Here is a 72,089-nt window from a genome sequence, read left to right on the forward strand (position 1 = left end):
TGGTTCACAGATAACCAGGCAGCTTTAAAGCAATTGCAGGCTCAGCCTGCATGGAAGTTTTTCAGTTCATCAGGTGGAAGGCACTGATGTCTCAGCTAATAAGCATGTTTCTCTGTTTCACATAATTAGAATGAACAGGAACTGCAGAGGCCACCGGCTTCAACAAGATATTTCTCTCCATCAGGGAGCAATTTTCAGTTTTTATAAGTTTTGTGAAAAATCAAGAATCTTTGCATGGTTGTAGGGATATTTGGTTGTGCAAATGGACCTTATTGAATTAAAAGTAATGGCATGAGAGATTAGCAACCAGTCCCCAGTACTGAGTCAACCTGTATTTTATAATCTTATGCTTCTCATTCTTCTAATGCTGGAAGACAGATCTTTTAGACAATGAAATACAACTAAATATATCCTTGTGACACTGCTGATGAATGACAATGTACAGACCTAACATGACATATCAAGAAGACAGCAGTTGTGTTTCTCCAATCCTTCTTTCCCTTCTTTAATCATATTGCTTCCAGTTGTAATTCTGCTTAGGTCAGGATTTCTTCTGCTTTTTTCTTTTTTCTTCAGTGTGGATGTAGATCATATTATGCTTGATTTTGTCATGAAAAGCAGTATGTATTTAGGATCTTATTCTTTAATGTAATACATGAGGATCATGGTGCCCTTCCTCTGCAGAAATCAATAGGATTGCTGTGACATGACCATTTATTTTTACCCTGCCTTCTTAAGGAAAAAAAAAAAAACAAAAAAAACCCCTTTAAATATGTTAAGGATGGCTCTAGACAAGTAATTTCTATACAAGTAATTCTCAGAAGAGATGTCAGTGGCCTCAACCCACAAAGAACATTTACTGTAAAACAACAAAAACCTCTTCAAACTTCAGGGAATGAACAAATACCCATTACTAAGTCCATTTCAGTAGAAGAGAGGATTATTTAGTTGGACATGATGGTGAAAACCAAGCAAAGTATTCCTTAAAAGTGTTTATTGTTTCCTATCAAACCCTCTGATCCTTTGTATCCAAATTATTCAAGTTCCAGTTTTAGATGTTTCAAGACAGACTCTGATCTTAGTCACATTGCTGTAAATAGGATGTAACTTGAATGTCCTTCCCCTGAAACATCTGTGTTATTAAATTCTGACTTATCCACAAAGATTGCATTGAGAAAACTGGCAAATGCAAGTGTGATTTCATCCACTATGAATTTGTCTTTGCTGACAGCTTTGGCCCTCACACGCTTGAGCAGAGGCATCGTGTAAACAGGGACACTGTTCAGTAAGCGGCATGACTCCTCTTTTGGACACCTCCCCAAGCAGCCTGACATATCCTCTCAGCAAACTGTGACAGCAAACAGAAGCCTCCTTCAGATATTGTCTGTGATGTGATTAAATGTCTGACAGTTTCTTTTGATCTTGACCCTGGTGGACTTGATCAGAATATCCCACCTCGTGTGGCTGAAGAACTACCACTGGTGCCTCTCTAATAGAGCAGTTAGATATTTGGTTCAAATTTATTGGTTTATAATGAACAGATTTGCTTTATTTCTTGAGGATTTAGAGGATTTTCTTTTTGCTATATTCCCTGATATTACATTTGTCTTAGCCAGGGTGATATTTTATGCTACTTAAATGACACACTTCAATTTAACAGCCCAAGTACCATTATTATGTCTTTTCATACCAACAACATACAACGTGCTTCTTAGAATTTGCTCCATTTTTGTATTAGCTGTGCTTCTTCTGCATGGCCTTGATAGGAGCTCATTCCCTGCCAGCAGAAAACAGGTTATTGTGATTATGATGAAATACTATATTAGTGCAGAAGAGTTAGGCAAATTCATTCTTTAAAAAGATGGAATGTTTGTTCTGGTTGTGGAGAAGCAATATAATTAATTACCTTTGTGATACTATTGTGGTAGAAATACGTATCAATTTAACCAGAAGTACTCTTAAATTTTAATCATAAACAAACAAGACCACTACTTCAGCTCTCCCTGGGGATTACAGGGTGACTTACTGTACTGTACCTCAGGACTGCCTACACAAAAAGGATGTAAGTGCTAAGGCTGCTGGCAGTGTTTGAGGCACCTAAATTAGGTACCACTGTCTGTGTTGCATGGATACTACTACACAGTGTGGGCTGCCAGTGTGATCTCTGGCACTGTTTTATGGGAACTCAGCCAGGCAGGCCTCCTCCAATAGCAGTCTGGGGCCTTTAAATGGGAGGAGCTGACATGAGCTGGTTTGTGCTGGGGGGTGGAAGTAAACTGAAGTACAGATCCCCAGTGGTGTGAAGACTGAGGGATTTACAGGCTACTGTAGAAGGGAGAGGTTTGGTATCTAGGGAAGGTTCATATCAAAGGCACATGCCAAGGGTCAACACCTTAAATATAGCATGAGCCCTTTTGTTGACTTAGCCAAAAACTTCTATGTTAAGTTGCATCATCAAAAGCTGTCAAGAGGAAAATGAGTCATAACCTCTTCCATGCTGATCCAGGATGTGATGTTCTATCCATGCCTTGAGACTACCCCTATTTATATTCAACCTTACTCTGCTATTCAATGGATCCCTTAAAAATTACACTGGCAAGAAAACTGGCATAGCCCAGAGCAGGACCTGGCCCACTGTTGCTGCCAAAATAAAAAAGGAGGTATCCTTAGCAAAGAGATAATGAGAAGATATTGCTGTGTTGGTTTTCACTGGCTCGGGATAGTTCTGTCATCCCACTGAATGTATGGGGGAAAAGTGGTGTGACTTGGGAGAGGCAGGATCTGATGGATATGCCACAGTTGTAGAGCCGTGTTTAGTGGTGTAACAGCAAGCTCCAGATGTTATGAATGCTAGCATCTATAAACAGGGGAATATATTTAGAATGTTTGTGCTAGTAGGTGTTTTTAGTAGGAGTTTATGTTATTGTTTCTTCTTATTTTAGTAGTGACTGTCACAGTCCTGCTGAATTCTTAGTCAGAACACTTCCTTTCAGAGTGTCACTTCAGGCTAAAATAAAATCCTTTTCCCAAACAGAGCTTGCCTTTTTTTTTTTTTTTTAGCAGCAGAATAGGTACAATGGGCTATTCAACTGAATTCTATTGACTCTGTAGATTCAAGTCTTAATGTCCCTTTTTTACGATCTCCTCCTTTTCATTTTAGTATTGTTCTGCTTTTCCTTTTTTGTACTATGCATATCCTATTTTTTTCCACTGAAATAATTTTGTAAGAAATCCTTCATCAGGATAATGCTGTCTATTCAGTCATCACAGGCAGAGTTTTGTTCTGTGAGCTTTGGCTAGCTTGCATCCACACTCCTACACTTCCAGTGATTACTTCCAGTGCCAGCTGGGATACCTATTGGTAAATTCAGAGCTGATTAACTGAACAAGACAGTTGTTGCTCCAATTAACCTACTCCATGTTACAAGAGATTTCATTTTTTTTTCATTAAGGAAACAAGAAGTGGAGGTAAAGACTTGCTTTAGCCAAATTGCTCCATCCTACTCTCCACAGGGGAAAAAAAAGTCAATTTGGTGAACAAAGAGCAATCATTACTGGACATCTGTGGCTAATAACTGGGACACAACAGAAATTTGAGGGCTGGATTCTTAACAGCACATTGCATGTTTTATTTGCATATACAAAGAATAGTGTGTAAAGAAAACTTCTTTTAGCTGGTTCAGCTAAAATTTACTGATTTTCTACACAGCAAACAATTAATTAATGTAAATAATTAATGTAACCATGAAGGTCCTCTGCTTAAATTCCAGCTTTCAAAATCACTGTGCTTTGCTTCACAGAAGTGTTTAACTTGTGTAATTTACAAGGTAGGACTGCGACTGACCTTTGTGGGAATGCAGAGAAAGTAATATTTCCATGACTTTTCCCCTCACACTCTCTCTATGGGAAGAAGTAAACAATTTCAGTCCTTGTCTTCTAGCACAATGTTGACAAGTAAGTTCTGGAGAAACTTGGTCAGCAGTGCAAGAGGTTAACACACCCAGAGGTTCACTTCATCCCTTTATTGCTTGTTTCTACTCAGGCAGCTCGGTCAGCAGAAGGGAGCATACATCCACCCCAGAACTGTCCTGGGAAGGAGAGCACACGCGCACTCAGCACCTCGGTGTATGTTCAGGGTCCCACTCAGGTGGCTTGGATAGATCAGCTGCATGAAACTCAGTTCAGCCTCACAAGTTGTTCCTGAGATTGTTGTAAATGTTGGTGCCTGAGACTGCAGGGTGATAACCAACTGTGTGGCTGACAGCAAAATAAAATACAAAACTCTGCATTTTATGGTGGAGTTACATCCCGGAACCACTGAGCCCTTTCTTTACTTTAAAACGTTGTTAATGTTTCAGTTAAGTAGCAATAAAGCTTTGCAGGGTTCCATGATGATGGTAGAGATAAAAATAGCTACTGATGTCACAGGAAGCTCTCAGCCTTTGCTGGATTTATATTGCCTCCCCTTTATGGGAAAACTGCTCTGAAGCAATATGAAATAAAACCTTTATTTGCTAAGTGTGTTGGTATCTATTCATACAGCTGGCCTAGAACAGACTATTACTTAATCAAAGGAAATGCTTGGTTTCAATATCATTTTTTGTTCTGATTACAAATAAAATTAAAAAAAATATTATGACTTATATAGCTTATTTTGGTGTCAGCTTATGTCTGCTCTGTTCTGGGTTGAGTCATGAACCGAAGTGTCATGGGTGTCCAGCTCCACAGAACTCCAAGGGCTTGCTTCTGGGACAAAGACCTTGTGCCTCCTGGTTCCCCTCAAGTCCTTTTCCACCAAAACTCCCCTCTCTGTGGTCTGTTGGCTTTTACCAAAACTGAGATGCCTCCACATAACATTTCAGTCTTTTAGCTGAAATTGTTCCATTGAAACACTTCCATTTATTGACAAATGCACTGTTTCACCTCTGACTATAGTCAAGAATTTAAGCCACATCAACTGAAAGTACTTGCATTTGTGTGTCCAAAACTCCAACTCCATCAAAACCGGTCCACCTAATACTTAAGAGGCAAATAGCTTATGCCTTGCTCTTAATTAGCTAGAGCCTTGTACTCCATATATGATCCCTCACAAATCTTCTCATTTACACACAGTTCCTATATGAGATCAGTATCCAGAGCCCTCTAGTTTTGGTGGCAACTATTTAAATACAGGACCTGGGTTGACAGATTGGATCAAAACAACAACAACAAGGCTATGCTATATTATTAATTATATAATATTTAGCTATTTTTAAAATGCAGAATTGCGATTGTCAAGCAGCTGGGAAAAGGCAATTTTTGTCTTCTTTTCTTGTAAAGTAGGTAAAGAGTTCCAGTATGAGTTTCAGAAGCTGGAATTCCTCAGATTCAAGTCTCTTGTTCATATGTTTCAAAGCAGGGAGGTGATATTCAGAATTTTTGGATTCTAGCTGAGAGCTTCAGCTGTTACTGCACAGCTTTGGGAAAAGCAGAGGAGCACTGGTCAAGCTCTTTTCTAAGACCCTGTTGTCGTGAAAAGCTGTTCAGTGTTAAAATGAGGAAGGGAAATGACTTCACAGACAAATGGGTAAGGTGATGGGGCCTTCTCTTGTACCTCCTATTAACAAATGAATTTGTGCTCTGGGCAGGTGTAGCAACTCTCTATTTTTCTTTTATTTTTTTAAGATATAAGGACCCATGACTTGCATGACCCCTGCAGCAAATACACTGCCTGCTTTATAACATTAATATGATAATCTGAGATACTCTACTAACTCACCTTAAGGGTGTAAGTGTGCACAGAGGTTATAGTCTCTATCCTTCACCCAGTGTGTTCACTTATAATCTGTCCCTTCAGGCACATCCTCATTTCAAGACACCTTCTCTGTCATAATAACAAAACCTCTTTACACCAGAAATAAAGTTTTCTGTGATTGAGCCTTTTGTCTCTGACATATCTGTGCACTGCAATACAATAAATGAGCATAAAGTCTGTGTGCATTATACATATGGATGGGAAATACCATTTATGCCATTTTTTGGGAATAAGCATGCCCGCTTAAAAATAGAGAAAACGGGCCTTGAAACACAACACTGCAAAGTAAATTATGATAGCAAAGGATTTCAATGCAATCAGGGATCTTAGAGCTGTCCAATGGGTTTATTTAACTTTCTTATCAGAGCAGTAGCCTGTGGTGATAGCATCAGTCAAAACATGATGCTTCTCCTTTTCCACTACGTCTCCCTGCCTTTCACACCACCTCCCCTGCTCTGGTCCAAATGGCTCAGAGGAGCATCGTCAATGAATGTGGTCAATGAAGTACTAAAAGGCTCTTTCTGTGCACCATGATATTAAAACCTCGGGGATGTGAGGAAATGAAAGTCGGCTGCTGCTGTCAGTGATACAGACTGGGGGTCCCTGCTGGCCTGTGCCCATGCTCTGCTGCCAGCCCATCTCTGGCCTGTCCCCTGGGCCCAACCAGCAGGGCCATCCATCATTAACAAGTGGGGTGTAATGACTTGCTGCGCCTCTCACAAAGACAGAGAAAGAGGGAAGAGACAGTTCAAATTTCACCAAAGCTGGGATGGTGTCAGGAGGGGTTTAATCAGATGGCAGACTCTCCTGATTGCGTATTCCAGTGTCAGCTCCCAGGCACAGACAAGCTGATATTCTGGGCTCTCCCTGAGGTTAGTCTGGAGTCAGTCAAAATATAAAATATGAATATGGAAAGCAGTAATCTCTTCCTTGACAGATCAGAAGCATTTAAAATCGAATGCCCTGCTTGTCAGTTCTTTCAACATGGTCCTGTGTTCTGAGAAGTCATTTATTTCTGTATTTTGCTCCTGTAAATATGTAATTAATTCTGCTGCTCTGTTTAGGATTCAGCAGGGTGTGTGAATCTCTGTGATAGGAAGCTAACAAAAGCACAAGGGCTAAATCCTCATTTCAAATAGGTGGTAATACAGTGACCCAACACAAAGCGCAGCCTCTTTGGAAACCAAAACCACAGGAGACATCATCTTAAATGAAATGTTAGACTTTGTCTTAAATGAAATGTTAGTGTCTTTGTGAAGCAGACTGTCTCCACTGAGGCATGAAGCAGTTCCCACATGGAAAATCGTTCACTGACACCTTTAAGGGACTAAGCTTTAACATTTCTGTGCCTTTATAACTGAAAGTACTATTCTGCAGAATATTCACAGAGGGCTGGTAAGAAATTAAATTACAATTGTATTTACAATTATTATAAGATTAAAATTATATTGTTCCTTATCTTTACTTGGCCTCACTGTGCCTATCACTTGCTGCAGGAGTCCCGTTGCAATGAAATGACAGTCACATTGAGTTTGGTCTCAATATATGCAGCAACAAGGTTACTAAACTAGATAACTCCAGAGATAACTTTTCCCACAGTTGCATTACTTCCTGAGATCTGTTCTGCTCCAAAGTGATGTGTCAGAAAGAAATGTGACATTTTTTCCAGGCTGTGTGACAGCCTGAGATAATTTTATTTACTTCTGCAAGAGTCCATGTGTTAGACTTCACTGCGTAAGCAAAGTGCTGACACTGGGACAATCTTATGGTATTTCCAAACTTTATGGACTTGAAAATAACTCAGTGCACAGGAATGCATTTGCAGAGATATGTTGTCCAGTTGGAGATACTTAAATACAGGCACAGTGAACATCTGCAAAATGTAGTTGTAATATTGCAATACCTTCTGAACAGCTGTGGCAGAATAAAATTGCAGAATTTATAGACTTTATTTCAGGGGTGTGATATATACTTTTTATTGAGCCTTGGATATACTCAACACAGAATGCTCCCATGAGTGGAAACTACATACAAACACTGAAGAATAAAATAAATATATTATAATGCCTTTACCTTGAGTACATAGGAGTGGATACAGCCAGCCTGATGAGAGGCTGCAGGGTTCTGCAAAAATGCAGCTGTAAGCTCCCTTTTGTTTTGCATTGCTTGGTACATTCTTTGCACTGAAGAACAGATGCAGTAAAAATGTGCATTCATAATGTCTTGTCTGTGAAATTTTTCAGAAAATGCCCTGCAAAACTGGGCACCATGGTACAGTGAATCTGGTCAAAACAGTGTGGATGATGATTGATGGTGTGAGACTTCAGAGGAAATGTCATCTTTCAATACGAGTTCCTGCAGCTGAATGCTGCATCCAATAGTTAGTAACTTCCAGGTGAAGTTTTTTGTTGGGAACGACTGTTCTATAGAAATTTCTAGGAAGGCTTACCAGAAAGGACTGGCTTAGCTAGCCTTGGAATGAATTGTTGTGTTCCAAACATTTTACAATTAGAAATTACTGCTCTTAACTTTCCAGTCTGCATTTTGGAACATCAAAAATGTTACATATTTACTCTTATTCTAGATTTCAGCCATTAGTTGCCAAATTATTCCCATCCAAAATGTTATTAATCATCTTCCAGGCTTCTCTCAACGGAAGACTTAGGATGGACTAAACTAAGGCTGACAAAATATTGGAGGATGCTTTCATTATCAGGTGCCTGGCAAAAAAAATGGGGGATGAAAATCAGTATTGATGCTGTCAGGGTTAGTTGCATGGGAAGAAAACACCATAGTTCTGCCTACTTAATGATTGGCTTTTTCCAGCTGGAAGAAGGAATAAGTAATAATATAAGTAATATAAGGAATAAGCTGTGGACAGCTTTGTGCCAATGCCAGCTCCATGCCCAGTGTCAGCCAGAGAGGTTACAGAAAAGTTGAAACAGCTAGGGTAGGAAAAAAATAATCAAACCAAATGAGAGAATAGTTTTGTACTTTCATAAAAATTGGTGTGTGTTCTGTGGCCCAAAACATTGGCTCTGCAGTTTTCCTCTCACAGAGAATCAACAATGAAGTGGGGAAAAGTACAGGGAAAGTTGACTGGTGGCTTCTGTAAGGGGACAAAGAAATACACTAATACTTTTCAGTATGGAAGAAACCAACACTGTAAACTGGAAGGGATATTTACTGCTTTTCATAACAGAGAAACTAATAGAACCAAATTAATAACAAGACAAAATTGAGACAGGAAAGACTGTATTTCTCTGTCAAATTTTCAAGACTGCATAAATGCAGTCAGTGGACTACGTACCATTATTGTAGCTTTTTTAATAGTTGCTGTTATATTTTTTTGGGAACTTTGGAATTACATTAAAGTTACACTGTGATGCAATAAGACATTTAATCAATTTAGCAGTTCAACTGGAAATAAAATTTACCCTGTGAAAACATGCTTTCCAAAATGTAGCTGCAGCAATGAAGTTGAAGTAGCCTTTAACCAATTTCAAAGAGCTCAGTCTGAATGTTTTGCTGTAATGCTCCCTTGGAGCCTAAACTGTGTTCAGTGAGTGGTCTGAAATTGCAAAAATTGATTCAGTTCAATTCACATGCTCAGAAAATTTATTCAGTCAAAACACTTCTCCATGCTATTTCCTGTAATGAAGGGTTTGTATCTGAAATATAGTTGTTAAAGAATGCAATAAGTTTTCATTGAATTTTTGAACACAAACAAGAAAATTGCTTCTTTTTTGCCATAAAGACTTGACTTTATACTGTCTAGCTAATACTTTAGATACACTTGTCCTACGTGGAAGAAATTCAACACACTTCTCTGTCTTGTCCTTAAACTTTGCATGAGGTTTTATCAACACAGAAATGTTAGTGTGCAGTGAGATTTGGGTTCCTTTATGAGTTTATATCACTTTACCTTCCTACATGACTATTTGGAGCAAATATGAGCTATGTGCAAGGTTGCTACTCCACTGCAAAGTGGAAATTAAATGGTTTTTACTTATCAGTATTGCATACTCATGTATCAGCCTGTAAAGGAGTCTTGTGTAGGCTCCAGATCTTCCCTGAAAACTGAATTTCTTAGATATTGCAAACCTTAAAGTGAGGAAAAGAGACAAAAGAGTATAGTATATTAAATGAAAATAACTGATGGAAAGTACTGATTAGAGAATGCATGAACTACTGCCCTCAAATCAAAGATAAAACTGTTTATAAATCCTGACACTATGTTATGAAGTGAAAAGGAAGTAGTTAAGAAACTACCATGCAGTTCGTAGTTTTTGTTCACCAAACAGCTTTTGTAACCATGGGTTATTATTTTCTATTTAAGTCAAGCAGCTCTTTGATTGCCCTAACAAACAATCATAAGAGAAAGACTCTTAAATGGTCTTATAAGCCTGATTTATTCATACAAAAACCTCCTGCAACAGAACTGTGTTGTGCATTCCTTTATTCTGCATTGTAGCCGGTGCTGAAAAAAGAATGAGGTAGAATATTTAAATAGTTCTGGGAACAGAAACCAGAAATCTCATTCCTAATGGAAGGAATGCAGATTTACACCTAGAGCTGCTATCTGTAACACACTAAAGGGGAAATACTAACTTTCAGCACTACTTTGGAGATCAGTTATATGTTGTGTGTGAAAAAGACGCTGGGTGAAACCCTGGCTCTGGAATCAGAACCCAGGACTCCTCTTCTGCTCCATTCTGTGCATTAATCTACTACTATGGCTCCAGGATATCTCCTCCTTCCTGTCTCTCTAGGTTCCTGATCCCTGCATTCCTTTTTGCTCAGTTACACAACTTCCATGGGAGTGGTGGAGAAGTTGCCCTTTAGCGTTGTATCAAACATTAGTTCTTGGGTGTGAGGAGAAGTCATTCAAAATTCCTTTAGCTTCTAGAAAGCTTGCATCCCAGCTTCCTCCCAGTTTCCAGGCGTGTATTTCAGGTACTGAGCTCTGTGCAAAATGTGTCTTCTTCTCACCATTCTTTAAAAAGCAAAGACTATTCAAACAAGGTGAGTTTCAACAGGTCTTTGTGGAGGTGTTGTAAGTTTGGGTTGTGGCCAATGCCCCATGAAGAAGAAGTCCTATGCTTTTCTCTAGCTGTGTAACTGAAAAGTGCCAACTTTAGGTGCCCTTTGGGTTAGGATATGGGTGAGAGAAGACTTATGATCCATACTGATCTTGCAATTGCAGCTGAAGTAAGACCAGGACATGCATATTATTTAAAGCTTCCAGAACTTTTATCTAAAATAAAGCTCTAGACGAAAAAGGAAGTGAATATTTTTTTTTTTCGTTCAGTTTTAGATTTCAGTATAAATACATATGTGTTTGCCAAAACCAGAGAGACTTATACAGGAGATAGGGAAGTGATAAGGAGATGTGAAATCCTTGCAATCATGCAGAAAAGCAATACTTTAGTTGCCTGATATTAATAAGTAAAAAATTAGTCAAGAAACAATTTTAAAGGTATTGAAGTATAAAACAATCCCCCTAAAAAAATAGTGAAAGAACCTTCTTTTGGTGATTTTAAAAGCAGTCTGGAGAAATGGTAGAGATATATTTTAGCCACTGCACTAAAAAGGTGGGCAGACTAGGTGACCTAATTAAAAGACAAGACATGACAGGGTGTGTATTATGGTCTTGCGGTGACGTGCTTTGGTGCCTTTAAATGTAAGACAGAGTACACAAAGCTGTTAAACATTGTGGTGTGTCACCACTAGATTTTACAACCTTTAGATGCCCTCAAATCTTGTTTCCAAAATATTAATTTCCAAAGGTAAACTGTCAATTATTAGAAAGAAAAATATTCTCCACATAAAGCCATAACTTTTTTTTCTTTAATGCACTATAAGATCATATCAAGGGAAATTGTCTAGACAGGGTTTACTTTACTAATTCTCAATGACAATAATAATTAACGAGTTAACAAAAATATGGTGAAATGTAAACATTTAATATTTAAGGCTGAAACTGCAATGCAAGTAGGAGGAAGGGCTGCTTGGGAGAGAGGACTTACAACCTCATCATGTTTTCCTTTTCTCCCTAACACTCTTGCTCTCTGAAGGCAGTAAGATTTAGAGAAAGAATAAAGACAATGAGGCCATTTAATGACTGACATTTTGCAAGCTTAAGACACAGAAATTTCTCTATAAGTTTCAGGAGTGGGTTTTTCCCCCCATTTTCAAATGTTCTCACTCCCTTCAGCTTCCCACACAGATTTGTGTCTGCTAGCAGCCTGAAACAGAACACAGGTGAATGTCTGAGGTTCCCATGAACCTCATTTGCAATATGAAAATACCTGTTCACCACTACTTCAAGCAAGAAGACTGGCATTTCCTAGTGGCATCTTCACTGTGCTTGGGGACATGGTTCAGTGATGCATTTGGCCCTGCCAGTTAATGCTTGGATTATATGATCTTAGAAGTCTTTCCAAGCTTAACAATTCTAGGATTCTCAGTACATTTCTAATTTTTTATCAATTATCTCCTGAAGTGAGCTTAGTTCTTGACTTAAGAAAATAAAGTGAAAGGGTAACAATAACTCTTGGTATAAATAAACTGCTTATTTTTACTCCTTACCAGCCATGACCAACTCCTTTGTACCAGTTCACCCTTTCCAGTGGTGGGTCCTGGGTCTCCGTGGTTCTCTATGGGCTTTTTCTCTCCCTAAAACCTAACGAAATTTGAGCTACACAACACTTTAATTGGTTGCCAACAAAGTCTGTGTCCCAGAGGCCATCCTCACACAGGACCAGTTGTATGAACAGACCTGACAAATCACCTGTGTTTCTCAAAGGTTTGGAGCTAATTACATATTGTTTACTTGGTTAATTATGTAGGTTTAATATCCCTGGGACACTACATGTCACCTTGTATTTTTTTTTAAAGGATGACTTTCAAAACTGCATTATACTTATTAAATGAAGAATTTTCACTCCTGACAAAACATTTGGAATCACAAAGAATTTTTTAAAAAAATTCCAAAAATATTACTGCACTGAGAAGGGACAGAAACTATTCTAGGATTTCTGCAGGATTTTAATACTCTTTGTGCTGAACAGGCAACTATTCAAGTTTAGTTGGCATTTTACATGTGAGAAAGAGAAACCTGGAAGGTAGAAAATGTTTTTCAAAAGCAACATTATTTAGATTCCATTTCGATCTTAATCTATCAAAGACTTGATTTAAAAAAAAAACACCCCAAACCTTATACTGGCAATATTTAAAAAAACCCCAAAACTTCTGTGAACCCATACGCTTCTTTATCTGCGTAGTTGTGCCGGACAGAAGCATATCCATGGAATACCTAAGCAGAACACTGAAATTTCACCGTTATTTGTTCAGCGTGCTTGTCAGTCATGTTGCATTTGTATTTCTTGTCCAGAGAGAAAGGGTGGTATATCCAGTCAATCCCCATCACATTCTGCTGATGTTAATTCTACATACTCCATTTTCAATGTCAGCACAGTCTCCACTGTGTCACTTGAAACCCAGCTTTTTCTTAAAATCTGTGTTACACTTCCTCCTATGATCTCACCACACATCCACTTAAATACCTTATCCAAAATTCAATTGAGATTATAATCTGGTGACTTCATTATGAACTTGATTTATCTTTCAACAGGTCTGTTGGATCCAGTGTGGGCAGAAGCTGAATTTTCATCATCCAGCTGACTGGGTGGTGCTGATTTTGTTTCCTTTAGCACCTCTTAGTGCAAGCCTATACACAATATCACACAAGCACAATAGCTGCCATTTCTTTCCAGCTGTCCTCAAAGTGTATATTCCTCTCATTACCTAAATATTTCTCATAGTTTGATAAACAATTATTTTCTCTTGTAGATTTAAGTACCCTCTGAATGAATGCATGTAAAGTATTTAGAAATATTGGATAGCCTAATAAGCAAGATATTTTTGAAATTGTTTGTATGGGAATTCTCATAATTAGAAGGCAAAGAACTACATTTCTCTCAATAAATATTAATTTTTAGGAAGGTTATAAACACAGAAGTTACTCAAGAGAAGGGAAACTGAAGAGATTCCTTGTCTCAATATGAAGAAACCAAACGTTTCCTAGCATTCGATAACAAGATTAAGACTTAGTAAACCTAGTATTCATTAATATTCTGAAACAATTAATTACAATTATATCTACTAAACAATCCACTAATGATTTGCCTGTCTTAATTTTGGTAATATAACTGCCTAAGCCATGATAATCAAATGATATATTTATATATAAATACAAGTTTTTGGTAAAGGCTCCACTTTGGCATTCAAGTAATGAAGTGCTTCTCTTTGCAGGGCTTAGTCATTAGCACATTCCACTCAGTTTTTGGGCAAAAGATGATCTTGTCTGAGCATGCCCAAAGAATATTAGTATTTCCAAAGCAGAAGAAACCAAGAAATAGTTTGGGGACAGAATTTTGAAACTACCTCTTATTGGAAGTTATCTATAAGAAGTCCTGCAAGAGTAGAAGAGGGAGCTGGACTTGCATTTCAACTCAGTAAAAAACATTTTGGTCCATGAAAAAGAAGAGAAGCCAGCAAATCTGGCCTTCTGTGAGATAAGGTAAGGACATAAGATTTGCATAGAATGATACTGACAAGGCCAGAAAGTACCTTATCGGTTTTCCAGCTGCATGCTGCAGAGGAAGATGAAACTTTGAAGCTTCTCTAAGTATTAGATATGTGTAAGCTTCTACCTCTTTCTAAAGTTTTTCAGTGGTTTTATTTGCATTTTATAAATACATTCTCTATTTTTCTTTCATCTTAACCTCACTTGCGCTAAAGGTGATGACAAAGTGATTAGAAAATTCGTAGGTGTTTTATTCCTTGAAGAAATTCTTGAAAGTAGCATAATGACCTATTTCATGAACTGGACTGTGCCATCTTGTGTTGTTCAGCTTTCAAATGATATTTCATGGAATATCTAAAGTATAACAGGATGTGCCTCTGTACGAAATTGTTTGTGAGTTGTCAATTCAGCTGTTTGCTAACTATAAATGTTTTGAGGACTAATGTTATTTAGGAAATTTTCTTTTGCAGTACAACAGTGGTGGGCATGCCTCAAACATATTGAGCCAAAGGAAGCATTCAGACAAATTAATCTAGGAAATCTAATGCCAGTTACAAGGCCAAATATTTTATGTATGGGAAAGAGATTTATACAAGACAAAGGAGTATCCCAGTTTCAGAGTAGACCACATCATACACAAATCATCTTTGTGGGTCTGTTTCCACTTGCTATGACAAAATTTCTTCAAAATACATAGGATGCCATGGAGACTGAGATAAAGCCCTTAATCCTTGCTTTGCTGGTGCTGACAAAGCTGATCTCTAGACATACATGGGATGTCTACATGCAGGAAATGGGACTGATGTGCACAAAGGTATAAAATGTTGCATGTTGGCAGCAGTCCAACTTCTCTTTATAATAATATAACAGGATATTAATTTGCTGAACTGGCATCAATTCAACTTCAAAAATATGAGCCTCAGGACATGCTTATCATAAAGCATATAACTTTACAAAAAAACAGTAAATGGTTTTATGCCTGGAATAGAGGAAAGTTAACTTAGAAAAGATTTATAGCCTACAGATTAACTTCACAAATGTAAAGAAGTGTGAGTCTTTTATCTTCTATGCAGTTGTACATTGAGACAACTCTGAGAATCTTCTTGGACAGGATTCCATTTTGTTTTTCTTTTCTTCTACTTCTCATTCTATACACTTCTAGTGCCATATGCTTCTTCTGGTGTTCTTACTGAACACGGACAATTTTTTGTTAGAGTTATACCGTCAACTTGTACTTGGCTGGTTTTGGATTGTGCAGGTCACAGATTACTGGTCCACATCTGTACAGCAGGAATGCTGTACAGGTGTGTTGGCTAAACTGTGGTGTTTAGCCCAGGTAAGAGGAGGGAGTGGTGTTACTGGCAGCCTCAGTAAGGGCTCTCCAGGCATTAACTTTGTTACATTGCACCAAGCAAGCCAAGCAGACCCAGACTGACTTCTGATGAAGCCAAGGGTGTGTCTGTGTCCTGAGTGCCTAAGGGGATGCTGTGCTACTCTGTCATTCAGGGCTGTGCATAATTCAGGATAAATGAGCCCTCAGAGTCAGTGTATCTGACTGAATAAACTAGTTTCTGTTGCCTAATTGTTCACTTTAGTAATATTCTGAATTTCATTGTAGCATATTCCTGAAAAATCTGCAAAAGTAGGCAACAAATGCCAAATGCAGAACATTTATCTTTTAATGCAGTGCATTTCTTTGTGATTGCAAATTAACGATAAATAAAAAAAGGAAAAAAAAAAGGAAGACTTTTCATTGACCTCAAGGTGTTTGTGACTTCTCTTACTCTCCTCCTTGTAAGTAATATATTTGACCTAGTCTCTCCAGAGAGATAAATTGATGCTAATGCTGAAACACAAAATAAAGTAATTATCTTTTCAACATATGTTAAGTTAGAGATGGTCTCTTAGGGGCTAACACATTACTTGCAATTTTACTTTTAAATGACTTTGTAATTGACTACTATTAATCTGCTTCATTTGTAGGTTATGTGTACTAAGGAGATGATACAAATAGTTGTTTCTATTGATAAATATTCAATTGCCAATAAAATTCAAGCTCAAAACTGATGAGACTGCTTTTTAGAGAGCACTCCAATTAATCCAGAAGGAGTTGATTCCCAGAGCATCCTCTGCAGTCATTAAATAGTATCTACTTACTGTGGAATTTACTGATCAGGGCAATTAATCTCTTAGAAACATCTGCTTTGACTCAGAGCACATACCTCTCATGTATAAGTTAGAGAAGCATTTCTCTGGCTCTATGTTATTAGGCCTCAGTTTAAAGTCAACAAAAAGTTACCCACTGATTTATTAAGACTTTGGATTAGATCTTTGGCTGTGGTGCTGAACAGCAGGGAAAACTATACCTCGCCTGTCCCGCAGTGCGTCTGGAATATGATCATGCAAACTGTGCATAGGGCTCATACTGCTTCCTGCATCTTGATAATCCAGGGCAAGGGAAGGCTTAGCTGTGTGGCACAATGGAAAACAATGGATAAAACAACTACTTCAGGGTCTGCTGTGGATGATACAGAAATACTGCTGCAAGGAGCCCTGTTTCTGTGCTGGGCTGGCATGATTCAGACTATTCTCTCACACTCTTGAGTGTCAATTTAAGCTTGTACACAGATAAAACTTGCATCCAACAGAGTATTTTACTCAAAGCTCTGTGGAAAAATAGGCACTGAAGTCCTGGGGCTGTTCTAGCCCCGGAAGCAGTTAAGCTGTATTCATGGTGTTCTTCAAGTATTAATAAACACCCTGCTGGACAGAAGGCTTTGTATCCCTGGCATGGATGATCAAAGAACACATTACCTGCTCAGAGAGAAATGAGAGGTTGCCTAACAGGCAGGGAATGTTAACTTGGAGTTATATATCTAATTTTTAGAATATAAACTCCCTGGGATGCTTATTGACTTCTTTATTGTTAGCAGAAAAAGGATGCTGGCAAAAAAACCTCCCAAAAAACCCAAAGAATAAAACAAAACAACAAAAACCAAACTGTGATTTTATCGCATATTGGAAAAAAGCCCTGTAATATCTTCAGGATTTTAATAGACTTTTGCTTTACTTTCATTATATATTGAAAATGGTTAGAATTTTGGTGTTTGACAATATCACTTTGAATATTTTATTCCATTTCTGTAAGAAGACCCTAACCAAGCTGAGAATAATGGAAAATGGAAAAAGAAAATAAACCAGAGATAGACAGAAAAAAGTGAAGAGGGTACACTATAATTGATGATATTTGGGTCAGCTCAAGTTAGGCTGCGGGATGAACAGATTGAGAGCAGCCCTGCTGAGAAGGACTTGGGGGTGCAGGTGGATGAGAGGCTGGATATGAGCTGGCAATCCAGTTGTATCCTGGGCTGCATCCAGAGCAGCGTGGCTGGCAGGGCAAAGGAGGGCATTCTGCCCCTCTACTCAGCTGAGACCCCACCTGCAGGGCTGCATCCAGCTCTGGGGTCCCAGCACAGGAAGGACATGGAACTGTTGGGAGAAGTTCAAAAGAGGATCACCAATATGTCTAGACAGGTGGAGGACCTCTCCTATGAAGAAAGGCTGAGAGAATTAGGCTTATTCAGCCTGGCTTTGGGGTGACCTTTTTGCTACCTTTCAGTACCTGAATGGAACCTACAAAAAAGATGAAGAGGGACTTTTTACAAGAGCATGTAGTGACAGGAGGAGTAGAAATGGTTTCAAATTGAAAGACAGTAAGTTTAGATTAGATTAAATTCTTTACTATAAGCATGGTTAGGCACTGGAATATGTTGCTCAGAGAATTTGTTGTTGCCCCATCCCTGGCAGTATTCAAGGCCAGGCTGGAAGGGGCCCTGAGCAGCTTGGTCCAGTGGAAGGTGCCCCTGCCCATGGCAGGGGGTTGGAACTAGAAGATTTTTAAGACCCTCTACAACCCAATCCTTTTTATAATTTTATGATTTAACCATGTTGATCTGTTGAAGTACAGCCACTGGGATTAAATTAAGACAATTCTGAGATTATTTGTACTGTTACTATGCTAACAGTTTATTTTAAAAGGCTGGCCACAAAAAAATAATTGTTATCTTTAAAATCATTCTACTGTCATTCTGTACTTTGTATAAATATGTTTAAAACAAATCCACAAATATCAAAGGACCTAGGAAAGACAGAGTCACAAATTTTCTTTGAGAGTCCTGAATATGCTTGGTAATCTTCCAGGATTAAGCTCACCTTAGATACAATATGAAGAAACAGTATTTGAATATCTTCATATATTTCATTCAAAGTTGAATAGTAATCCATTCCAGTCTAATACTAATGACAAAATTTGCCTTCTCAATATAACTGTAGTATAGACTGGTGTGGCTCAATTCCTGTTATTAGACTTGCACATCTTTATCTGGAGCCCTGGCTCAGCTAAAACCACTTAACCTACATGACTAACCTTTTCACATTAATATCCTCCTGAAGCACATAGAGTAACATTTAGATAAAGGTGCATGTTTATGCACCTACAGTGTCATGCTCAATTCCCACCATGTTTTTATTTTAATATGTTACCAATCCATAGGTCACTGATAAAACCTCCTGGACATTGCAGTGCTTCTATTCAGGAAAGAGGGTGTCACAAACTTTGTGTCTCAGGGGATTACATCCTTTCTAAGGAAACAGAAAACTGTTGTGAGCAGCAACCAAGAAGTTACTTTGTGCAAACTGAAACCAAAATTTCTTTCTGAGATGAGGTAAGCAAGAAAGAGCTGAGAAGGAATATTTGGCTGATCCAAACACACTGGCAGTTAGTTTGGTATTTTTATTTTGGATTGTGGGTCCAAAGCATAATCCTGTTTTCATTGGCAGTGAAGATCTTAACGAGCATAGATAATTCTTGGCTGGATTACGCTACCAAAATCTCAGCAGTCTGCCAGTGAACTCAAGCAGCTGCACTTTATCCAAAAGAGAATTACCTGAAAATAGATTGACAACACTGAACTGTCCCAAGTCAATTTCTAATAAAAAAATTGATATCATTTAACTCTTACTGGGTTCTATTACACTTTGTATACTGCCTCAGAAACATAGCAAATCATGTACAACTTGTAATAAAATGGAAGACTACAATCAATATTAGAAATCATTCAGAAGGCAGTGAAAAGATAATATTTGTTTATTTCAAGCTTTGAAAATGCAAAGACAATATAAATTACAGGTGCTTTTCTTACCTGTTTAACCCGGACAGGTTCAAAACGTCAGAAATTTGGGTGAAAAGGCAGGAAGTAGCTAGTTTGAACCAGCTTGTGTATATTCATGAAGGAATTCCTGGCAATGGATGTCCAAAGTAAAGAGATAGAGACACTACGAAGAATAGTGTAGTAGTAATGTACACTATTAATAATGTAGTACACTATTAATAATGTAGTAGTGTATAATAACGTAGTAGTGTAATGTAGTGGGTCACTTGCCTGGTTTTAGGTATGAGAAATCCAGGTAAGAGCTTTCTTGTTGATCTTGAAAACCAATTCACTAACAGACTAAGTTGAGCCACATGGAATAAATCATCATCATCATCATCATCTCAACATTATAACTATTTACATTTGTAAATATTTGCAAGATGTCAAAATACTCAGGTAAGCTCCTTAAATACCTCAACAAAGATAGAAACAACAAATCCACCATTTCTTCAGGAAAAAAAAATTAAATTACAATTTTTTCTTTTTGACGACGCTTGCTTTGGCTGCAAACGTTAAAGTTGTGGTTGTTCTTACTTCCTGCTAAAGAATTTCTTTGTTCTGCAGGATGTCCAGGATTTCATAGTTTGCATGAACTCATTTCTCCTCTAATGTATTAGGTAGATAGGGAAGAGTAAAAGAAAGGATGAGAAGTTACTTATCTTGGTTATCCTGTACATCAGAAAATATTTTGGTATTCTAGTTCACACTGATGGCATGAATCAACATTTTCTTTTATCTTTGTCAAAGAGTTTTAGTTTTGAGATACTTACTTTAACAAATCAGGTGTTCAGGAGAACCTAGGCTTAGGTTAAATCCTGCAAATCCACAACACTGCCTGAATAATTTTCCTCCAATTTCCAGCTCGGTGTAATTTGTTACAAAAATGTCGGTAGTTCATCTTTTTCTCTATTTTAAATGACAACACAATGAATGACCAGAAGCTGCACTTTGCATTGATTAGTAAAGAGTTTTACATTGATCAGTTATAGACAGCCATTTGAAGATATTAAATAGGAAGTCCTAAAAGTACCAGAGTGCGAACACTTTCGCCATTCTTGTAGTCTTTATACCAGACCTTTGGTCCTGCAGCAAAGCGATTGCCATGTAGTTACTAACCACAAATCTGAAGTCCAATACAAGGTCAAATTAGCAACAAAACACATGAAGCTTGATAAACCAAAATTTTTTTAAAAAAAGGTAAAAAATAAGGACCAGACTGTCCAAGTATTATTTATTGACACTATGCTTGCTGTGCCCTGTTGTATTTGTGCATCCTGTGTAGGTGCAAAGATGCAAAAGGGGTCTGCACATCAGGAGACACAACTGCTTACCCCATCCATCACCCCTGACTGAGAATGGTAACACAAAGCAGAGATTGATCCTAGTGGGAAACTGCAGGATTTTTCAGGTGACCTGGCTCAGGAGGTGAAAGAAACACAGTTATTTGCATAGGTATGCTGCCAGGGAATCCCCTGAAGTGGTGAGATCTGGAGAAGTCCTGGCAGAGGCTCATGCTATAAGGCGTGGAGAAGATCTTATCTGCTTTTTCTTCTCCTGGTTTCCTGATTTCCACTGGGTTTCAAATATGCTTTGATCTCCAGCCCTGCTGTAACTGTAAGCAGGAACTTATTCTCAGTTCCCAGCACAGAAGCAAGAGAAGAGTGTTAACCCTAACTCTTACAAAGTTTTAATGAGATGACATAAATAAATTTCTTAATCTAGCTAGAGATTTATTCATGGAGCCTTTTCTTTCTTTAAATGAAAAGAAAAACAAAAAGAAATAATGCTGGTATGACAAAAGGAAGTTATGCTTTTCCTTGGATTGAAAAGAAAAACTCCAACTTGCAATAGCAATACTGGCTTTGCCCAGGCATCCTGAGAAAATGCAGAAATGTAGGAATACAATTTCTAACTCACCTGGAATCAGCTTTCTCATGTCTGTGTCATTCAAAACCGAATGAAGTAATGCTGTTGTTTTGATTCATTCATGTACAAATATCGTTACTGAATTGTGGTGAGGAAGAAGCAGTGCTGATTTCCTTTCAGTTGTGTGATTTGGAGAGGGAAGGCGTTGTTTCTAATTTTTCATTGTTGTTTTTGACTGTATGTGATGCATATTCCTTGCTGATAATATGAGAACTCTTTTAAAGAAAATGCATTTGAGTTATTCAAGGAAAAAAAAGCTTGCAGAAATACTTTGCTTTGCAAGTTAACTGTAATTTTTAGGGAGCTTTCAAAAATGTTTACACATAAAAATATTTAGAGGGAAAATTTCCTGCCAGACATTGAAGCTATTGCAATATTTTATGAATAAAAAGGTAAGTTTACTGATTTTGTTTTTCTTTTTCAGTTTCTGTAATATGCAGTTAACCATGGACTGCCTCTGGTGGTTTAATGTTCCCTCTTCCATTATCATATGCTCTGCAAAGGACAGAATACAAATAATGTGATAAAAAAGAGTTACTCATAATTTTACTCCATGTTCCCCCCTTCCTATTCAGAATAATAAAACAGAGGCTACCATCTTGTGTATCTTATTTCTGAGTTGATAATGAAAGATGGTACAGAGATGGAGAGCACAGATCTGCCCATTTAGGTAGTTTAAATTACATCTTAATGGGTTAACTCCACACTAACCTAATTTTAAATTCTTTATCCTCAGCTCTGTATCACTGATCCTAGTCCCACATGGATTCTCTTGGCATTCAATATTGAGAAAGTGCTTCTCTGTTTTATCTTTTAGGGACTAAATAACATTCATAACCTCTCCATAAGAAGCTGACCTCACTGGCTGCTGATCCCCCCTCCCCACACTACCACCTGACACTGAGAGCATAAAGGCTTGAAAAGTGATACCCCAGCTGCAGCGTGGGAGCGTTTGCTGGGTGCTGTCAGACTCTTCCACACAGCCATGGAAATCCCCTTCACCCTGCAGCTCTTAAAACAACACTGATTAAAAGTACTGGTGAAGAAGCTTTGAAGAATATCAGGTAAACCTGTCCTGGCATAGGTTTATAAGACTTGACCTAAGGGATATCCTTAAGGGACCAATGTCTGAATCAGTATATTATAAATGGCAATTGTGGATCTAGCATTGTTTCTAGCCCTTCTTGCCCCACGTCCTTAGAAGTGACCCAGGTGTGACTACCTCAATCCCTTATCACCATTGCTAATTGCTATTAAGCACTTTTTCAAATGAGCTGAGAAGATTTGGCTGCTTTTATTCCACATAAATAAATAAATAAATAAATAAATAAATATTTTTTTAAAATACCCCATGGAACAGAGAGACCATAAAATCTATGTGAGATTCTGTGTTACTGCAAGATGCCTAGCACAGAGTACAAAAGAGAGATGATGGCATCCTCCTATCCCAGTGTTTACTTCCTCAGAGAGTGCTGGATTTGTCATTGCTGGGGTCTGGGCAGAGACAGTGTTCCATGCTCATGAAAGTTTTAGGAAATTGACAATCAGTGTTGCTGTGCAGTGCTTGGGTGAGGCTTGGGCCTCAGCTGGCACCACATGCAGCACAAACAATAATGACTGTCTGTTAGGTTACATTTGTTTTGTAATATTTATTATGGTATAAGTCTAACGTAACACTGTGAAAATATCAGACTCACTGAAATCAGAGGGATTATATTAGGAGTGCAACACTTTATATTGGTTTTATTGGTTAAGTATAGCCTTGTCCATTCACTTCAGAGGATTTCTGAGATTCATTAACCATTTAGAACGAGTTTTATACCAAATGTTCATTTTGTCTTGCTGCAAACAAAGCAATAGTTCAGTTTGAACTAAACCTTAGGTCCTCCTGCACTGAATCACTTACAGGTGGTTAAAAAGAATGTGGTGTAACACAGAAAAGGAATTACAGCAAAATGGAAATGCCTTGGAAACTTCAAGAGAGGAACCAATTAGTAAAGCAAGTCAGCATGAGCAGTAAAAGCACTGAGAGTGATTAATGTAGTTGTTGAGCCAGTTTTACACCAATATAGAGCAAATGTCTTGATAGAGCTATGTTAGAGTAACTGATATCCCGAGCCAGAAGTTTCAGTGCAATGGAATGACATACCTTAGTATTCACAAGGCTTTCTAGTTCAGACTATTTCCTGTGAAATTTGGAAATGGTACTCAAATCATATTTATTTCCACAAAATGTGCACTCATAAAATCTGAATAAATTTGAGAGTTTCTTGACACAAAACCAATGAAAAAGCTCTTTGGGCTTTCAGTTTTCATGGAGAACCATTAATTTAACAGAACTCAGTATGGGATAATAATGGCTTTCCTAAATAATATTATTGGAGGCTTTTTTTTTGTACCAGGAAATAACAAAATAGCTGATTATATATTCATTTAACATAAGCCCCAAATTAATTAGAAATTACACACATATTAGTAATCAAAAGGTTTCACTTTTTGTAGTAATCTCCAAAAAACCTCTCCATAACCACCAAAAAAATTTAGTTAAGGTTAAATTTCAAAGCAATTAAAAGTTAGTTTGAATCAAATTGTATGTCAAGTATGAGGTTGGATCAAGTTGTACTCTTGCACCTTCCCCCCCCCCCCAAACTCTACCTTGAAGTCAGACCATAAGTAGACATTTAACCATAAATTCCTAATAACTTCTATCATTTGAACCGGACTCACCTAATCTTTAGCCCAATCCCCAATTAGAATTAGCCCAATTAGAAAGAAGGTATGTATGACAACACTCTACCACTAGGTTTGTCTTACCATTTATTTCTGGATCTGCTGGACAGTTTTAAGTCAAGCTAAATAAAGGGTGGACCTATCTGAGTTTCTATCAATTTTATGGAAGGAGGAACTAAACCAGAGGAGGGAAAGCTTATAAAATCCTCTGTAAATACTGTAGCAAAGGAAAGGCTCTAACACCAGTTTGTGCACTATTAGACACCAGAAAAGTTGCATAGGAGATAGACTTTTCTGATACACTCTGTCATGAATGGAGCTTCTGCTGGAGATCACAGGATATGTGTCATTGTCCAAATCCACAAAAACCCACAGGTTATTACTTCTGGATCTCTCTTTTTTGGTGGTACCTCTTTGGAGTCAACCATACAGACATATTTCTGTGTGAAATGCTAAGTTCATCTTCCCATCTGTTAGAATATTTCTGTACACTGTTATGGAGTAGAATTGTTTAGCAGTCTTTGGCTCCAAGAAGAGGAATGCTATGACAACAAGCTTGGTATCCTTTGTGGGAAGGAGCATGGAGTTTCCCCACATTGCAGCACAGGCAACTGGCCTTATTTGGTACCTTGGCTGGGGTAGCAGTTCCTGAGTTTTGCTTCAGGACAATAAAGTTTCTTTGAAGGAAGCAGTAGGTCAGTGATCTTGTTCCTGGTTTCTTTGCCTCCTTCCCAGTGGACACACTTCTCTATCCATTTTTCTACTGAGGCCTAGGAAGGGTTTTCCAGCTGAGCTCTCTGCTTTCTCCTTTGCACAAGAATACTTTTCACTATGCAATAAAATCTTAAAACACTAGAGAGAATAGGCTGTGAGTTCTGGACCCAAATATCTACCCCTTTTTCAAGTGAGTAACACCTCACTTGCTGCTTCTACAGTCCTCAGAATACAACTGGTTAATGCCAGAAGCACCACTGGGATTGCAGACCTGAGCATGGAAGCTGCTGGAGCATAAATGCATGGACCTTCACACATGATATGAAGGACAAGTGACAATGATTTCAAGTTTACTTAGGTTTTCATCCACTATGTGAAAATCTACTTGCAAAAGCTAAGGGCCACTCTAAATATCCTTGTAAAATACCACCAGCATTGTTGAGAATTACCACATTTTCTCTAGCCCTTCTTTTTTCACTTTTTTAAAATTCAAGAAAGGACTAGAGATTCCTCCAGTATTATCTGCAAGCATTCAGCACTTCTCAGTATAGAAAGAAGTTAGGACATAACTAACTAAATGCCACTTAAACAATTAAATCCCAAATATTAGTACCTGTCCAAATAATCCTGGTAGAGTAATAAGTAGGGGTGGTTTTTGCTGATATACAATATGTTAACAAATGCAGTATGAAAGGGTTGTTATTCTGCATAGGAGATTTATAAAATGAAATTAAATAGCATTAAATTGAATAAAGCACAGGTGTTATTTTAGCCAATTATCAAATATTTTCCTTGTTGATCACTGAAGGGATAGCAAGCAAAAACCACCTTTTAAATCTTTTTAAATCTTAATGTAAATAGAGGTTTGTAAACAATGTAAATTAGTTTTTATTGCAGAGTTTCAATAAGGATTTTTCAACGGACATGTTAGTTCTCTCTTTTCACTGATGATTCAAGAGAGCAACCAGTGATTAAAAAACATACCAGCTCCTTACAACCAACCCTGAGATGTTAAAATAAGGATTTTATTTTCCTGTTCTCTGTTTTGCAGCACAATTTATGGGAAGTTCACACAAAATGTCATAAGGAATTTTGGTCTTGGGAGGATAAAAAAAAGAAACAGTAATGAAAAATATTCTTGATTTACAGCTTTGTGTGAACATCACATTTGAATGGAGTCTAGAGGCTGAGATCTCAGCTGTAGATGGATGTTAAATAAGAAATATATTTTTGATTTGTTTTTGCTTAGCTACAGTGATGGAGAGACGTAGTGCACTAAGTGCATTCTGTTGTACAATCTGTGGCCTCAATGACGAGGGAGAAAATGGGCTTTTGCTGTCAGCTTCTCCTCCTATTACAGATTTGAGTTTTACTCCGACATTACTTCCAGTCTAATTGCATTTGACCGGGCATTCTTGCTGTGCTAGTGTCAGGCAACATATCTGGAGGCCTATGCAACAGCTAGTATTTATAGAGTAAATATAATTGCTTGCTAAACCCTAGAAGCATCAGCCTTATGAACTTCCTAATTTTCATTAAAATACAGGTTTCTTTCTACTTGCCTTTGGAATCAATAGAGACGAGGTATTTATGTGTCTTGAGTGGAAGCTGTCTGCATCGAGAAACTAAGCTAGGGAATTAGAAGAATGTTGCCCTATTTAGTGTAAATTCAAACTAAAAATAGCAGGTTGTGGTCAGGTGTGAAGACTCATGTTTACTGTCAAAATACTGATATGTGCAGATTATTGGTGTGCGCATGTTTGCATCATAAAGTTGAAGAGCTGTTGCACAACTTAGTGGCTGTTCTGTTGATTCCCTGCTTCTTTCGAATGGGGCAAATTCAGTCTTCAACCTGAAAAGTTTTGTGTTTCTGCAGCTACAAACCAAAGATATCTATATCTGTTTGCTTACCTTTGCGTATGTACAAAAGTTTTTCCTCAGTTTGAAAAGCAGTTTGACATTTCAGAATGGATACTTCCAATTCATTTTTTTCTGATACTGGTTTAATACCTGAAATGAAACATAGGCTAGACCTGCTCTTCACCTGTTTGGGGAAGAGTTTTATTGCCCCTTTATCAACATAATCTACGAACAATAAAGTGAACTTTTCATATCTCTAAAGTGATGCCTGGAGCAAGTTGCAGTATAAGTGTTTTCAGGCTCAGCTCTGCATGATTCAAAGTGCATCTTCAAGGATGATTGGCATCCTCAGCTTGGGGCTGAGGTTTTCACCCATGAGAGGTGAAATTGTAGAACATTTTGCAGTAGCGAGCTTTGCATTATGCATATCCATTACCCTCACAACTCAGGAAACAGCAGTGTGTGTGTCACAGCACAAGGGGGTGTGTATGCTGACCTCAGTTCTCTCTCTTTCCAGCTGTTTTTATATAATAAACCAAAACAATCCATCTTCAATATGTAAGCTGGTTCATTTTTGTAGTGCCATCTTCCCCTTCCCACTCAAACTACACCATACCAAAAAGCTCTAAGACAGTAGGGTATCCAGAACTATGTATTGATTCACATATGTATAGAAAATCTGAAGGTTCATGCCTCTGTTCAGTAATGATAATTTAAGACCTGTGGAATTTTACTACTCAGGATTCTATTTCATTAAATAAAAAATGAGCCTGTGCAAGATTCACCAGCTGGGATCCTCTTGTCATGCAGTCCTGGGACTTTCCTGTGATTCACATTCCTACCTTTCCCCCCAAAATAAGTTTTCTTTCTGTATTTTAAGTCTTAGTGTAAGATGTTCCAAATAGTAATCCTCCTTTTCCTGGAAGCTCAGATGGATGCTTTTACTTATTAAAGAGTATGAATCAATTATTTCTAGGTTTCTGGCAAGTCTTGCCTTTCTTTGTCTTTGAGTTTATACTTTTTTCTTTTTTTTCTTTTTTTCTTTTTTTTTCTGTGTAAGAAGTCTATTTTTCTCTTGGTGTAACACTGAACAGTTACCAAGCACACAGTGATACATACAGGGCTTAGTGAGCCCTGATTCTCAAAGGGAATGCTAGGTGAACACAGCTGAGGTGTCTCCAATTATATGATAAGGTGGCTTAGGGCTCCTTTTTTTTTCTCTGAAATACTAGACAGAAAATGGCTGTGTGCAATGCAGAGCATGTGTGCTGTTACCTTGTTTATATTCTGGATGTGTCAGACTTCCAACACATGAACAGATGAGTTTTCCAGCTCACGTACATTGAATCTAACAAATCCAGCTCTGCAGTGTATGGGTAGCAGAATGGGCAGGCTCAGTGGATTAATTTCCATAAGGAGAAGTGTGCTATCCATGTGGTTTGCTGTGTGTGAGTCCACTTTTCTGCACATCAAGCAGTTGGGTCAGATCTACTGCCAGGATTTCTGTGATCTCCTACAAACATTTTCAGCAAGCAGGTAGACAGTGGCTGTTGCTCTGTAGCTGGCACAGTAGGATGTGCTCCAGGCTTCAGCATTCTGCTGCTCCTGCAAAGTCATCCTCAGCTCTGGATGGCCCCATTTCATGGAAATTATATACTTCTGCTCAGCAGAGGTGTGGGAGGCACAGGGGAACCTGTTTTCAGCCAATACCTCCCGACGTTTTGGTACCCAGGGGCATGTAGGATCCCAGGGGCATCCTGAAATAAAGTAGGAATCCAGCATGGAGCCCTGGAATCAGTGTTCAGTAGCTTTATTAACAGTATTATTCTTGTGTGGCAGCACCTGTGTGGTGCCCTGCAGCTTCCTCATGTTTCCCTGGGCTCCAGCTGCGGTGTTTAGCACAGGACCAGTCCTGAGGTCTTGCTCCTGACTTAAGGAACACAGTTCCTCCCCCAAAGAAAACAATATGATGCCAGTCAAGGTTTTGCTCTTTGCCTCTTAAAACATCTATGAATGTTATAAAAGCTTGTAGTGCTACAATTTTAATGCGCATCACATCTGTACATCTCTAGAATGATCTGTCTATATGAACAACAGCTGAAACACCTCCATCTGTACAGCTGCCAAAACACTTTATGTACATCATATTAGTCAACACAGAAGGAACTGGTTATTTTTATAAGGAAAATGACACCAAGTCCTCTTTCAAATATTTGAAATATTTTTGGCAAATCACATTTCTATAATCCTTATACAGCTGTTTCATACTGAAACGAAACATTATACTGCACATGATGAACATCCCAAGACCTCTCCTCTGATTTTATTAGCTCCTTTGCACAAACATGTAAGAGATGAGACTTAATGCACACAAAAAGAAAAGCAATGTGACATAAACCCATATTTCTGTATGCAGTCAACTTGTTATGCACCACATTGGCAGTATCAGCAGCTTGTGTGGACCATGTCACAAGGACATAACATGGAGGCACCCAGAAGGTGAGGTGGAAGGAGAAATGGAAAAATGCATGGTCTTTTATGAAACTACTGGGGGTCAGCTTCTCTCCCTGTATGTTTGGCCAGTGGCAAGGGACTGCAGATGCTGCAGGTATCTGACTATCTTGGTACTTCTGCTGTAAAAAAGACTGCAAAGTGTGATCTGTGGAGTTGGTGATGGAATGCAGGAATGGTCAAGCCTGATTAGAGCAGACCGCACTTTGTTCATTTTGCTGAAGCAAAACATGCACTGCCAGCAAGACTCAAAAGGCTGATATTTCTTTCTACCCTAGCATCCCAGAAAACAGTGATCACTGTGGCACAGCCTATCTTTCTTTCCATTTCATTTTTTCACCTTATTTTCTCTGTCTCGTTATTACCAATGGACCAAACCACATTACTTTATACTGTTCCAGAACACCCATGAAGACAGTGAGTAGATTTACTCCAGACTTACACTGCTGGGATCAATATCAAGATCTGCCACATTTTGTTGGTGAACACTTCTTTTCTTTGCCCTCCCAGCTGGGTGGCTTCAGAGCCTGGAAAACGAGAGGCACTATTTTTAATATCTCATTCAAACAGCAATGTGGTAGAAGTGGCAAGTAATTGTTGCTTTCAATACAGGAAACAACCCACATTGCAACTCTTGCTATTTTATAAGTTATTTTAAAAAATCTCTTCCTGTTGATTGTAATAATTATTTGTGCTACTGTAGCCCATAAACTTTAATTTATGAGTTTATTGTTAATCAATGCTGTAGTTATAGCTCTTATTTTGTGTGTGTGTGCATAAGTTTGTGAATTTTAAAATGCTAAAGAAGCTACTCCATAAGATGTAAAAGATGATGTGGAAAATAGGTTTTCAAGGTACTTTAATAAAACAGCACAAATAAATAATATACTGAAAACATTATCAATAAGGCTTGAAAATAAAGCACTAAAATGTTACATTTGCATGGATATCCTTAATCCTTATCCTTAATAAATGCCTTTTTTTTTTTTTCCTGAAATTTGGCCTATAATAGATATTTTTCTTTTAACTGGCAAAAGATTTGCATTAATGTTAAGTCTATGATGTCAGAAAATTTCCAGTCCCTGCTAGGAGATAGAAAGACATTGCATACTATAGAAATATCAGAAAATAACATTTTGATGCTAGAAATAACAAACCTAATTTTCAGTTTTGTTCCAAGAAATGGGATTTGTGTTGATTTTGAAAAAAAACACCCACTCAAAAATATAATCAGCCAGAGGAAAGCGCTTTGCGTGAGAACACGAAAATTTGGCAGAGAAACAAGCAAATAGAAGCACTATTATACTGACGTGTTGGACAACATTAATAATGGGAGGTTTCAAATATCATATAAACAAAAGTAATGATACAATTAGATAAATGCTTTTCAAATTAAAGAAAACCAAAATTACCTATTGCCCTCTGAGACAGGGGTTGTAATGTGTAGGGGGTTCTGGTCCTTCATGTTCAACCTCAAGCACTTGGTGCTTCATGATGCCCAAGCTGCTGGAAGAGCAAGTAAACTCTGAGATGGATGGGAGACAGGGTTAAGAGGGAGCATAAAGTCTTACTGAGCAGGAGAATAGCTGATTAAACTAAACAGCCTTTATTTTTCTGCTGCAGTGGGAAAATAGTCACAAGTAACTGCTGGCTGAATGCTTGTAATCACAGCTTGGATTACTGAGCTCAGTTGCCTTCACAGATCTTTGTGGAGAACCACCTATTTTCTTTCCTGGCATAAAACCAGATCAGTCAGATCAGGAGGTTCTGCACCAATCCTTTCTTTTTGCAAATTATTAAAACACTGTGCAGAGTGTGTGTTTGCATAGCTGGCAACTTTATCACAGGCTGGGCCAAGCACATGAGGTCTGTGGAAACCTGCTGACAAAATCCTGAGGAAAGCTTGGTGCTCTAATGTTGGCAGAACTTGTACCAGGCAGAGCTGTTGTGGGGAACAGATGAGATCTGCACCCTCTTCACACCTCCACTTTGCTGTTTGTTTTCTTTTTATATTTGGGGATGTTGAGATGAAGAGGAAGACCCAGACCCATGTAGGAGTAGTTACAAATTCCACAGAGATCTCTTCCCAGAGCTGCTTATATCCCTAAGCAGTCTCTTAAGAGGCAAAGAAGCCCCAGGAGTTTCCAGGTCAGCTCAAGAGGATGTTAATTATGATTACTATAAATACAGAGGAGCTCTGGATTGGTTAGTGTTTTTGTTCTTTTCATTTTTATCTCTGAGACAAGAGGCTGAGGAAGTGCATACCCTGTCCCTGACCTATGTGTTCCTGGGCACCTGAGTGGAGGAAAAGCTTCAATAAAGAGCAGAGACAGGTCTGAGGGAAGAGGTAGAGGGAGAGCCAGAAAAACTGTTATTCAGATAGGAGCAGGAAGATCAATTAACTGTGAAACTGCTCTTTTAATCCTTTCTAAGGACAGACGCAAAGGCGTTGTTTTCTTACTGCCATCAGGACATGAGAAATCCCCACTTCATTATCTGCTGTTCGGTGCTGAACATTCAACCATGAGCTTATCTTTTATTTGTGAAAGGCAATTCTAAGGAAAAATATGAAACTATTATGTCTTATAGTGGAACCCTATAGTGGAAGTACAGCTTCCTACCGGAGGTCTCTTATTTTTTTTCTCCAGGCTGAAACTATTATTCTGCTACAGAAAAAGGGTTTTTCTCCCTTCACATAAAAACTCCATCCATTTTAACAGGAAAAGACTAACTTTTATCTATTGATCCTCATCCAGACCTTCATGATCTTGCAATGTGCTTATCCCGGAAAAGGGGGAAATATTTGTATTTTCCCCATATTGCAGATAGATAATTAAAGCAGAAACAGACTAAACACCATGCATTGACTGGAACCCAGCTCAGCAGCCCCAGGATCAACACTGAAGTTCATGAACCTGAGCTAGGAGCTATGCCCAAGCTGCTGCAATGCAGGGAGGGAGTGATGTTCTGACAGCCAAACACCCACATTTGTGAGTGACTGTGTAGACCCAGAGCTCCTGCACCTACCCTCACCCTGTCAGCGACCCAAAAGGCATAGCTTGAGGGTACTTGGTGAAAGGATCTAGGTGACATGTGTCTGCAAAATGCCTTTAATGCCGGGCACAGCATAGCTCTGACCTTTGGTAGGTCAACAACAGGCAGTGCAATGTGCCTGGTTATCCCTGGGAGGTTAAGGAAGGAGAGTAGTGCAGGGAATGAGCCCCTTTCCTCTGCTTCATGACAGACCATGGGTCCCTTCTCTCCTCCCAGATGAGCAGGGCTAGGCTGTGCATGCTCACATCTACACCCTCTCCTCCTTCCCATACGAGAGCTCTGCTCTCCCCTAATTACCTGTCCTGTGTTCCTCCTGGCAAGCCATCAGAGGGGTAGCACTGGCAGTCCTGCTGCAGGGATGTTTGAGGAGGGCTGCTATGTTTGTGGTGGGGAAACGTGGAGAAGGAGGTAGCTGCCAAGACAGGCAGAGAGGGATGTGGAGACAGATGGCTGTGTGCACAGGGAGAAGTGCCTGTGTGGGGAACAGCATGTGGGAGGTTGCACAACTTGGTGCTGCCTTTCCCCTTAGCAGTCCAGGCTGGATTACTGCTGTGGGCACTTACACGATGGCAGCAATCTCCTTCACCGTATGACTCTGCTAGTGCAGGGTGGCCACACAACCAGTGACCTCCCGACATGCTTTGTCTCTTCTTTCTACCCTTTGGTTTTGATTTGGGATTTTTCTGGATGCAACACTCCATTCTGATTATTCTGGAAGCTCTTGGGGGATTTGTAACAGCAATAATATATGGTAGGTTTGGCTGGGAAAATTCTGTTAAACAAAAAATGTTGAGGTTTGGAAACTTATTTTTGTTCTCTGTTGAAATAAAATCAAAGTCTTCCAAAAACTGTTTTGGAAACAGAGCAGAGCAATCTGTTAGGGACCCACTGGGTGGTAGGAGTTCCTTGTTTGGAGCTGAGCACAACAGGATTATGGGTCTCAGTCTTTGCTCCCCCAACAATGGGCCCTAAGCAGGGACTATTCAGAGGTGCTGCTCCTTTGTTCTGGTTCACACTAGAAATTCCATTCTGGATATCATTAGAGAAAGCCAATATATTTTCATTAGAAAAATTTCATTGCAATGAATTTGTATTTTCTTTTGACGAACTCCAGATCAACCTGAAGTTGAGGCCATGCCACAGAAATTAAGTTCTGCAGGTTCTCAGGATTCATTTCACTTTTCTTCTAAGCATGTGTTAGGCTACATAGCTTAACTTGGTGTTTATTTTTTTAATTTTAAAATGTGCCATTTACAAAACAACAATATAAATCAAAAGCACAGCCACTGAACTTCTGTGGGAAATGGCCTGGCTTGCCTCTCAGCCACTGCTTGCCAGCTTCACTTCAGAAAGTCATCTGGCTCTGGATCTGCCCTCAGAAATGTGCTGAAGGGATTCCAAGGCATGTACAAGATTAGCAAAATCATTTCAGAAGCAACAACAACACAGCTCTCCACCTCAGGGCCCAGCCAGGCTGGAGGGGTGAGCCAACAGCAATCTTGTGAAATTCAAGGAGGATCAATGCAAACTCCTGGACCTCTGAAGGAAAAACCCTGCAAGGGTGGAGGCTGGGGCTGGCTGGGCTGGGGAAAAGCTCTGTGGGAGTCACTGGTGCCCTGGGGCACCATGAGCCATTCAGGAGCCAGAAGACACCAGACGTGGTCCATCCATGCATCTAGGGATTGGATTAACCCCTTCTACTCTGCACTCATGAGACCATGGCCCAGTAGAGTCTGGTTTTGGGGCTTCCTCAATACTAAACATGGACAAGCTGGTGTACGTTAAGTGAGGGGCCCCCAGGCTGGTCAGGACTGGAGCAGTTCCCTGTGAGGAGAGGTTGAGGAATGGGCTGTCTCAAGCTGGGGCAGAGATGGCTCCAGGGGGGCTGGAGGGGAATGACCCAGTCTCCTCACAGCTATGGAACAACAATGTTGATTTTGCTGTTATGAACTCCATTTCTCATAAAACTGCACACTAAAGGTTGTGTGATTTATCAGAGCTTCATTCTGATAATCCTAGAGAGAAGGGGCCACTTTATGTGGATGGAAAGACAGGAAATTTCACCTCCCTCTGGAAAGAGGAAGAGTACTGTCTGGGGAGCAACAGGATCCACAGGCCCTTGTCTGGACCCCTGGCTTTTGAAGCTGCCACGTGGTGGAAAACATATATCTATACTACATTTTTTTAGAAGGATAAGGAAAATTTTGCTGCCACATACACTCTGCTGGAGGCCCAGGGAAAATACCCACTGGAAAGTGCCCATATTTTGTTTAAACTCAGAAAGAAATTTCACACCCATATACCTTCCCATCTACAACCGCTTCAGTGTGTCTCCCAATAACATGGTCTAGGCCTAGAGATGGACCAGATCTACAACCTCTGTTCTAATTCATAATTGTGCCTTATAAAGGGTAATTTCAAATGGTTTTATCAGTCAAATTTGAGCAGACTCCTGTTTTCCAGGCTTTTGAAATACTGATCCCCAATAGATGTCACTGTTTAGTAAATGTCACACTGAGAAAACTACTTTAAGGGATACCACTGTTAAGAGAGACCAGTTGTGTTGCACTATCTTGCATCTTCAACTGGTAAGAGGAAGTAAAGTGTACATCCTCCTTTCAGGGGGAGGCAGGATTTTATTTCTTTTGCTTTGTTTAGTTTTTACTTGTATGCATCGCAGGTATCTATAATGTGATCCCAGTCTTCACGTAATAAAATCAATTTGAACTAAATTTCTCAGTCTTTGATTGGCTCAATCTCTTGGCAAGTGAATCCATTGTAAATGAATTTACAGCATGAGATTTTTTTCCCCATTTGTTGGATAGGGGTCTCATTTCATTATCAGTCATGTATGACAATCTAACACAGGCATGATACAGACCTTCATGCAGGTGGGAGACCACTTTGCCCATTAGGGGGCATTAATGACATTTATTCCTCATTTCACAGAAGGCTTTTGTTGTAATATCACCTCTAACCTTATTTTCTATGTCTAACAGGAAATATATTAATAGTTGCTCTTTAAAGAAATGTTGCAGCCTCTTCTTGATGTTGCCTCAGGCTTATCTTCGGCTGTGTGTGGCTAGGGCTGAGAACAGGCTCAGCATTTTGAAGAGAGGAGCTGGGGAGTTAGAATGAGAAATGTTTCCATCTGAAGGGAAACCAGATTGCAAGACTCTGCTAAAAATTTCAGACCTTGATAGCTGAGGAGCTTGCTGAACTGGGGTTTTGTTTCAGCCCCGGAAAATGACAGGAATCCATTGTGCAAATTGTGTGCAGATGTGGGGCTGGGTATCACACATAACCCACATTCTTAGCTGTTTGCATGTCGGATTTCATTTGCAGACCATATCCAGTTTTCAAATTGCACTTTCTTTCTTTTTCTGTTGCAGAAGTGGAGGCAACTGCGGCCAAATCCCAGTGCTCCCTGGCCGGTGGAGGGGGACACTGATTGGGAAAGAAGCTTTTTCTTGCCTTGCTGTGTTCCCACAGAAGGGTTGGAAGAAGAGGGGGAGAGAGCACAGGAGCACAGCACATCCAGTAATGTAGGCACACACTCCATCCCTTTGGGATGGGTGTCCGTCCCTGCTGCTCCAGGGCTGCATTCCCACGTGTGCCTATAGGGCTGGGCAGAGGGCCAGCAGGACTGTGACCACACCATGTCCACACTGTGACACCTCCTTCTTATGTTCTCCTGTGCACGTGTGGCAGCCTGTGCTGCACAGAAGAGAAGGCAAAATAAGGTTACATCAAGGTTAGCTGATTTCTAGTTGTATTCTGGGTATGGTTTCGTACATACACAGTGTGCAGAGCTTACTATCTACCAGCAAAGCATTCCACTTATCCCAGGGAGGGCTTGGGCTGTTCCAGTTTATCTTATATAGAGTACATTTTTGTTGTCTGCAGTGGATAGAGATGAGCCTTGAGGGAATTGATAAATCCCATGCTGAGAAGTTTTAACTTAGACATGCATAAGGAATAAATTAATTTTTAATACATTTTTCAAGAAGCACTTTTTTGGCTCAAGACCATCATGCCTGGTATGTTTATAAAGGCACACGTAGCATGCTCCAGTTAAGAGTCTGTCAGTGTTTCCATTGTAAACCCTATTTTCAGAGGCTTACATTGTAATTCCAATATAAAACTCAATCTTGGAAAGAAAAAACTGGCATCAGTGTTGGCCTGGGAGTGATGTTTTCCTATTGGTTTTTTAAATTCATTTTTTGTCTTACCAGTGTTTGATTAATATTTGCTATTAAGAATACTTTCATCTTTCATCATTGTTAAACTTTAAATCATAATGCAACTTGTATCCTGACGAGTTACATGGTGTATAAATGAACTTCTGATTGTTTTTAACACTTGCACAGCTTAAAAACATTTCCAGAGAAAGACCTATTTTGTATTTTGTAATACATTAACTAATTTTCTGTAATGTCCTACTATAGAATTTAGGAAAAAAATATTATCCCAAGTAGGAGTTGGAGCCACAAAGTCCCACAGACGCTCTCTAGCTGTGCCCCCAGAAGTGCTGTGGGGTGTTTTGCAGTTGGGACTCCTGGCCCTGCTGTGCAGCTGTTGCAGTCCTGCTGGCAGGTGATGGATGGTGAAAGCTCACTGGGTGAAGTTCAGGTCTCCAGCAGAGAGCAGGCTTGATTGGCATCACTGAGAGGCGGAGAGACCAGTGCACACGCCAACCCTCCCCTTATGCAGTTTTTTCCTTCTCTTAAACACAAATGCTCACAAGACCTCCGCAGGAAATGAGGACTTACAGTTGCAATCATGCAACCTAAAAAGTCTAATGTTAGTTTTAAATGTTAGTTTTAAATGAAAAGCTTTTTTATTTAATATCTGCTCATGAAAGGAGAAAAGCACAGTGTTAGCCTAACAATGCAGTTTTGCCCTTATCAGCTTCTTTCTTCCCATACACTTTATAAAAGTCCCCTAGCACTGGGTAATGTTATATACCATATGTGTTGCCTACGGTACCTCAGCACAACAGGGCAGATTAGGGACAGTTTCCACCTACCCTTTGAAGATTTACATCAGACCTTTTAACCTCCTGTGAAAACAGTTTGGTGATTTAATTATTTTTATGATACTCAGCAACAGCTTTCATACTTCCACAAACATTATGTAGCTCTCATACCATAAACAGGCATAAACTAATCCAAGCTTCTCCATAGTGGAGCAAGGTAAGACAGAAAGCAATGGGGTTCAAGGATTTGTGAATTTTCTTTCCTGACAGATGGGGTTCACAGAACTTGAGTTTGTAAACTTTTCCCTCCCCTTTAATCTCCTTTACACCCCAATTTAAACAAACAGATATGCTTGGGGTTTTTTTGTGTGTTTCACATTATAATTGGGCTTGAAATTCAAGACGTACACATATGGAGACCATATACAGCACAATGTTCCTGTGGTCCACTAGTCTTTGCCTCCTTCATTGGGCTGAACATTGCACATTAGGAGTTTCAAGACAGCCTCCCTAAAAAACTTGCCTTGTGTTGTGGACAGATACTGAGCTTTTCAGCCTTCATTCATCAAAGAAACTTTACCTAGATGTGTTTTTGTGCCTCTTTTTTGTAATTTTAATAGCCCTTACAACCGTAACTGGATGTGTCACACACTACGTTACTGAGAAGTACTTTTACGGTTGTGGAGATGAATCAGAGAAAGATTAAATGACTTTGTGAAAGTCAAATTTGTGACAGAGTCAAGAATTTCCTGAAAGCCAACCTATTGTTTTCAATTATGTTTTTCTGGTTTTTCTTTGGCAGTATTCAAAGTAGAGGTGAATCCTATGTTGACTATTCTTCTCTGTATATGTACTTACTCATTAAGAGAATATCTGCCGGCCTTTCTTCAAAGGGCATCTCTAAGGAGAGAAAGGAGACAAAGGGAAGGAGAAAGGACTTATTAGTTGCACCCCATGCACGTGTCAAAAGCTAAAACACAGAGCCAGTAATGCAGTCTGCTCCAGGCCACACAGGAAGTTTGTAGCAGAGGGAGGGAATTTAATCTACATCCCCTGAATCCCAGCCCAGGCTTTCAATGTCTTCCTTAACCAGTTCATATTTCATATGATATGCAGTCTGTACCATATAGTCTTGGAAATTCTTTATTTATTTGTTTTTACTCTCCTTTCCTCTCTGAAATAATCTAATCTAGGAACATTTGCACTGAACTTTTGAACCTTTGATGCTTAAGTAGGTTCAAAATTAGGCAAACTATGTTTTCATGTTGTTAATTGGAATCACTGTGTCTGGATCTTTTAGCAGCCTCCACATGGTTAACTTCAAACTCCCATGTCACCCTGAAAGAAAAAAACACCAAGCACATCAGGTCCCATTAAATGTGTTAAACATTTTAACTGTACAAAATGTGGAGTGAGGTAGATCTTTAGAAAACGGAATCAAGAGAATGACAGGCGTCTGTGTATATACTTCCTCCTGCCTGGGATGAAGGTCATTATTTTGAACTAACAGCTGACCCCTTTGGCCTCTAGAAGGCCATTATGCTTAATGGCCTGAGCTAATTTGTTGTGCTAAAGGGTTGGCTGATCTCTGTTTTAATCTGCACCTTCTCCTGCTCTTGTGGGGAAAGCAACTGCTCTGATATAATCCAGTTGCCACCAAATTGCCTAAAGGAGGGAACAGAAAAGCAGATAGGAGACAAGACTTTACTCAGTAGCTTACTGAGGGTTGACTTTTTTGCTGGAAAACAAACAAACAGACAGCAAAAATCACGAATGAAAAGGCAAAACATATGTATACATATGCACACACTTAGGTGTGCACAGAGTGTAAGAGAGTGAGAGAGCAGGAGTGAACCAGCCAGAGGGAGTGGAAGAGAGGGAGCAAGGGAAATCATGATAAAGAAAGACACTTTCACAAGCAAATCTGCCTTTTTAACCCCATTTTCCTTTCTTTCAGACACTTTGGAAGAATAACACCCACATGATTAGCTGCCAGGAAACAGAGATAGTTTTGTTAGTTCTCTTTCTCACAAAATGAAGTACCTGTTAAAATCAAAATCCTTTTGCCAGCCACATGTGCCCATGTATCTTCTGGCATTACTAAACAGGCTGTTGTGAGTGACACAATTAAAAATCAGCTAAAATAGAAAGCAAACACATAAAGAACATCAGCTGTTAGTCACATTGTCAGAAGGGAGGCAAAATCTCATGGGGTGGTGCTCTCACAACATTTGCACAGAAAGCACTGTTTTTTGTCTCCTTGAAATCTTTCTTCAGCTCCTCAGCCCAGGAAGGAGCAGCATTGCTCAGATGGGGTATGAGGCTCCACCACCAGCTGGGCTGGGATTGCAGGATTTCTGGGCAAAGAAGAAGAAAGGCTCTCGTCCCTTCTCTACCCTCAGTTTTTTTCCTCTGCTCCAAAAGGCAGTGTGTCACAGAGTCTTTCTGTCTTAGCTGATATAAATTTACATTTGCTCCTTCCGTTGCTGATCCTGGCCTTCCGCACACATCCTGTGCCCTGGGTAAGGAGAGGGAACACAATGAGAAAATGTCAATCAGCAGCAAACTGAAGATTTTACAGCTTACAAGAGCTTGCATGCAGAGGAGCAAAGCTGCTTTACATGTGTGTGCTTTTGTATCTGCAGTCACACATGCATGAAATGCCCTAGAAATGTGCACAGCATGACAACTATCGCAAATCACAGGTCCTTGTTCCTCCTTTTTCCCACTCATTTTCCACGGTCTGCTGGTCTTGCTGATATCGTGTCTAATGTGCTGTGGTTGGCTGTTCGGGGAGGCTCGGACACTGCTTCATATCTGTGCTGTGCAGAAAACTGCAGAAGTGACAGGCCCTTGGAGCTGTGCAGTGGTGTTTTTCCATCTGCACCCATTGCAGCTGGCAGCAAGCAGTGCTCCCCTCAGGGCTCCAGTCCTTCCCTCCAGGGCTCCAGTTCTTTCTGTATTGGAGCCTTCTGGATGTGGGTGGTGAAAGTCACGGGCATCCCTGATCCTGTCATGGAGGATGACTCCCCCCAGGCAGTCCAGTCCTGCCAGCAAAGCCAATGGAAATGCAGTGCTTGTTTCCACAGATCAGCCTTGAGTCAGGGTCTGTCCCTATTAATGGTGTCTGGGCTTCCAAGAATAAATTACCTACAACAGTAGCCTTGAAATTCAAGGGGTGGGATGGAAAGCTTAAGCTTATATGCTCAGGTGTCTGAGTTCTTAAATATATGAGAATTATACTCTTGTTTTTAATAAAATAAAAAAAAAATACACACAGATGAATTTCTATTGTATTTCTGGCCCACACAACCCTGGAGGTTCCTTGAATTTGCTGTGGTGGATGTTAAAAATCACAGCTGCACAGGGGACAGGTTGCTGATCCAATTGTCCCAGGGTATCGTGTGCCTCCACCATGTGTGGAAAGGAGTTTCCCCATGGGGCAGCCTGAGATGTGGCCTGTGCTCAGCCATGTGGAGCCAAGTCCTCAGGCAGCTTTCCTGTGAATGGGAAATCTTCCCCTGTCCTTGTAGGGCAGGTCATCCCTGGCTTTGGACTAGCAGGATAGCACGGGCTCCATGATCCTCACTGTTATCGGAGGGTGTGCACCTCAGGTATTAAACACATCTCTTACCTTTTGTTCTACATCAGCCTGAAAATTTGTAGTATAATTTAAATTTAATTTATAAATTTTTTTTTGTTTTGTTTTTTGTGTTTAATTTCTTTGTAAGATCTTCAGGTTTCTAGTGTTTTGGGCTATAATGTTCCCACAGAAGATCTCCCATGGTAGACAGAGCACCCTAGCAAAATAAAAGGCCTCCTGCAGGTGGTGCTACAATGCTGCAAGTATTTTTAATTAGAATAGGCACAAAAAAATGCCTCCATTGTAATTTTCTCTCACTTTACAACAAATGAAAATCTCTGTGTGGGAAGTAGCTCATTATAGGCAGCCAAGTTCAAACTAGTTTCAAATAAAGATGTACAGGTAAAGCACCTTGGACACCTGGACCTAACCCACTCTCAGTAGCACAGCTCCACTTTCTCAGCACAGCTAGCAGTTGTGACTTATAAGGAAGATAATTTCTTCTCCTCCTGCAAATTCTGAAGAAAATTGTTGCCTTATTCTCCACGCCCAATGACTTGTGCAGTTAAATATTATGGTGCAAAATGAGGCTGTAAGATGTCCTGTAACAGATGGGTTAGTATCTTACACCGCACATTAGTTTAGGAACGTAAAAGCAATAAACAACCAAGAAAAAATGGTGAAAAAACCTTTAAATGTCTGCTGATAAAAAAAGCTTCACATTTTATGCATCTCTGATTTTCCACAGACTGGGCAAAATACCTTGACTTAGCCAGAGTAGCCCGATGGGCCACCTCTGAATAAACACAGCCAGTATTCATTCCTTTTTACCTTTAAATGACATTGGATAGCCCCCAAAAAATGAAGCCATTATGTAGGGAAAAAAGTTAACCTGTAGAGCAAAACACATCCATTTAAAACGTTGTCATTTCAATGATCTTTACACTAAAATTGTTGTTTTACAGATTTTCTTGTCTTTAAAAATGTGTCTTCTTTTTAATCTTTCCTGCTGATACTTTGTTTCTCCTTTATTTTTTAATCTGTTTATGGATTTATACTGGTTATTGTGAAAGGAAAACATAAAAAGTAAACATCTGTGGGGAAAAACAGTCAAAACAACTACCTTTTCTGATTAAACATTAAACAATTTGGTGTTAAATACCCTTTGCTTTTGCTTTTGCCTTCTGTTTTAGTTTTTATCCCAAACACACTCATAAGTAATTATTTTCCTTTTTCTATGAAAATATTTTAAAGTAGTCACAAACTGTTGCAATCCTTGTAGTTAAGATAACCTAGCATGGCATCCTGTGATGTTACCCCACTTGCATTTGCAGAGGGAAAGAAACTATTAAGCCACCAATACAAATGCATTCAGGGCTGTCAGAGCAGAAAATAAATGGAGGCTGAATGATGATGTAGCAGCAAGACTTCTATAAGAAACAGCTGCAATTCAATTAAAAATGCAGTGACAATAATTAAAATATATGAAATATTTCTTTCAGGTAACATTTAATCTTATACTTCAGTATGATTTTGTGTTTTTTTTTCTCTTCCTTATGTACAGCACCTGAAACTTCCCAGGGAATTTACAGGGAGAAGTATCTATTTGGAGACAATAACAACTTGCTCTTCAGTGCAGTTTCAAGGAATGTCAGGACAGGTGCAATATCCATTTATTGCCAATCTCATTCTCAGAGAGGTACAGTGTGTCTGGGTTGGCATGGCTATTAGCAGTTCAACAACAAATTGTTTTTTATAATTAAAGAAGAGGTTGCTTCTTATAAGTTGAAAGCCTATTAGTACTCACCAGTAGAACTAATAGGATATTGTGTTACACACATCTATTTCCTTGCAATGTGCTACTGTGATCAAGAAGATTCCTTATTCAATGAATTATTAGCACTGGAACAAAAGACTTCTAAATATATTTTTTATGAGGTGAAATCCTGCATGTAGATATGGTTTTAAAGCAAATAAAACAATACCTATCACTAAACAACCATGTCTTCTTGAAAGATCAGATGTACAGAGGGAACACAGAGACATTTTCTGATGTTTCTTTGAAAAAGTGTCATCTTCACAAAAAATTTCTAATGAAAATAATTGAATAAAAAGATTCGGTGGCTGCATATGAACACCCTCTTCCCTCTTGGAAAGAAAGCCTTGCTTTACAGTGTAATTAGTTCATTTTTGGACACATTAACCCTGGGGACTGTTCATATGGATGCTATTTATGGCTTTCTTGAAACACATCAGTGTGTCCTTGAGGGTAAAGGAATGACACCAAGTCTGGACTCAGTGCTCCAGGGGTTTCTGCATTAGCAGCAGATCTCTCTGGGGAACCCTGCCTCTACGGCTGGTCTGTTTTCTGGCTCTATGCATTTTTTTGGGGTGAGTCCCAGAGCTCTGTGTGGGTCACACCACACAGGTAAGATTGGAGGGGGATGCCTGGTTAGCTGAGCCCAAGGGGTTTCTGTGGTACCCTGTACTTAGCTGCTCAGTGCTGTGGAGATTGAAGTGGTTTGTGTACACAGGCACACAGGGGACCTCTCAGACAGGGACATAGAGACTCAGGTCCCGCTGGCAAAGAGAGTTTGAATGAAACCCACGTTGGGTTCAGGCACTTCACATAACACTGAGGCCGCCATTAGAGGAAATTTGCCTTTTATGTGGGTTTATTTTTCTGCACTATTTAAATTATTTTACATAGTTATTTTTAACACTGACATGTAAATTTCATCACAGAGCTTAAGTGAAGGCCAACCAGCTACTGGCTGTAAACCTTGTAAAACACTCCTATTATTATTTGTTATTATTTATTTTTATTATTGTTGTTGTTGTTGTTTTATTGTTATTGTTAATATTACTACTGCTACTACAACTTTGTGGGAGCATAATGCTCTTCTAAAACAAAATCTCTGCTTTTGGATTTCTTTATACACTGGAACTACAGAGTAATCTTTTAGTGATTGGAAAACAGCCTACTGTATCATTACCTGTGAAGGAAATGGTTGTGCTGTCTCCTTGGTGAAGCTACTTTAAGATACTTCTGGAGGTTATAATTTAATGGCTGTGCCAATTTTAAACAGGAAATGTGTTATAACATAACAGACATCTATCAGAAACCATCAGAAAAACCCCACAAAATCTGTTGAGGCAGAAAGAGCAAGGCAGTACCTATATCAGAGAACCACAGGCTTTTCATATTTGCTAAAGAATTTTCCCTGGCTGGGCAGTCTGTTGACATAAACCTGAAGCAACTGAGAAACCATTTCTATATTAGTACTTTGCTCAACTGCTGATAAAAAGCATAGTTGTAAATCCTTTCTATGTGAAAGTAAGCAGAATTTTGTTTTTTCCCCCTTTGAAACCACCATCAGAATAGCTTGATTTGACATTACTGAGAGATTAACATAAGCAAGAAGCCTGCAGGTTGAATCAAGGGGCTTTTTGTTGTAATAAGATTGTTTTGCTGATAGGAAAGGACTCAAATGGACACAAAGATGTTTTAGCCATGCTCCTTGCTTACTGCTCTACTAAACCTGGAAATTTCTTACCTCTATTCTCTGTGAAAGGTCACAAACCACCTCATCTTTCACCATAACCTTGCAAGATTTCCACAGAGCACCCTGAGAGTAACTTCACAATATACATAAGCCACCTATGTGAAGCCTTCCGTAGACCGGTTCCTTGTTAACTTGGACAGGTCACGAGCAAACTGTGAGACTAAATGACTCTATTAAAGAGGAGTTTATCTGTTGGTAATTGGAAGGGGCCTAAAGACAGTGTCCAAAATGTTCACATTCAAACTGAACTGATAGTAGACCCAAGGAATGTATTAGCTGAGTAAACTGTCTTTTCAACTTGGCACATTTCTTGACATACCTAATAATATCGAGAACAAAGCAGAAAGAGATTAGAAGAAAAAGCAGTATTTACCATGTGGCCAGAAACTACTTTCAGTTGCTCTGATCATATATAAACATTGTATTAATTCTCGTGCAAAGTGGTGGCTGCGATGCCTCACACAAAAGCACAATTATTGTTTGTTCTGGGTAGGCATTTACAGCTACGGCGTCTCAAAGAGAAAGATAAACAACATGCATACATGTTTATTTTCCTACAGTGCAGGGAACCTTTTCCTCTTATTTCTATACACATTAGATGGCTCCCCTCCTACTAGTTTTGTAAAGAATGGATTTAGCTTGTAAATTGCAGGATAAAGCACTTCAAAGGCATGGCAGCAGGAGTGTAGATTTTGTTCTCCATTTTGTATTAAATATCCCTGAATGAAACAAAATAAATACCTGGTCAGCAGGTAACTCGAGGGCTGACTGGAATGCCACTTGTAAGTCCTGTTGGGAAGAAGTAACCACCTCTGTCTGAGGTAGATTTCCAAGAGTTCCAAATTTTCATTCTGAATCACCATTAATAGTTATTGGCATTATTTGTTTATTTTTTTACAATTATTTTTGGTTGCAAGTATCTTAGGTAAAAGAGAGCTGTCTGGGTTATTTCAGTAATTGCAAAATGCTTAATTTATTAGAATATTTCTCTTATGAAAAAAGGTTGTATTATACTCTCTATAAAATCCTATTTCTAAATAAAAAGGTTCAGAACAGAAATGCTATGAAAAGCTGAGGTTTCCGCCAATTAAAAAAGAAAAACACTGAAATCTGTAGAGCTAAATTCTGTGAAGGTATATGAGAGATTGAGCCTTGATTAAAGAGTATTTTCTAGTGAGAAATATTTGGCTATGCATGTCTGTAGAGCTAAATTCTGTGAAGGTATATGAGAGATTGAGCCTTGATTAAAGAGTATTTTCTAGTGAGAAATATTTGGCTATGCATGTCCAATTAACTGTTTGCCTTTCCAACAAGGTGAACAGATGGGAGACAGAAAGAAGTGTGCCATTTTGAAGATTGCTGTTATGAGCATTCATGTCTGTATGTGAGGAACAGCCAACAGAAGACCAAACCCAAAATCAACCACTCTAATGCCAGGATTTACCATGCTTGATGACCACACTTCTTTCTGTTGCAGTGGAAGTGCTGTAATTTGAATTATGCCTGAATTTCTTCTATATTTTTTCCTCCAGGACTGTAAAAACAATGTACCATGAAAATATTTTCTCTTGAGTAAATAGTTGCACGACATCCTAAGAATAGGTAAAATTAATTTTATCTCTCCAATGTTTACTTTTAAGATTTTTCTGAACTAATAGAAAAGAAATCAATAGAAGCTAAAGAAATTAGTTTTGACATTTGAAATTTGACACACAAGGTTGACATATTTTCAGTGTTTTTTTTGCCATTCCTTTGCAGCTACTGCTAATGGCTTTGCAGTATTCTGAGCTTTAGATGTGCAGAAATGGTTCCAAGTAATATGTCTCAGAGATATGAAGGCAGAAAAATGCTTTTTAAAGGAAACTTCAGTGTTTTTCTTCACTGTGAAATTTTATGTAGGAGTGTTGCTTTTTTAAGTTCTCTAACATGTGATGGCAACTGGTGGAGCAGCAGTTACAAACTTCAGCACATTCTGGGAGCTGACAGAAATCTTTAATTAGGTATGCATTTTAATAAAAAAAATATAAATTAGCTTATTATTGATATTTGCTTTCCACAATGTTTTTTTGACCTTTCACAAAACAAAAAGCCAAATCAATGAAAATATAAAATTTAAATCTGGTATAATGGATTAAATCCAGAAACATGAGCATGGTTTTGATCTCTCCTGCTCCATTACTCCTCTCTACCTGGTTGTTGAGGGCAGGATATACACTGTTTTACCCTGGTGATTATAGTGGTCTGCAGTTTTTCAGCAGAATGGGGGGTGAGAATACATTGGTTGATCTTCCTGGAAGGATGGGAGCACCTGAGGTATGATTGCTGCTGGGCATCCTGTGTCCACTTCCACTTTTGCATGTGGCAGGTAAGGTACCAGCCTATGTTTTACATACTATAGGGAAATATGATTTGCAGACTAACAGACATGAGGGTATATGAGAACAAAAGTTGGGATATTGGCTTTTTCTTTTTCCTCAGTGTCAAAAGTGATTAAATGCGTATCATATTTGCCTAGCCTATATGGAATGCAAGCTATGCTTATGCCTGTAATAACTTTCTGTAAATTGTTGTTAAAGGCAAACATGAGTTCTTCACTAATGGAAAAAGGGAAAGAATGTTGCTATGCAAAATGGCACCTGTGAAGAGAAGAAACAAACCCAAGTAGCCAAAGAAAGAAAAGTAAGATGCATATGTAAATATATTTGTACATGTGCTCACGCAAATGTGTACACGTGTGTGCACATATTTTCATTCCAGATGCAAAGTGGGGTTGATCTTGGTTAACATTGGACAACAAAAAAGTAGACTCCATCTAAGAAGTTGTGCTCTGCATTCATATTAATATGTAGAGACAAGTAGGGAGCTCCCATAATAGTAGATAAATCCTAAAGCAGAAGTCTAAGATCAATCCAACTAATTCCTCCTCCCTCTTCTTTCCTCTCAGCCTCTCAGAGAAATTTCTGGCTTTCTCTTTTACGACCTGTAAGTGTCATTGTCTTTCCAATTAATTTAGGAAAAACAAATCCCTGAGCTGTGAAGTGCCATGCCAACGGAGGGCTGAAGGAATAGCCGAGGGACAGAGCACAGCTCCTCTCCACCACGTAGACTGGGAACAACCCATATTAAGTCTTGTGGAATACAATTTTATATGCATAGACTTTTTGCATAAAGTCTTCTCTTACTGTTCCAAAAAAGTAAAATAAATAAACTCTCTAATGGGAAGACTGCAAAATCTGAATGAATTTTTTATTTTCTTAAATGCTTTGCATATATCAAAGGTGTTTTCCTGAAGCCCTAAAATAATCAACTGAGAGTCGTTTTCCAACCCAGATTGTAATTTAGAAATATCCAGATCATAAACCTGTTCTACTTTCTGAGTGTATAGGGGTGACATGACAGTCTCCAGTAGTTCAGGTAACACTGCTGTTGGGGAAGCCTTCAGGTAACATAGGAGATGACCTAAAACCATACAAAATCAGCTTCAATTCAAGTTACAATTTTAGCTGAATCCCTTTTATTTTAATGAACATTTTCACTAATATATCTTTCTTTGTATTTTCATTTCCCAGTCAGGAACAGAGCTGGAAGCTCAGAAAAGCTTTTTTTTTGTTGTTGTTGTTTCCTGAGAGGGGAGAGTTCAAAAAGGCAGTGAGTAAATTAGTTCTTTTAAGGATTTCAACACTGAACAGAATCACATAGTCTTCAAGAAGGGATTTTAGATTAATTGAGGTAAATAGCTGCATTTACAGAAGAAAGATTTACTTATTGAATGCATTTCCAGTGAACATCCCATATATGTTAGCAATAAGGATACAGCCACCACCAGAAGAAATTTGCCTTCAGAGTGCATTACATTTGAAGTTTCCTTCTTCTCAGTAAGGAAAAGATGCAGCTGGATGAAAAGCTTTCTAGTCTACACTTACATTATAAATTCAAAATGCTATGTCACAGCCTTTACACTATCTCATTACTGGCACCATTTTGTCCTTAACCAGTTGGTGCTCTCCCAGAGATGTTCTAGGGAACAGAAACCAATCCTGAAAGATAATTTGGATGCAGTCACCCTGTCTTGGAAGGTAGGAGACTTTAAAAGCATGAATATAAGCCAGTCCCCACGTAACCCAACCCAGAGAATGGGCCTCAATGCAGTGGCCTCTAATGGGGTAGAAGTTGCTTTAGAATTTTTACTGCCTGTGACTATACAAAACAGCAAAGTATGATGAAGTGAAATAAAATACTAAACCTAAATTAATGTACCTTTGGGGCTGCAAGAGTAAATTTTTTGGTGACAAAAGTGGAGTCAGGGATTGTTACCTTGAGTTCATACTTTCCATTCCTCTCCTGCTCTAACTAGAAACAGATGATGTGAAAATCACAATACTTAATCCATGATGAGGTCTCTGATGGGTTCTGGTTTAACCATACATGAGCTTTTTGGCAAGGTATATTTTGAAAGGAATCAGGAAGCTGAGCCAAAGCCTTATTGGGGGGTATTTCTGCCCTCGCTATGTTGTGGTCTCATCATGTCACTCAGGAATGAGGCACTTGCTGTTACATTAAACACAAAAATAACACAGGAAATTGATTTATGTTGGCACAGTTTTCCTATTTTAAATTATTTACCTGAAATCCAAACCAGAACTGCAGTCAAAGTATAGTTCAGAGCTCAGATTTCTTGGGCTCACATGTTAGAGAACTTGACATTTGATCCAGATGGTCCATCTGCCTTTGATTACTGTTTTCTGGTAAATAAAATGAAGAGGGTACATACATTCACTGCCACGTTGGAAAAAGCTAAAACAATGTCAAGAGGTTTATAAAATAAGTTAATGAAAGTAGCTAGAAAGTGAGAACAAATATGTCTGCTTTCACTACAGATCTTTAGTACCCTCTTTTATCTACGGATGCTTGTGTTGGTGCTTGGAGCCAAGAGAAAAGTGCACAAATATGCCCTGCACATTAGTGAATAATTAGGAAATTCCACCCACTGCAAATGCACATCTTTTGCAAATATGGACTGAAGTGAAAGAATATTTTTCATTTTTTTAATAAAATGCTTTCTCAGCAGAGTTAGAAGGAGGTCAGAGGGCACCTTACCTAGAAGGCTGTTGAGATGGGGAATATGTTAAGATATTGCATTTGGTTGTGATCAGTTTGATACCAGTTTTTAATGAGTGCCTGCCAGATTGTAGTGCAAGTATTAGTGGGAGAATTTTTGAGATAGGAGGGTTTTGGTTAACTTTATGATTATCATTAGGTTTTTTCCCTCATTCTTCTGCACTTTGGGTCCTAGCCAGAACCTGAAAAGGAAATACCTCTATACCCCGAGAGAAACTATTTGTGAAGAATTTCTGGCTTGACCTTAAACAGGAATTGTCTGGAATTACAGGAAAGACTTTTTACAAGACTTCCCTCCTAGCTGTGCAAACGCAAGCCATTCAGAGGTATTGGGTGCTTATCAGCAGCTCCGGGAAACATTTAAGGTTTGTCCAGTTTATAGCTAACAGGGAGAGGTCCTTGCAAATGGCAAAGAATAGTGCCATTTTCTCTGAAAGCTGTTAGTTTCCTGAGTATGGGCTGGGTTGGAACAGTATAGAAGCAACAGTAAAAACATGTAGACAAAATAATCTCATTTTCAACCTCAAGGTTTCTACTGTGACCATTCAGTGCTACCACAGCCAAGGAAAAGCAGCAAAGAAGGCAAATATGTGTGTGTTATATTCTGTTAATATTAGCTCTTTAAATTAGGGTCCCAAAGTGGACCTTTCCTGCTGTGCATGCAGAAGGTATTATCTCTCCATATCCAAACAATCTAAAAGCAGCTCTGTGTTACAGAAAAGTTTATTTTGCAAAGCTTTCTGAAAATGTGGGTAAATATCTCTGCAAAACAGAGGTTTCCAAATTCATGGAATGAACTGTACCTGCACTGAGCAATTAAGAGAAAATATAAGGTGCCTGTCAGACACAGATGTGACTGAAAATATTGCTGGGTAAGTGTCAGTCCATAAGGATGCTGACCTTAGAGGAACTACTGGCATGCTGCAGTTTTTGTTCCACTTGTAACTTCATGCCTATTAGGAAGTTTCTGAAGCATTAGCATGCCCAGATGGCTGGGGCCTCCTGTTTGTTTCGCCTGTGGCCCTGCTCTTTGTTATTGGATATTTACTACAGATTTGTTTTGAGGAGAGTTGCTTGCCTTGTGCATTTACTGGGTGAAGACTTTGGTTACTTCATCTGAACTCAAAAATGAGAAACCAAGAGAGGTTCCAGTCAAAATTACTTGCCCTATTAATTTCCATGAATGAAGACTCATGCTTGCTTGGGGAAGTCTCCAACTGTTTTGCTATTGTCTCCCTCAAGAAGTAAAAGAAGCAGTATCCCAAATTCAGCTTTTTTGGCAAATGCCTTTATAATATAATTTCAAGAGAGAGGATAGGGTCACCACCTCATCAGAGCTTTTCTTTACTAATGTATATGAATTTTGCTTTAATGTGATCACTACCTCCTCTTGAAATTTTACTGTTGACAACGAATAAAGTGCACTTATGCATGTGTTACTATGTTACATTGAAGAGCTGTTTATTTGAATCTCAAATTTATTGAGATATTAACTGATATACAGTTTAATATCTAAGAGTCAAACTAAATAAATACAGCAATTTTTCATTGATTTTCAAACTTTCTGATAGTAATTAACTCAAGGCCCTCTTCAGATCTACCTGCAAGTCTGCAAGTTGTTGCTGTTATTATTATTATATTATTAAACCTTAATACTAATTATTTTACCTGCTTGATTAGGTGCAGACTGTGTCCACAGGTGATGCTTTTGCTCTAGGGAACTTACAATAGAATTAGCTCATCTTCTAAAGAATCTAATGACATTTAATCATAAAATCACAGAATAGTTTGGGCTGGAAGGGACCTCAGAGATCATCCTGTTTCAATCCTCCAGTCCTGGTCAGGCACACCTTTCACTAGACAAGTTTTCTCAGAGCCCCAGCCAACCTGGCCTTCAGCACTTCCAGGTGTGGGGCATCCATATCTTCTTTGGACAAATTGTTCCATGTCACACCACACTCACAATAAAGAATTTCTTCCAAGAATTTAATCTGAGTTTACTCTCTTTTAGTTTGAAATAATTTCCCTTTTTCTTGTCACTACATTCTCTTGTAAATAGCCTCTCTCCATCTTGTAGGCTCCCTTCAGGTACCAGAAGGCTTCAATTAGGTCACTCAAAGCCTTCTCTTTTCCAGCATGAACAATCCCAATTCTCTCAGCCTTTTCTTGTAGGAAAAGTACTCCATCCCTCTAATCACCATGATGTCCCTCCTCTGGACTAGCTCCAACAGTTCCATGTCCTTCCTGTGCTGGCCCCCAGGGCTGGATGCAGCCCTGCAGGTGGGGTCTCAGCAGAGCAGAGGGGCAGAATCCCCTCCCTCCCCTGCTGCCCACTCTGCTCTGGATGCAGCCCAGGTCACATTTGGCTCTCTGGACTGGGAGTGCCCATGGCTGGGTCAGGTCCAGCCTCTCCTCCACCAGCAGCCCAAAGGCCTTTTCCACAGGGCTGCTCTAAGCCCTTCACCCCTCACCCTGTATTGATACCCCACACAGGTACATTGCACTAGACAGAATGGGCCCCATCATTAAGTGCTTTGCCTTAGCTAGCTTCTCAAGCAGTAATAGCTTGAGATCTAATGATCAAGCTTTGCATAGATTTACGTGAAATAAATTGTGTATCAGCATAACATATCTGAAAGCATAGAATACTTCACTTCTAACCTTGTGTGACTCTCTCACTGGCATATCAGTGCTCTCAGAAGTGAAGGAATATCAGGCATGGCTTTACCAGAGGAGAAAGGATTTTTTTTTCACTTTTTCCTGTTAGTCATTGTAGTGACCTGGTTGTGACATGAGGGAAGAGCTAAGCTGAGATGAGGTGAGATGTAAGGATTCCAGAGAGCACAGTATCTCTGTTTCTTTCACTCTCAATCTAACAGAAATTTGTTATAAAATTAATCCTGTTTTTAATACCTTACTAACCTTACGTTAATATCATAAATGTATTTCTCTAAGCTACAAAAAGTGGCCAAATTCATGTACTGTTTCTTTAAATATTGATCCATCTCATATCATTAAATATTTTTCAGCAGATGATAGTTGACAGATCAACCAATAGTGTCCATGTCTAAAAGTTTTTCTTGCTTTGTTAGTTAAGCATTCTGTGTCCTACCCATGGAGGAGATGTATTTTTCAACACACAACAGAGCCAAATCCAGAACTCTCATGCAATAACATTTTGAATAAATTTTCATTAATTCACCAGTATTTTTGTCTCTGTGTTTTTGTATTTTAAAGCAAAATCTATGAATAGTGGAAACTAGTTCAATTTAGTATCTTGAGTTAGGCAATTCAAATAATTCTATTTTTTTAATGAAAAAGTTAAGTGTCTTTATCTTATGTGTGGTTGCACATAGATGTCATTGTAATGATGAACGAGCGGTGAAACTATTGGTGAAACTATGATGTCCCTGGCAGAGCCCCAAGAAATTAAGGCCAACTTTCCTAATGGGGCACCTCTTTCCAGTTCCTTCTATTGAATTCTTTAGTAAAAATTGCTCCAGGCTGATAAACCACACAATGCTGACCAACAGAGATCTGCTCCAGGTTTTCAAATCTTGGGGAGGCTGCACATGAAGATGTGGTCATTTGGTTACACTCAACTTGCAGCCCCAGCAAGGGGTTCCTCTCAAGGATATTGAGGATAGCCTGCCTGCTATGAGAAATTGAACAATGTTGCTTGGGCATGCATACAACAAATTTTGCATCCAGTATCTTCATTCTGAAAAGAAACACTTGTAGGGAATAACTCCATATTTCATTTTATTTACAAAGAAAAAAGTTCTTGCTAGTATTGCCCCTTCTATCTGAACTTTTTCCTGTCTGTACATCAGACTCTAACTGAACATTTCCCACTTTTGATAGCTTCTGAATGGCATCTGTTAAGTACTGGAATAATTATAATTTATAAGAATGATATTTTGATAATATGTATATAAATAGCATAATACCTAATAGTAATTTTTAGAGTACCTTCATCATTGACAACAGTAAATAATATTACTCTTACCAATGAGAACTTCTATATCTGTGCTGGTGACTAGTGTTTTGGAGTAGTATGTGTTCCACAAATTACTACTATTATGTAGTATATCTAATATTTTATTTGATCATGTTATAATTAAAATTTCTTCTTCAGTTGCCTTTGAAAGAAGACAAGCTGTGGAAACACCAGGGCTAATGAAACGTATTAGGAAAAAGCTCAGATTTTGTGTTAAACTTCAGATATATACTTTTTTGCCCACATGATCACATGAACATCCTTGTCCACAGACTCCAAGTACGGCTATTCTTGCTTCCCTCACATTCTCCTTTCTGTGGATTCACAGAATCACGGAATGCTGAGACCACTCCATATAATTCCCCTCACTGTAAAATTTATCCAATATTTTCACTACAGGAATATTTTTTTTCCCCTTCCTGGCTGATCCTCTGTTATGAAATCTACCCCACTTGTGTGTACAAGGAGAACATCTCAATTTTCCAGCTCCAAAATATGTACTTTTGTGCCAGAGTCAACAGGAAAAGAAGACTTACAGGATCCAACTGACTTAGTTTTGTATTTCCCTGATGCCCAAACAACCGGAAAGCAGCAGGACCAAAACATTTCATAAATTTCTTCCTAGGTGGTACAGACACTAAAGCAGGATGTTTGGATCTTTGGCCAGTCCCAGCAGGAATATTACAATACAGGAAAAATTTGTGCACACTACACACATTTATGAGGGATGTTTAAGACTTATCTGGACAACACATTAGTGAGTATGCTTTAGGGAACAGTCCTGATCTGCCAAGCATTTGAACCACTTCATGGAGAAGGCTTTTTTACTTTCTAATCCTATTATTGGATTCACTGTTATAGTGGGGTTCAGTGGCCGCACAGGCAGTAAACCTCTTACCTTCACCACTCTTTTCTGTTGCCTTAGGTTATGAATCAGGTAACCCTGATGTCTTCCATTCCTTGCAATGTGAGAAAAATAATATCCGCAATAATAAAAGCTAAAAAAAAACCTTCCTAACAAGAGAGACAGTTTAGTAGAGAAAGAGGACACCAGTGGATGTTATGTCCTGATGTCCACCTCTATGTCCATGTCAGTGATTTCAGTTCTGCTTCTAGAGGAAACTAGAAGAAGACTAAGTTTGGTTTCTTTTGCTAGATGCATGTGGTTAATAGAATGTTCATTGACATTTCTTCTGGCAATTAGAAGTCAAACAATACTCAGTGGCTTACTTCTCTTTTATGTATTGGATAGATCTTTTCTAAGTTACTAACTTTTACGTTCCTCTTGAAGCCTCTCTCGGCCAGGCATTACATATTCAGGAAAAGCATATCCTGTCCCAGTGAGCTCGTGATCTAAGTGGTCAAGGTAAAACCAGAGATACAGTGACTTTTCCTATATCACCTGATAAACAGGAGGATAGAAAAAAAAAATGAAACACAGTCTCCTGGACTTTTGGTCTCCCTCTTTGTTTTCTGAACCACACAATTTATCTTGGAAATAACCTTTGAAATCTGTTTTCTCTTGATGTAAAAAGAAATGTGGTACACTATGTTATTACTTTGTACTGTTCATTCATGTGAGTCAAGTTGATCCACCCTTCAGCTGGTCAAGCTGTTTGCTTTTGAGGATCTCTTCACATTAGAAGCAAAACAAAAAAAGACTTTGCCTGACATCAAAGCTGTATTTATTCTGTTTGGAAATAGATGGGAATTTGAACAAAGATTATGTGAGGAATGATAAATTCTCAACAGTTTAAACATATTTGAGGCATATAATCTCTTTTTCTTTATGCAAATCCTGATCAGTTTGAGACTATGAAACATACTGACTGCAGCTCTCATGCATCTTCAGTCTTTGTGGTGATTTTTGTGGGGTGTCATTAGCAGGTTTTCTTCTGCAAATTGTTTCAAACTTTCATAGCACATAAAATTTTATTGCCCAATCAAACATTGATTCTGCTGAGTCAGAACCCCTATTCTCGTCTCCAAAAAAAGCACAGATGTTCACAGTAGTTTACTCCCCATGCTTTTCCACCTTTTGTGCTTAATATCTGTGGATATTCTAGTGAATGAAATCACGGATCATAGGTTTCACTGGAATAGTGAGTATTAGGAGATATTAATAGAAATCTAATTTTGCTTTTGTATAAAGCATATCTGTGGAGGGAAATCTGGGTTCTAAAAGTTGTGGTCAAAAGCTGGGGGGCAAAAGTAGTCTGTGAGCATTGTCTCATCTGAAATATCTAGAGTGGCTTGGATTTTTTACATTTGAAAGTATCTGCTAGAGTACAACTGAAAGACTACAAAGCATTTGCATGAAATAGGCAGCAATTTTGAATCACTAATGTGCATGAGAAAATTGTAAACTGCTTATAAAAAGTCAAGCAGAACATGTCAAAGGACATTCACCCAAAGGCTTCAAACCCCGCTGTTTCACATTTGAATAAGTGAGGACTGAAGATATTCCTTCTAAATTAAGTGCTACCTGTATCTTTCAGGACTACAGTAAATATGAAAGACATTAATGGCTACAACCAAAGCTAAAGGATCTACTTCTCTCTACAAGTAAAACAGGTGAAATCTTGGTTCTTAGAGGATGAGGAGTTAGGTAAGTTATGTATGAGTGAGCTGCTGGATTCTAGGGTCTCAGTTTAGAGTAGCATTTGGAAGAATTTTGAAGAGTTTTGTGCAGTGGGAATTGGCTGTACTGCTCTGATGCTGTGGACAGCTAATATGTGAGCATTGCAGTCCACAGGTAAACAAACCCAAAAACGAAATCCCTAGAAATTTTGTAATTGTTTTAAAGGTCAAGAAACATTACAGACCAGTACTGAATATCACAAGATTTGTTATAAAATCTAAGGAGCTGGAAATCAGGAAGAGTAACTTGCACTCAGTTTTTTGCTTTTTTCTGGTAAAATAAACCTTTTTACTTTTTTTCATTTACTTAAAATTAGTCCATACAGATGAATATGTTCTTTCATTTGATGTAAATAAAAAGTAAGAAGTAATTTTTCAGTGACTATTGCAGTTGAGCAATGTTTACACTTTTGTAGTGAATTCCCATTGCTTATTTCAGATCATACTCTCTAAACAATTTTTTTCCACTATTATATAATGAAATTATTGTGTCCATAAGCATTTTGTTGCTAAGATATATTTAGTTTCAGATAATTCCAAACAACTGCAAGTTTATATTTTCCATATTTTACTTGCCTGAACTAAAAAAATTTGTTATGGAAGCCTGGGGAAGGAGAGCAAAACCTGGGCCATGTTTCATATGAATCCTTCCTTGTTTGTGCTTCATTATTTCCCAGACACAATACTGCTGATGGCAACAAGAGGAGACCTCTGTGTCTTTGTGACTTTGTCACTATTGAGCAGTCAGCAATCGGGACTATGGGGAGAAAATGCAAACACAAATGTGCACACACATTGATCATTAAGGCTTTTCCTCTGTCAGCAGCTGCACACCTTAGAAGGAACTATAGCTAAATAGGAGTTTAGTAGCTTTCATAACTTGAAAATACTGTCAGAATCACATTCAGGAGGCATTCATGTTATTTCATACAGAGGTATCTTTTTGAAATTGAAGAGTTAACTCCTACGGCTATGGAAACTGCCAGGTCTGGAAGATGGTGAAGATGAGTTACTTCTGCAGCCATAAATGTCTTAGAAAGAATGCAGTGTAAAACCACATGAACAATTACCTTTTTTTTATTATAAGAAAAACTTCTTATTCAGAAATTATATATATACATATATATATATATGTATATATATATATAATGTTCTGTACAGATAAATGGATGTCTTTGCTAAATCCCAATGAAGGATAAAGTAAACCTTTTTCTGTTAAAGTTGTGTAAAACTGTCCTTTGATCCACTGAACAAAATGATAAAGAGAAATAAATAGTTTGGAGGGTACTCTGAAGTGAAAGAAGTTTTGGTAACACCGGTCAAATGCAAACCTCAGAAAAATCATCTCAATCTATTTAAAAATGAAAAATGTTACTTGATATTAGTTTTTTTTAAGGAGTTGAAATGACACCTGGTCAGTGTTGAAAGAAAGAGCCATTTAAACACAGAGACAATGGGAAGATTAAAGTGAAATACTAAAAAGGTTTACCTTTTTTAAATTAGGCTTAACTCATTACTTTCCTTCCTTTTTTTCCCCTTATTCAGCAAGCATCTAGTAACTGTTTTGGCCAACCAATGACTTCTGGTTAAATAAAAATTCTGCCCAGCTCTAGTAAACCTACTTTTGATTTATACAATTTGAGCTACCATTTTCTGACACACACAAAAAGGCTATGAATCAATAATAGATCACAAGTGAAGAAAATAATTTGAGCAAATGTCACTGCAACTTGACAGAAACAGGGAGTGTGTAAAGAACTCAACATGAGTTTAGACTTTGCCATACAGGAATTTTGGCTGCAACTAGCTTAATAGTGAATCACAATCACTTTCTTTTTGCTGCCTTGTTAAAATGGTATTATTATTTGCTCTTACAGACATATCAAGAATGAAGGCTTAAATGTCCAGAGTATAATTTTATTTTTTTTTTTTATCAAGATCATTCAATCATGAAATTTGTCAGTAAAATATGAAGGCTAATATAGTTTGACTGTGATCACTATTTAATTTTCTGTGATATCCTTTTGAAATAAATGCATCTGAGGCAATATGTATTTCAAAATATTAGAGTATATGCCATGCAGTATATATGTCCATGCTGCTGATTTCCACGCATCCCTGATTTGTAATAATACTTATTTCTTGAAATTGCTGACAATATCAGCATTGTCTTCAATAAGGGCAAGTTTTTCTAGGATTTGTCTACAGTCTTTGATCTAAACATCCTGTTCTTTTGAGATGTTGAAGTCAAAGGATAGTTCGAATGTTTAAAAAGCAACACTCTGCAAAAAACATTTTAAAAAATGAGAACTCTAACAAATTTTAAAATGCAAGACAGACATATTAAGGAACATTTTCAGACATATTAAGGAACTGTTCTTTTCAGATTTATTTCTATGTTGAGTCTCCTGCTTTCAATTCTCAGTGTAACAGATATTACAGGACTAACATAACATTCAGTCAATGAAAAAAATTGGACACTGTAAAAATATTTTGTCAGTGTAAAGCCTATTCTTTGGTGGGTAAAGGCACATCTTTTTATTACTGCAGCAGTCCTCTGGGCCACTGAATGGATTAAAATGTATGTGATAATGTCCTGATTCAACTAGTGTTATGACATTTGTTCTTAGGTAATGCATGGCATAGATAAGTGAGTATTCAAGTGTTAACAAATACTGAAGATATCACAAATTTAGCAGGGGAAAAAAAAAAATCCAAAAATTTGTACCAGAACTGGGTTACTAATTTTTCTGCTATATATTTTTAGAAATCACGATTCTAGATTTAGGATAGCATTAATTGGTTGTTGCATTTCCTAAGTCTCTTGCAATTTTTAGGCTTTTAGTTATGTTCTATTGACCATGCTAAGGAATTATGACTAAACAAGAATAAATATTCTTTGTCAGGATTTTTTAACCTTGTATAACTGTGAAGTAGACCTGAGATGGTCTTTATTTATTATTTTTTATAACAGCCATAGCTTGCAGTGCTGAGGTCATTTCCAGCCTGTTACTGGGTCCTCAAAAAGCACAGACTTTTTTATTTACTGGGAAAGGAAAGAATATTTGAAGTATCACCTGGGAGCCTAGTCAGAGGCAGTAATGAAGGCTGAGGACGGTAATTATTGGAAAGGCTATGTATAAGTTGCAGCTTTCCCATGTCTATGAGTACATGAACTGAGGACTCTGTAAGGACTATGCAGTTTGATAAAACAACAGTCATACTTGCTTTGTCAGCAAAGTTTGGTTTTCCACAGAAATTTTTGGGAATATTATAGAGAAAACAGGACAAATAAATTTTCTTGAAGTAACTAAAAAGTTTTGTTGCAAGAAGGAAAAATAAGAAAATGTCCCTACTTTTAAACACAATCTTTTTATTAAGCCAAATGGAATTTATCACTTCTTGTTAACAGTCTTGGAGCTCTTATATTCATGAACCATTAAATACTTGAACTTTCTACATGATCTAAGTCCCGTTGTTTACACTAGTTTGTTGCAAGTGAAGGAAAAGGTGAAGTCTAAGTGCAATGTCTAATGACCTCTGGAATTATGAAAACTGGTACTTTATCCTTATTTGATTAATGTAGAGCTGCATATTGGCCAGAAAACTGCTTCATGTCAATGTACTCTTTTTTCATTTCACCTTTCAGGTACCCTTGTTATTTAAATTGTAAATGTATGTGGGTGTGTATAATGTCCCTCTCAAGAGGACTTAAGAAGATCTACTACGAGATATTTTATTATTACTAATCTAAAAGAAGTGCCAATGCCTGTGTTGCTCTTTGACCCAAATGTTTTGAAACTAAAGGAAAATGTAAAGATTATCTAGAAATGAAGATGAAATGATACAATATTTATAACAGTTACATGACAAGTAACTTATTCATCCTTAGAAGAATTTTTTTTCATATACGACTTTTATATATCTGAGAGGTAGTTTGAAAGTTGGTTTGGACACATTTCATCAGTGTTTCTGAAGATCCAGTGAACACTGATAAATTAACAGATGTCTTCCTCTGACATGAACACCTTTGACATTAAAAAACTGGGATTTTTTACAGAAACTTGGTGTCCAGTGATGTCCAGTTGGATGAGTCCAATGCTCAAGGTTCATAAGGTCCTCAAAGGCAGGTCACCAGGTGACAATCGGAAGAAGCTGGAGGAGTTAGTCATAGAATGTCACAGTGATTTGGGTTGGAAGGGACCCTTAAAAAGGATTTCCCTACATCTCTCCTGCCACAGTCAGGGACATCTACTAGGCCAAGTTGCTTAAAACAAAGATAGGACATTCATAGCTTCTATGGGCAGTTTGTTCCAGTGTCTTACCACCTTGATTGTAAAGAGTTTCTTCCTTATATCTAAGCTAAATCTAAACTATTTTAGTTTAGAGCTGTAACCCTTCATCTTATTAGTACCTGTACTGGCTGTACCACTCACAAATGTATTGACCAGTATGAGCCTCTAAGGGTCACCCCTTGTTACTCATCTCCATTTGGGCATTGAGACACTGACCACAGCTCTGTGGATGCAGCCATCCAGTCAACTCCAACCTGTTCCTTTCCCTTAACAAAATCCCTCCATTAAATCTGTATCTCTTCAATTTGGCAACAAGGGTGTTCTGTGGGACTGTGGCAAAGGCCTGGCAGAAGTTGAAGAAGGTGATGTCAGTTGCTCTTCCATTTTCCACCAACAGAGTCACTCCATTGTAGAAGATGACCACATTAGTCAGGCCTTTTTGGAAGTTGTGTGGGCTCTCTCTAATCTTCCCTGTCATCTGTATGCCTTGCATAGCTTCCAGGAAGATCTGTTTAATGGTCTTTTCGAGCACAGAAGTGAGGATAACTAGCAGGTAGTTCCCAGGGTCCTCAATTTACCATTTTTAAAAACGGGGGTGGTATTTCCTTTTTTCTGGTCACTGGTGATTTTGCCTAACTGGTGTAATTTTTCAAATATGAAGAAGAGAGACTTAGCAACTGCATTTGCTGGTTCCTTCAAGACCTTTGTCTCATTTATCAGAGAGAAGTACAATTTCTTTTGTCTTCTTTTTCTGAATAATGTACCTGTAGAAGCCCTTTTTATCATTCTTCACATCCTTTGACAAGGTTCAACCATGCCTTAGCTTTTCTGATCCCACCATACACTCCAGAGAAGTATCCCTATTTTCTTCCTGGGAAGCATAACCCTTCTCCCACTACCTGTGTATTTCTTTATTGTGTTTCATTTTGGAGGTCCTTACTCAGCTATGCTGGTCTCCTGCCTTCCTTCCTGGTGCTTTCCTGCAAGACCTGCAGTGTCTTCTTCCCTGTGTTCCAAATTTATGGCCAACATTTTTTCATCTTACAGATCTGTGGAGAAGTAGAAGCATATTTCTAAGCATTTAAATTATTGAAGTTAACAATAGTATTGAGTACTTTGTCAAAGGGACTCTGTAAAGTCATATAGAAAAGGACAGAAATTGTCCCCTTTCCTTTTAAGTGAAATTGCTTGTGTGGGAGGTTGTCCTGAGGCAGCAGACTTCACTTCATGGTACTTTTAATATTTTTTATAGTATGGAGAATGGATAGCTGAAAAAGAGAAATAAATTTCTAAGGTTGTCTCAAAGCTAGAATATAACCTGTCTTGTAGTCTCGTAACCAAGGCTGGAAACAAAAAACCTAGGATAACTATTCACACTGCACTTATTTAACTATTCATTCAACTATTTATATTTTACTGTCATTTAGTTGTTTAGGAATTAGTTTTTGCCTGTTAAAAATGTTTGGCTTTCTTTGAGTCTATTTTAAATTGTTCTCAGGAGTAAACATTTATTTTAAATTTAGAATATTATGGCAGGGAGGGTATCAGCTGAAACCTTTACACTGGTCTTGTTGGCATACTGAATGCATGTAATTGGTCATCTTTCCACCTCTGGTCATGTCATTCTGGGTCCAGCTTTCAATAAAACCAATGTATACCAATATATGTGGTGATACTGTACACATACTAAATACATTTTTTTTCAGCTACCGAAACAAAACTAACGATTTTGTTAGTTATTGAAATCTGTATGATTTTCAGGAAAGAGAAATGCATTTTCATTATTTAAATAACACATTCATTTCCTTGTTTATTTGTTATGGCTATCATAAACCTTTAAGAACTTCCCACAAGTAATCAGTGGATTACAATTATTCCAAAATTTACAGGAAGAAAAATTGATTGTGACTTGGATTTTCCCCATCTGGTTTTCTACCTGTACCCTCTGCCTAATGCAGTTTATAATTTGATTATATTTGACCCAGTATCCGTCTGATGCCATTGAGAAAATCACTTCAGTTAGGAAGCGCTCAGACAAGGGCTTTCCAATGGTAGAAGTCACTCTACGAAAATCATTTTATCACTGTAGTATCACATGGAGAAAAAGTGATCTAAAGTCTTTATTTTTTTTCTAAAACCTCTTTTCAAAAGTCCTATTGAAGAGTCATATTTTCTGCACAACAGATTAGGTGAAACTTTAGAAAAATCTGAAGGTTATGATATCTACCCATCTGTCAAGTATCTGGAAAAGCTGTTAAGCTCCTATGTGGAATAGACAGCTGAAACAGTACGAGTCACTGCCCAAAGCACATTTTTTCTAATAAATTGGTTAAGATTCAGATATATAGTGTGAGTTATCAGTCATCTGAATTTGCAGCTGGGGAAGTGAGTGTCAGATGACAGGAATGTTTCTGTACAGAGTAATGAAATCACTAAAGAAGCACAGAGAAACACAGGAGTATTTCATTTTCTACATGAAAACTAAAAATTCATGCTTAGGTAGAATATTTGCTGTTATAGGGCATAATACTGCAGGTAAATAAAACACTGCTGGTATTATGTCTCTATAGTGTATAGGAATTGGGATTTTACATATGACATTTATATCCAGGATGTAATAGAGTAATGTAAGAGAAATATCTGACTCAATGATTAATTTCTTCCGTAATGGAAAAGAAAACCATAAAAAGCCTGAATACTAACTACCACAATGTGCTGTAGCCTGTATTTACCTTCCTGCTATGTTCAGAAGTATTTTAAGAAAAAATGTAAAGATTTTTCCCTAAGAAGAGGAGGAAGACTTGATTAAGAACAAAGGGAAGGCAGGTGCTTTGTGTCTCCAGTATCAAAAGTGAATAGTACCAAGTTTTACTCCCTTATCAGTGATTAGCAGGCACTAAACAGAATGGGAGATCAGGTGGGCTGAAACTTCTTTGAGCCCAAGTACAAATTTCATATTTCGTACAAAAGGAAAACAGTTTAGCCTGCCTGATTATGAACTCAGCCATATGGGAAAAACTATCATTACTTTGTCCAAAATCAGGTTTTTGCTCCAAAATGTCAGTTAAAGGAATGCTGAAACATTTTTTTTTTTTTTTTTTTTTGTCTGAAGAATTTATAGTTTCTGCAGCTGTGCTCTTTGGGCTGAAAAGGAAACCCAGAGGCAAAGATCAGCCTCAGATCATGTGTTTGTTCACCTTTAATACTTAAAACTGAAAAACTGAACAAAAGGATTTATGCATTGGCCTGCACAGTACAACCAATACCTTTAAATTTTGTTAGGTTAAAGATCAGCACACTTGGCAGGAAGGAGGAAAAAGCTGAAAAGAAGTATATTATTCTCACAGTCCCATCTAATCCAACAGATTTTCACTGTGTGAATTCAATTACTCTGAAATATTTGATGTCAATTACTCTGAAATACTTGGTTCTTCCTCAGCAGCAGAATTGGTCTATCCAAGACCTCATCTGAATGACTAACAAGACAGAAATAAAACAATGTAACATTTATTTTCTGAAAAAACCCAGAAATTTGAATTAGTCAGTGATGAGGGACAGACTTCTTAGGGAGCTCCAACAGGTTTACAGTCTGACCTAGTGATAGCTTTTGTCCTGACATTGATCAAAATTCTCATGCAGGGAGCAGAGAAAGATTATGTTATATGAATCTTCCTTTCACCACTGGCTGGAAGGTTAAAGATGCTCTGCCTTGGGGGAGTCCTTGGCCTGTGCATGTTTAAACAACCCCTCATGATCCAGACTATTTTCCTCATGCTACCACTGATTGAACAGCTCTTGAGAGAGAAGGTGACAAAAACTACCTGTGGGCTTCACTCACATAGATTGATTCATACAAGATTGCTTCCTGTAAAGATTATTTGGGGTAACAGCCATAATAATCATCTACTCTGTAGTGTCACTGCAATAAGGTTAAACATTTAAAATTGTTGCTGTCATATCCCATAGTATTTTGTAAACATGATAAATTAAGAAAGATATGTACTTTGAAAATACATGCACCAACTGAGAGCCATCAGTAACTGATTTACACATAACTGAGTCCTGATCTCAGGTCACTCAACATACGTGTAGACTTGCTTCACTGATGTCAATAACATGTATTCATAACATTTCTGTAAACAGTCAGTGGTTGGTCTTTCGCATTTGCAATTTCTACTGAGAGATTTTTAAAATACATTTGTTTCATAGCTGCCAGAGCTATAGAAAATTTTCCCAGTACTATGTAAAAGAGAATTAAATTAAATAGACCAAATTTCTTTAATATTTTGAAATATTAAATATTTTTACATATAATTTAATATATAAAATAGATGTAAATTTTTACTAAATATATTTCTTTCAGTTGCAGCATCAGTTTATTAAACATCTGTATAACTTCTGAAATAGCTGAACATAATAACAGTGGTTAATCTTTACTGAAGGCCTGACCTTTGCAATGGGAAGATTGTCTCAGGGGTCTGCATTCAGGTTGGCATTCTTCCCTTGAAGCTCTTATTGATTTGAATATGAACAAGGTAATCAAACCAACACAACCTTCTGAATCAACTTTCCATTTAGATATTTTTGCCCTGTGTTATAGCTCAATACATTATGTCTTAAGAAACCCTGCTAGACTTTTTCAGTAAAAGGGTCAAGTAAAACACTGGAATTGAATCCCGTGTTAAAGGAACACATGACTCATTCCAGATGTTCAAACACTGGGAGAATCTGTTAAGTAGAACAGTCATGGAAAAGGGAAAAGGAAAAGAAAATCTCCAAGGTATGCGTTTTTAAAATTTTTAACGGTTTTATAAATAAGGTCAGTATCTTGCATGGCCCTCAGATATTTCTATGAAATTGGTGGAGTTCTTGGAAAATATGTTTTTGTTAGCTAGCAATGCCAAACAAGCTGCTGTTAATTAGTAACCCATCTTGGTTAATTTAATGTATCTGTATTGAGGAGGAAAAAGATACTATGAAGTGCTATAAAAAAGTGTAGATATATTGTCCAGTGTTTCTGTCTATTGCTCATTATAGTGATGTGTTTTAGTAATCTAATGGTCTGGGTCTTTGTTGACAGACCAATTCCTTGGTAGGAAGGACTGATTTTCTTACTTTTGATGCTTTTAACATCTAAAATAGTTGATTAAAATAGGTGATTTTTTAAAATTTCATTTCAGTTTTTCTTTTTTATTTTTTTCAATACAAAAAAAAAAAAAGTGACTATATCTTTTTTCTTTTGTGTTTGGCATGTATAGGATAAGCATAGAATCATAGAGTCACAGATGGTTTGTGCTGGACCTTAAAGATAATCTAGTTCCATCTCCCTTGCCATCGGCAGGGTTACCACCTACTAAATCAAGTTTCTCAGAGTTCTATCCAACCTGGCCTTGAACACTTACAGGCAGGGATGAGGCATTAAAAGCTTGAACAGGTATGTTCTTTGTCCAATACAACTAAGCACCCAGACAGGCAAAACAGGTAATGCAAATAACTTGTCAAGAGATCTGGGAAAATTTCTAGCCAGATATGATGGAATTGAAAGAACTATAATCACCTTTGCACACTATGCAGCATCAGGATCACGAATTAAAGCTTGTGGGTCCACCCTATGCTTCAGCAGAGAGGACCCTTGAGATGAGATCCTGGCTCTGAGATTTACTGCAAACACCTGAGTGTCTCCAAAAGAGCAGAGAGTTCCTTATGACACTGAAGCTACATTCTCACATTGTTTTGAGTACCCTAAAATAAGTGAATAAATATGAAAAGAAAAGAACCATCTGCTTCAAGTTGACAATAAATTCAAGAAAATAAATTATTTTAAAGTTTTACTGGGTAAAGTGAGGAAAAAATGGTAAGGAGAGACTGCTTTGGTAAGAGAGAGGCTGTGGGAAGAATTTAGGAAATGAAACCCAGGCAGGTGGTCCATAGATCTCCCATTTGGGGTTACCATGCCTTGTGTTGATGGTCTTTGCTGGCATACCTGCAGAGTCTCTAATGCTTAGAACATATCCATACCCATGCTACATCATGATTCCAAGAGACCTGGACAGATCCCAGTTGTACCCACCATCTGATGGAGACCACTGAAAGGGCACTGTAGCCCCAGGGCCCCTCATTGAAAACCCTGGTGAGCATGCTGCCTGCCCCCATGGCATCAGTGATGTGGCCAAAAAACTTGACCCATGAGGCAGAATTCTGTGTAGATATGCCCCAGGAGCTGGGGAAATGCTGCCATTGAGGAAGGCAGTTGGAGGAGGCTTCTATGTTACAGGGTAAAAGGTGTAACCAGAGAAGCATCCCCAGTATCTTCTCAAAGAATAGCCCTTGCTCAGTGAGCTTCCTGCTCCAGCATCTTGAGACACTAATGAGAGCTGTCGTGGGGAAGCTCTGAGTTCACATCCACCATGTGCCCATTTGTTTCCTGGGAATTAGTTACAAATTTCTCCATTCTCTGAGAGGCTGCTTGTGAAAACTCTACACTGTGTGAGTACCTTTTTAGGGCACTCTTTAGGGTCTTTTTCTGTTTCTTAGGACCTTTCATCTAGAGATAGACAGACACTTCCAGGCATTTTAACAGTGATGCTACAAAAGCTGGAAGTACTCAATGTGACACTTGTGTCACACCCTTTGTCTGTGAGTTAGCAAACTAACTGTACAGAGGTCAGGCCTGTTTAGTGAAAGGAAGGTACAGTCCTATAAAATATCACTATATACCATGTATGTTTCTAAAATATTTTAATAGCTCTGCATGATTTTTCACATTTCTAAAGGCTATCTTTGCCATGGTTTCCATGTAATTCGCAGAAGCAGAAATCAACAATGAATGAAAAATGCATGTGACAGATGAAAATTTCCCTCTGGAAAGGAAAGTCCCTTAGGAAAAAGTGCAGCCATTTGAAACAATGTGTACACACAGATGAGGAAATGTGCTGCCAGTCATTGAAGACTTTGCTCTCTGGGCCCAAATACTTTTTTCTGGGTTGCTAATTTCTGCTGACTGACTGGCAAATAGTCAAAGCTGCCTAACCAAAGAAAACCCTTTCTCAGTTTCGACTACATTTCAAGGCCAACCTTACACTAGCTTCACACTGAGCTTGGCTTCAGGAAGAGTTGGGGTGTAAAAAACAATTTCAGAATATGTTTTCATAGGTGTAAACTGAGAGTGGTATAGCTTGCTCCATTTTGATTCTTATTCTTTTACTCTGGGTATTGGCATGTGTTTTGATAGTTTCTCTTTCAAGGTATGAGTGTTTTATTTATTTTTTTTTTTTTTTTCTGGAATGTGGCATTATGAAGCAAGAGCACTTAGGTGTTTAGCTGACTTTTTCCTCTAGATTTTCCAAAAGAACAGTCATCATTGTCACCTCCTTGTCTGCTCCACCCCCACCCACCCCTTTCACTGCCTCCTACTCCTGTCACCATTTTATATGGACATTCATGCCTTAGAAACAGCCAGGAAATAAAAAAAAAGAAGAGTATGCTTAAGTACTTCATCTGGAAAAGCAGGAAGGGTGATACACGGTATATGAACTTCTAGACTGTCTCTTTATTTGCTTTGTTTTCTTCATGTAGTACCAGGTGATACATGGCAGCCGCAAGAGAAATCATTCTCAATGTTTGGGCTTCATCTGAACTCAGAACTCAAAGTAAAGGTCAAGAGCCATGACCCTAAATAGATTAAACTAAATAGAAAAGTATATAGAAACCCTGCCATATGAACTGTTAACCTGAGGGGGTAAAATCACTTTGCATTCATCTCTAGACAGAGGTTAAACTGAGTTTGGAGACATGGTGCTTAAACTCAAAATTAGCTAATATGTCTGCAGCACTGATTAAATGAGAAACAATAATATATTCACCTTAGATATTCTTATTAGGCTTTGAAATTAACCTATCCCTAAAACACAGCAGCTTTTACCATTTGTTATCTTTATTTCCCTTTAACCAACTCAGTAAGGTGGCTCAGAGTTATTGCTCACTGGGAAGATTTCTTTGCAAATAAAATGTTAAAATGAGATTACACCATTAGCCTTCACCAAGTTTTGCAACTATTTTTAGGTGGAAAATAAATCTCATAGCTCCAAGGATTGATAGTTTTTGTTTTCTTAAAGAGTAAAAAAAAAAAAGATAAAAACCGACACTTTTTTTAGAAGTAAAAACCCAGAAGTTTAATTAGCAACCAAAAAACAAAGACAAAAAGAGAAAGACATTGATAGATGGCCAGAAAATATTGTTATCTTACACAAAAAGGTCTGTTTCAGACTTGTCCCAGTAGTACTTCCTACAAAGCAAAGCATTCCTAAAGGGGTTGCTCTGCTGGGAGCCTAACACTATTAATGAATTAGTGAACACTGATTCTGAGTTAAGACAGTTGGCTTTTAATAAATTACTCCCCATACACAGCGCAGCCTGTCTTTTTCATGCTTTGCTGCTGATTACATTCTCTTAAACGGGAGTGAGAAGAAAATTCAGTGCTTCTGTTCTAGATACAAAACTTTCTGAACAAATTGTTTTATTGTTGTATTGTTGTAGTAGGCTATATGAGTCATTAATCGTGGTAAATATAGTTTCAAAGTTAAAACTATATGTATCTCCTATGAGTGCATCCTGCATCTTTCATTACTATATTGAGTTTCAATAAGGTGTTTTATAGAATATGAAGAAGGTTTTTTGCTTGTTTCACAAATTACATTAACTCACTTAAGTACCTTTCTTGGGCTGTGAAAGTATGAAAGTCATGTGAAATGATGCGATAATCCTGGTGCATGGGACTTCTTAAATTCATTTTTTTAGTTCAAAATTCCTTGTAACACACAGTTGTTCTGTTGAGTTTTTTCTTGTGTAAAAAAATAGCAATATTTAAAGAAAATATCTTTGCTTTACAAATGTCCATGTATTTTTACCATTACCCTCACATTATCATAGAAATAACATGAGTTTTTGATCAACAAAAGCAACATCTATCTTGCATCACAAAACTGAGAGTCACTCAAAGATGGATATAACTATGATTTTGCTGTTATTACAAAGAAGGACTAGAAATGGAAAAATAAGTTATATCTGTGTCTAGATCTTCCCAAGTTTTATTCTTACAAGACAAGATTTCTGCTGAAAGATGTGTGCTGTGAGCACCTAATTTTTTTAAGGAACATATGCATGTATCTGAGTTTTGGCAATCTTTTCAGGTTTCATGTGAGATTGTATGGTATTCAAAACCAGAGATATAAGTATTAATATGAGGCACTATCCATTTAAATATCCAAGAGCTGCAGTGTGAGACACGTTATCTGGGATGTAAGACTGGAGCTCTGTGTAGGAAGGATAAAGAAACACTTTCGTGTTGAACTACATTTCTCATATCCAGTCGTGAGCCCTAACAGACACGCAATGTAGTCTGAAGTACTGAAAATTATATTTCATAGCTACAATGAATGAAACAAGATGAGAAACAAAACATTTTCTCAGACCAAGCAGAGGAGCTGGAAAAAGCACACATTTTTTTAACGAGCCTTCCCTGCTTAACAATGTGACACATGAATGTAATTCTATCCGAACCCAGATACCTTAATTTTCAAACCAAAATGTTACACATATGTTCAGACTTTATATTTTTTCATTACTATTTGTATATATTTTTTATCATTTGTTTTTCTGGCTAAAATATGGATCTTTGATTTAGATAATCTGGGGTTTGAATCTTATATTTTACCATACTTCTTATTAGAAGACAAGAGAAGTATGTACAAACTTCTTTTCCCATTAATGTTACTTTGCAAATGAAATTCAGAAGGCAATTTCCCCCCTTATTAGAAGTGCCTTGGCTCCAAGGTTAAAATTCCTGGCTGTTTTGAATTTGGGAGGCTTCCCATAGTAATCATACTCTATATCAGAGTGTGGTCTGTACGTTCAACATTGCCTTATTTAGATCTGTCAGGCAGCACTGACTAGCTGAAACCAGTTTAACTTGCAGCAGGAGAAGAGTAACAGGAGCCTAGTGCCAGTCTTGAATAAAGCAGCGGGAACTCACCAAGAAGCTCTTCCCAGATAAGCAAAAGCACTGCCCTACCGAGAGCTTGTCTCTGCTGAAAGACTGGAGATACATTGTTTTAATGAACTCGCCTCAAGCTGTTGAAATCATTTGAGAGAGCAGATTTGGGTTTATGAATATCCTAAATCTCTTTGATTTAAAAAAAAAAATAAAAAAAAAATTATTTGTATCAAGATTATTTCTTCCATTATCCCTACCACAGGCATGCACTCTGCAGGAGTGGCTTTGTGTGTGTCCATGGGTATTGTCTTAGGAAGACAAGGCACTTTCAGGGTAGGATTTTATTTTAATTTTTTTTTTCTGTATACTCCTTAGCAGCTGATATAACAGTAGTTTATAATTTAAAAGAGAGAAAAAAATTGCTTAGTTTGCCTGGTAACAGGAGTCTCCAAATCCATGCTCTTTTGTTTCCGCTGTAAAGAAAACTTCTTCCCACAGATCTAGATAATTCTTGTGTAACCATTGTTATCTTTCATGCAGCCTCTCTTTCCACTGTCTACTTACTCTGAAAATCTTCATATATCTTTTACTTTCATGCCCACTTTCCCTCAGTGCAAAGTTTAAGACTGAGGAGAGCAGAATGTTCAGGAGAATGATCCTGCCTCCTGGCACACAGCTGTAATGGATAACAGCTTGGCTAACCACCTAGCCAATATTTTGGATAGCAGTTTATCACTTGATATTACTAGTACATAGTACTAGACTAATTCTTCCTGAGTGCATTTCTTGTTTATTTAATTATTTTATATTTAATCACATTTTAGTGAAATCTGATTCCTAAATTAAGAAGGATTGATTTTTGCCTTCCACCTGCTGATGGAAAACATGCTACTTTTGGGCAGTGGGCATACAGGTTGAAGGACTAGACCTGTAATCAGGCTCCCAGCACACTCAAAGCAGCAGTATTGCATCCTTTCATGGTATTCTTTGTCTGACCACTGCTACCTGCCCTTAACACACTAGCTAGATATTGGAAAGGACAGAAGATGATTTGGCTGTTTGGTAGCTAGTCTTTGAAAAAAATTACCTGTCCCGAAATTGTTTGGTGCAAATGATGCAGATGAAAAGGTAAAAATTTAGTATCAAGAAGCTATGGATTTTTCAGGAGGTGGCAAGTTGATGGATCACTTTATTAGCTCAGTCAGAGCATGACATACTGTTTCTTAAAGTAAATGGTGAGGAATAAGAAAGAAAAAAGATGTCCTTTTTCCTTGCTTGTTCAGATGGAGTTCAATAGGTGAATAGATTCACACTGTTATAGCAAGCCCGCTTTGCACGGGCTGCCGAACCATAAATTGCACAGTAGCGCCAGAAGAGCTTCAGTGTTGGGTGTGATGCCTCTTCCTGTGTGGCCACTCAGCCACACACCTCTGCTTGGCATAGTGCCCACATGCTGGCCCTGGATTTTGCCTGTTGTTTTCAGTGATACTCTTTTTCTCCCCCACGATCCCTGGGATGTTGATAAA

Source organism: Poecile atricapillus, chromosome 3 (genome assembly GCF_030490865.1).
Source record: "Poecile atricapillus isolate bPoeAtr1 chromosome 3, bPoeAtr1.hap1, whole genome shotgun sequence".
Lineage (NCBI taxonomy): Eukaryota > Metazoa > Chordata > Aves > Passeriformes > Paridae > Poecile > Poecile atricapillus.